The 72,089-nt window shown below is 47.9% G+C and overlaps 1 protein-coding gene across 1 annotated transcript; it reads right to left on the bottom strand.

The window, feature by feature from the left end:
- Window positions 1–53,533: 53,533 nt before the first annotated feature.
- Window positions 53,534–68,000, bottom strand: LOC132206826 (complement C3-like). Its single transcript, XM_059641905.1, has 4 exons — window positions 67,822–68,000; window positions 64,088–64,249; window positions 56,206–56,265; window positions 53,534–53,687 (listed from the first exon to the last, which is right to left on the bottom strand). The coding sequence occupies exons 1-4, from the start codon at window positions 67,948–67,950 to the stop codon at window positions 53,664–53,666; spliced, it is 375 nt and encodes a 124-aa protein (XP_059497888.1). The 5' UTR covers window positions 67,951–68,000; the 3' UTR covers window positions 53,534–53,663.
- Window positions 68,001–72,089: the final 4,089 nt, after the last annotated feature.

The following is a 72,089-nucleotide window of genomic DNA, read 5'->3' as shown; positions in this document are numbered from 1 at the left end:
TCCCATTTCACTAAGTCACTGCATCCCATTTCACTCAGTCACTGCATCCCATTTCACTCAGTCACTGCATCCCATTTCACTCAGTCACTGCATCACATTTCACTCACTGTCTGAATCACAGTTCACTCAGTGAGTGCATCACATTTCACTCAATGACGGAATCACATTTCACTCAGTGACTGAATCACATTTCACTCAGTGACTGCGTCCGATTTCATGCAGTCACTGCATCCCATTTCACGCAGTCACTGCATCGCATTTCACGCAGTCACTGCATCACATTTCACTCAGTCACTGCATCCTATTTCACTCAATCATGGCATCTCCTTCACCACAGTCACTGCATCCCATTTCCATCAGTCACTGGTGCCCGTATCTCACAGACGCTGCATTCAATTTCCCACACTCACTGCATCCCATTTCCCATAGACACAGCATCTCCTTTCCCTCAGTCTCTGCATCTCATTTCAATCACTGATTGCATCCTACTTCCCACAAATACTGCATCCCATTTCCCTCAGTCACTGCATCTCATTTCAATCGGTCACTGCAACCCATTTACAACAGTCACTGCATCTCATTTCACTCAGTCACTGCATCCCATTTCCCTCAGTCACTGCATGCCATTTCCCTCAGTCACTGCATGCCATTTCCCTCAGTCACTGCATCCCATTTCCCTCAGTCACTGCATCCCATTTCCCTCAGTCACTGCATCCCATTTCCCTCAGTCACTGCATCCCACTTCCCTCAGTCACTGCAACCCACTTCCCTCAGTCAGTGCATCCCATGTCCCTCATTCACTGCATCCCATGTCCCTCACTCACTGCATCCCATGTCCCTCACTCACTGCATCCCATTTCACTAAGACAGTGCGTCCCATTTCTCTCAGCCACTGTATCCCAATTCCCTCAGTCACTGTACCCCAAGCCCGCTCGGGCACTGAATCCCTATTAACTCAGTCACTCCTTCACAGGACCTCAGCCACTGCATCCCATGTCCCACAGAAACTGCATCGCATTTCCATCAGGCACTGCAGCTCATGTCACTCTGTCACTGCATTCAATTTATATCAGTCACTGCATCTCATTTCACTCATTAACTGCATCCCATTTCACTCAGACACTGCATCCCATCTCACTCAGACACTGCATCCCATCTCACTCAGACACTGCATCCCATCTCACTCAGTCACTGCATCCCATTTCCAACAGTCACTGCATCCCATTTCCAACAGTCACTGCATCCCATTTCACTCAGTCACTGCATCCCGTTTCCCTCAGTCAAAGAATCCCATTTCCCTCAGTCAAAGAATCCCATTTCCCTCAGTCAAAGCGTCCCATTTCCCTCTGTCAAAGCGTCCAATTTCCCTCAGTCAAAGCGTCCCATTTCCCTCAGTCACTGTGTCCCATTTCACTCATTCACTGCATCTCATGTCCCTCAGTCACTGCATCCCATTTCACTAAGTCACTGCATCCCATTTCACTCAGTCACTGCATCACATTTCACTCAGTCACTGCATCACATTTCACGCACTGTCTGAATCACAGTTCACTCAGTGAGTGCATCACATTTCACTCAATGACGGAATCACATTTCACTCAGTGACTGAATCACATTTCGCTCAGTCACTGCGTCCGATTTCATGCAGTCACTGCATCCCATTTCACTCAGTCACTGCATCCCATTTCACTCAGGCACTGCATCCCATTTCACTCAGGCACTGCATCCCATTTCCCTCAGTCAAAGCGTCCCATTTCCCTCAGTCAAAGCGTCCCATTTCACTCAGTCACTGCATCTCATGTCCCTCAGTCACTGCATCCCATTTCACTAAGTCACTGCATCCCATTTCACTAAGTCACTGCATCCCATTTCACTAAGTCACTGCATCCCATTTCACTCAGTCACTGCATCCCATTTCACTCAGTCACTGCATCACAGTTCACTCAGTCACTGCATCACAGTTCACTCAGTCACTGCATCACAGTTCACTCAGTCACTGCATCACAGTTCACTCACTGTCTGAATCACAGTTCACTCAGTGAGTGCATCACACTTCACTCAATGACGGAATCACATTTCACTCAGTGACTGAATCACATTTCACTCAGTCACTGCGTCCGATTTCACGCAGTCACTGCATCTCATTTCACGCAGTCACTGCATCGCATTTCACGCAGTCACTGCATCGCATTTCACGCAGTCACTGCATCCTATTTCACTCAATCATGGCATCTCCTTCACCACAGTCACTGCATCCCATTTCCATCAGTCACTGGTGCCCGTATCTCACAGACGCTGCATTCAATTTCCCACACTCACTGCATCCCAATTCCCATAGACACAGCATCTCCTTTCCCTCAGTCTCTGCATCTCATTTCAATCAGTGATTGCATCCTACTTCCCACAAATACTGCATCCCATTTCCCTCAGTCACTGCATCTCATTTCAATCGGTCACTGCAACCCATTTACAACAGTCACTGCATCTCATTTCACTCAGTCACTGCATCCCATTTCCCTCAGTCACTGCATCCCATTTCCCTCAGTCACTGCATCCCATTTCCCTCAGTCACTGCATCCCACTTCCCTCAGTCAGTGCATCCCATGTCCCTCACTCACTGCATCCCATGTCCCTCACTCACTGCATCCCATTTCACTAAGACAGTGCGTCCCATTTCTCTCAGCCACTGTATCCCATTTCCCTCAGTCACTGTACCCCAAGCCCGCTCGGGCACTGAATCCCTATTAACTCAGTCACTCCTTCCCAGGACCTCAGCCACTGCATCCCATGTCCCACAGTAACTGCATCGCATTTCCATCAGGCACTGCAGCTCATTTCACTCATTAACTGCATCCCATTTCACTCAGACACTGCATCTCATTTCCGTAAGTCACTGCATCCCATTTCACTCAGTCACTGCATCCTATTTCACTCAATCATGGCATCTCCTTCACCACAGTCACTGCATCCCATTTCCATCAGTCACTGGTGCCCGTATCTCACAGACGCTGCATTCAATTTCCCACACTCACTGCATCCCATTTCCCATAGACACAGCATCTCCTTTCCCTCAGTCTCTGCATCTCATTTCAATCACTGATTGCATCCTACTTCCCACAAATACTGCATCCCATTTCCCTCAGTCACTGCATCTCATTTCAATCGGTCACTGCAACCCATTTACAACAGTCACTGCATCTCATTTCCCTCAGTCACTGCATCCCATTTCCCTCAGTCACTGCATCCCATTTCCCTCAGTCACTGCATCCCACTTCCCTCAGTCACTGCATCCCACTTCCCTCAGTCAGTGCATCCCATGTCCCTCACTCACTGCATCCCATGTCCCTCACTCACTGCATCCCATGTCCCTCACTCACTGCATCCCATTTCACTAAGACAGTGCGTCCCATTTCTCTCAGCCACTGTATCCCATTTCCCTCAGTCACTGTACCCCAAGCCCGCTCGGGCACTGAATCCCTATTAACTCAGTCACTCCTTCCCAGGACCTCAGCCACTGCATCCCATGTCCCACAGAAACTGCATCGCATTTCCATCAGGCACTGCATCTCATTTCACTCAGACACTGCATCCCATTTCACTCAGACACTGCATCCCATCTCACTCAGACACTGCATCCCATCTCACTCAGACACTGCATCCCATCTCACTCAGACACTGCATCCCATTTCCATCAGTCACTTCATCCCATTTCCGTCAGTCACTGCATCCCATTTCACTCAGTCAAAGAATCCCATTTCCCTCAGTCAAAGAATCCCATATCCCTCAGTCAAAGCGTCCCATTTCCCTCTGTCAAAGCGTCCAATTTCCCTCTGTCAAAGCGTCCAATTTCCCTCTGTCAAAGCGTCCCATTTCCCTCAGTCACTGTGTCCCATTTCACTCATTCACTGCATCTCATGTCCCTCAGTCACTGCATCCCATTTCACTAAGTCACTGCATCCCATTTCACTCAGTCACTGCATCACATTTCACTCAGTCACTGCATCACATTTCACTCAGTCACTGCATCACATTTCACTCAGTCACAGCATCACATTTCACTCACTGTCTGAATCACAGTTCACTCTGTGAGTGCATCACATTTCACTCAATGACGGAATCACATTTCACTCAGTGACTGAATCACATTTCACTCAGTCACTGCGTCCGATTTCATGCAGTCACTGCATCCCATTTCACTCAGTCACTGCATCCCATTTCACTCAGGCACTGCATCCCATTTCACTCAGGCACTGCATCCCATTTCCCTCAGTCAAAGCGTCCCATTTCCCTCAGTCAAAGCGTCCCATTTCCCTCAGTCAAAGCGTCCCATTTCCCTCAGTCAAAGCGTCCCATTTCCCTCAGTCAAAGCGTCCCATTTCACTCAGTCACTGCATCTCATGTCCCTCAGTCACTGCATCCCATTTCACTAAGTCACTGCATCCCATTTCACTAAGTCACTGCATCCCATTTCACTCAGTCACTGCATCCCATTTCACTCAGTCACTGCATCCCATTTCACTCAGTCACTGCATCACAGTTCACTCACTGTCTGAATCACAGTTCACTCAGTGAGTGCATCACACTTCACTCAATGACGGAATCACATTTCACTCAGTGACTGAATCACATTTCACTCAGTCACTGCGTCCGATTTCACGCAGTCACTGCATCCCATTTCACGCAGTCACTGCATTGCATTTCACGCAGTCACTGCATCGCATTTCATGCAGTCACTGCATCGCATTTCACGCAGTCACTGCATCGCATTTCACGCAGTCACTGCATCCTATTTCACTCAATCATGGCATCTCCTTCACCACAGTCACTGCATCCCATTTCCATCAGTCACTGGTGCCCGTATCTCACAGACGCTGCATTCAATTTCCCACACTCACTGCATCCCAATTCCCATAGACACAGCATCTCCTTTCCCTCAGTCTCTGCATCTCATTTCAATCAGTGATTGCATCCTACTTCCCACAAATACTGCATCCCATTTCCCTCAGTCACTGCATCTCATTTCAATCGGTCACTGCAACCCATTTACAACTGTCACTGCATCTCATTTCACTCAGTCACTGCATCCCATTTCCCTCAGTCACTGCATCCCATTTCCCTCAGTCACTGCATCCCACTTCCCTCAGTCACTGCATCCCACTTCCCTCAGTCAGCGCATCCCATGTCCCTCACTCACTGCATCCCATGTCCCTCACTCACTGCATCCCATGTCCCTCACTCACTGCATCCCATTTCACTAAGACAGTGCGTCCCATTTCTCTCAGCCACTGTATCCCATTTCCCTCAGTCACTGTACCCCAAGCCCGCTCGGGCACTGAATCCCTATTAACTCAGTCACTCCTTCCCAGGACCTCAGCCACTGCATCCCATGTCCCACTGTAACTGCATCGCATTTCCATCAGGCACTGCAGCTCATTTCACTCATTAACTGCATCCCATTTCACTCAGACACTGCATCTCATTTCCGTAAGTCACTGCATCCCATTTCACTCAGACACTGCATCCCATCTCACTCAGTCACTGCATCCCATTTCCATCAGTCACTTCATCCCATTTCCGTCACTTACTGCATCCCATTTCCCTAAGTCACTGCATCCCATTTCCCTCAGTCACGGCATTCCATTTCCCTCAGTCGATGGATCCCATTTTTCTCAGTCACTGCATCCCGTTTCTCACTGATGCTGCATTCAATTTCCGTCAGACACTGCATCCCATTTCCATCAGTCACTGCATCCCATTTCCCTCAGTCACTGCATCCCATTTCACTCAGTGACGGCATCCCATTTCATGCAGTCACTGCATCCCATTTCCCTCAGTCACTGCATCCCATTTCCCTCAGTCACTGCATCTCCTTCACCATAGTCACTGCAATCCATTTCGATCAGTCACTGTTTCCCGTATCTCACAGACGCTGCATTCAATTTCCCACACGCACTGCATCCCATGTCCCATAGTCACAGCATCTCCTTTCCCTCATTCACTGCTTCGCATTTCACTCAGTCACTGCATCCCATTTTCATCAGTCACTGGTGCCCGTATCTCACAGACGCTGCATTCAATTTCCCACACTCACTGCATCCCAATTCCCATAGACACAGCATCTCCTTTCCCTCAGTCTCTGCATCTCATTTCAATCAGTGATTGCATCCTACTTCCCACAAATACTGCATCCCATTTCCCTCAGTCACTGCATCTCATTTCAATCGGTCACTGCAACCCATTTACAACTGTCTCTGCATCTCATTTCACTCAGTCACTGCATCCCATTTCCCTCAGTCACTGCATCCCATTTCCCTCAGTCACTGCATCCCACTTCCCTCAGTCAGTGCATCCCATGTCCCTCACTCACTGCATCCCATGTCCCTCACTCACTGCATCCCATGTCCCTCACTCACTGCATCCCATTTCACTAAGACAGTGCGTCCCATTTCTCTCAGCCACTGTATCCCATTTCCCTCAGTCACTGTACCCCAAGCCCGCTCGGGCACTGAATCCCTATTAACTCAGTCACTCCTTCCCAGGACCTCAGCCACTGCATCCCATGTCCCACAGTAACTGCATCGCATTTCCATCAGGCACTGCAGCTCATTTCACTCATTAACTGCATCCCATTTCACTCAGACACTGCATCTCATTTCCGTAAGTCACTGCATCCCATTTCACTCAGACACTGCATCCCATCTCACTCAGTCACTGCATCCCATTTCCATCAGTCACTTCATCCCATTTCCGTCAGTTACTGCATCCCATTTCCCTAAGTCACTGCATCCCATTTCCCTCAGTCACGGCATTCCATTTCCCTCAGTCGATGGATCCCATTTTTCTCAGTCACTGCATCCCGTTTCTCACTGATGCTGCATTCAATTTCCGTCAGACACTGCATCCCATTTCCATCAGTCACTGCATCCCATTTCCCTCAGTCACTGCATCCCATTTCACTCAGTGACGGCATCCCATTTCATGCAGTCACTGCATCCCATTTCCCTCAGTCACTGCATCCCATTTCCCTCAGTCACTGCATCCCATTTCCCTCAGTCACTGCATCTCCTTCACCATAGTCACTGCAATCCATTTCGATCAGTCACTGTTTCCCGTATCTCACAGACGCTGCATTCAGTTTCCCACACGCACTGCATCCCATGTCCCATAGTCACAGCATCTCCTTTCCCTCATTCACTGCTTCGCATTTCACTCAGTCACTGCATCACATTCCACTCAGTGACTTCATCCCTTTTCACTCAGACACTTGATCCCATTTCACTCAGTCACTGCATCCCATTTCCATCTGTCACTGCATCCCATTTCCGTCAGTCACTGCATCCCATTGCACTCAGTCACTGCATCCCATTTGAAGCAGTCACTGCATCCCATTTCACGCAGTCATTGCACCGCATTTCACACAGTCACTGCACCGCATTTCTCGCAGACACTGCATCCCATTTCACGCAGTCACTACAGCCCATTTCACTCAGTCACTCCATCTCATTTCACTCAGTCACTGCATCTCATTTCACTCAGTCACTGCATCTCATTTCACTCAGCCACTGCATCCCATTTCACTCAGCCACTGCATCCCATTTCACTCAGCCACTGCATCCCATTTCACTCAGCCACTGCATCCCATTTCACTCAGCCACTGCATCCCAAATCACTCCATCACTGCATCTCCTTCTCCACAGTCACAGCATCCCATTTCCATCAGTCACTGGTTCCCGTATCTCACAGACGCTGCATTCAATTTCCGACACTCAATGTATCCCAGTTCCCAAAGACACAGCATCTCCTTTCCCTCAGTCACTGCATCTCATTTCACTCGGTCACTGCATCCCATTTCCCTCAGTCACTGCATCTCATTTCCGTCAGTTACTGCATCATACTTCCATCAAACAATGCATCTCATTTCACTCAGTCACTGCAGCTCATGTCACTCTGTCACTGCATCCAATTTCCATCAGTCACTGCATCCAATTTCCAGTCAGTGCATCGCATTTCACTCAGTCAGTGCATCGCATTTCACTCAGTCAGTGCATCGCATTTCACTCAGTCACTGCATCGCATTTCACTCAGTCACTGCATCGCATTTCACTCAGTCACTGCATCCCATTTCACTCAGTCACTGCATCCCATTTCCGTCAGTCACTGCACCGCATTTCACGCAGTCACTGCACCGCATTTCACGCAGTCACTGCACCGCATTTCACGCAGTCACTCCATCCCATTTCACTCAATCACTGCATCTCCTTCACCATAGTCACTGCATCCCATTTTCATCACTCACTGTTCCCCGTATCTCACACACGCTGCATTCAATTTCCCACACTCACTGCATCCCATTTCCCATAGTCACAGCATCTCCTTTCCCTCAGTCTCTGCATCGCATTTCACTCAGTGATTGCATCCTACTTCCCAAAAATACTGAATCCCTTTTCCCTCAGTCACTGCATCTCATTTCACTCAGTCCCTGCATCTCATATCCCTCAGTCACTGCATCCCATTCAACTCAGTGATGCATCACATTTCACTCAGTGACTACAACAGATTTCACTCAGTGACTGCAGCCCATTGCTCTCAGTCACTGCAGCCCATTTCAAGCAGTCACTGCAGCCCATTTCACGCAGTCACTGCATCCCCTTCACCATAGTCATTGCAATCCATTTCGATCAGTCACTGTTTCCCGTATCTCACAGACGCTGCATTCAATTTCCCACACGCACTGCATCCCATGTCCCATAGTCACAGCATCTCCTTTCCCTCAGTCACTGCATCCCATTTCACTCAGTCACTGCATCGCATTTCACTCAGTCAATGCATCACATTCCACTCAGTGACTTCATCCCTTTTCACTCAGACACTTCATCCCATTTCACTCAGTCACTGCATCCCATTTCCATCTGTCACTGCATCCCATTTCCGTCAGTCACTGCATCCCATTTCACTCAGTGATGCATCCCATTTCACACAGTCACTGCATCCCATTGCACTCAGTCACTGCATCCCATTTGAAGCAGTCACTGCATCCCATTTCACGCAGTCATTGCACCGCATTTCACACAGTCACTGCACCGCATTTCTCGCAGACACTGCATTCCCATTTCACGCAGTCACTGCAGCCCATTTCACTCAGTCACTCCATCTCATTTCAATCAGTCACTGCATCTCATTTCACTCAGTCACTGCATCTCATTTCACTCAGCCACTGCATCCCATTTCACTCAGTAACTGCATCACAGTTCACTCAGTGACTGAATCACAGTACACTCAGTGAGTGCATCATATTTCACTCAGTGACGGAATCACATTTCACTCAGTGACTAAATCACATTACACTCAGTCACTGCGTCCCATTTCACGTAGTCACTGCATCCCATTTCACGCAGTCACTGCATCGCGTTTCACGCAGTCACTGCATCGCATTTCACGCAGTCACTGCATCGCATTTCACGCAGTCACTGCATCGCATTTCACGCAGTCACTGCATCCCATTTCACGCAGTCACTGCATCCCATTTCACGCAGTCACAGCATCCCATTTCACTCAGTGACTGCAACACATTTCACTCAGTCACTGCATCCCATTTCACTCAGTCACTGCATCACATTTCACTCAGTCACTGCATCACATTTCACTCAGTCACTGCATCTCCTTCTCCACAGTCACAGCATCCCATTTCCATCAGTCACTGGTTCCCGTATCTCACAGACGCTGCATTCAATTTCCGACACTCACTGTATCCCATTTCCCATAGACTCAGCGTCTCCTTTCCCACAGTCTCTGCATCTCATTTCAATCAGTGATTGCATCCTACTTCCCAAAAATACTGCAACCCATTTCGCTCAGTCACTGCATCTCATTTCATTCGGTCACTGCATCCCATTTCCCTCGGTCACTGCATCCCATTTCCCTCAGTCACTGCATCTCATTTCACTCAGTAACTGCATCATATTTCCATCAAACAATGCATCCCATTTCACACAGTCACTGCATCCCATTGCACTCAGTCACTGCATCCCATTGCACTCAGTCACTGCATCCCATTTGAAGCAGTCACTGCATCCCATTTCACGTAGTCATTGCACCGCATTTCACACAGTCACTGCACCGCATTTCTCGCAGACACTGCATCCCATTTCATGCAGTCATTGCACCGCATTTCACACAGTCACTGCACCGCATTTCTCGCAGACACTGCATCCCATTTCACGCAGTCACTACAGCCCATTTCACTCAGTCACTCCATCTCATTTCACTCATTCACTCCATCTCATTTCACTCATTCACTCCATCTCATTTCACTCCATCTCATTTCACTCATTCACTCCATCTCATTTCACTCATTCACTCCATCTCATTTCACTCATTCACTCCATCTCATTTCACTCATTCACTCCATCTCATTTCACTCAGTCACTGCATCTCATTTCACTCAGTCACTGCATCTCATTTCACTCAGTCACTGCATCCCATTTCCATCAGTTACTGCATCATATGTCCATCAAACAATGCATCTCATTTCACTCAGTCACTGCAGCTCATGTCACTCTGTCACTGCATCCAATTTCCATCAGTCAGTGCATCTCATTTCACTCATTCACTGCATCGCATTTCACTCAGTCACTGCATCCCATTTCACTCAGTGATGCATCCCATTTCACACAGTCACTGCATCCCATTGCACACAGTCACTGCATCCCATTGCACACAGTCACTGCATCCCATTGCACACAGTCACTGCATCCCATCTGAAGCAGTCACTGCATCCCATTTCACGCAGTCATTGCACCGCATTTCACACAGTCACTGCACCGCATTTCTCGCAGACACTGCATCCCATTTCACGCAGTCACTACAGCCCATTTCACTCAGTCACTCCATCTCATTTCACTCAGTCACTGCATCTCATTTCACTCAGTCACTGCATCTCATTTCACTCGGTCACTGCATCCCATTTCCCTCAGTCACTGCATCTCATTTCCGTCAGTTACTGCATCATACTTCCATCAAACAATGCATCTCATTTCACTCAGTCACTGCATCCAATTTCCATCAGTCAGTGCATCTCATTTCACTCATTCACTGCATCGCATTTCACTCAGTCACTGCATCGCATTTCACTCAGTCACTGCATCGCATTTCACTCAGTCACTGCATCACATTTCACTCAGTCACTGCATCACATTTCACTCAGACACTTCATCCCATTTCACTCAGACACTTCATCCCATTTCACTCAGACACTTCATCCCATTTCACTCAGTCACTGCATCCCATTTCACTCAGTGATGCATCCCATTTCCGTCAGTCACTGCATCCCAATTCACTCAGTGATGCATCCCATTTCACTCAGTGATGCATCCCATTTCACTCAGTGATGCATCCCATTTCACTCAGTCATTGCATCCCATTGCACTCAGTCACTGCATCCCATTTGAAGCAGTCACTGCACCGCATTTCACGCAGACACTGCACCGCATTTCACGCAGTCACTGCACCGCATTTCACGCAGTCACTGCACCGCATTTCACGCAGACACTGCACCGCATTTCACGCAGACACTGCACCGCATTTCACGCAGACACTGCATCGCATTTCACTCTGTCACTGCATCCCATTTCACTCAATCACTGCATCTCGTTCACCATAGTCACTGCATCCCATTTTCATCACTCACTGTTCCCCGTATCTCACACACGCTGCATTCGATTTCCCACACTCACTGCATCCCATTTCCCATAGTAACAGCATCTCCTTTCCCTCAGTCTCTGCATCACATTTCACTCAGTGATTGCATCCTACTTCCCAAAAATACTGAATCCCTTTTCCCTCAGTCACTGCATCCCATTCAACTCAGTGATGCATCACATTTCACTCAGTGACTACAACAGATTTCACTCAGTGACTGCAGCCCATTGCTCTCAGTCACTGCAGCCCATTTCACTCAGTCACTGCAGGCCATTTCAATCAGTAATGCATCCCATTTCACTCAGTCACTGCATCCCATTTCACTCAGTCACTGCATCCCATTTCCCTCAGTCAATGCGTCCCATTTCCCTCAGTCAAAGCGTCCCATTAACCTCAGTCAAAGCGTCCCATTTCCCTCAGTCACTGTGTCCCATTTCACTCAGTCACTGCATCTCATGTCCCTCAGTCACTGCATCCCATTTCACTAAGTCACTGCATCCCATTTCACTAAGTCACTGCATCCCATTTCACTCAGTCACTGCAACCCATTTCACTCAGTCACTGCAACCCATTTCACTCAGTCACTGCAACCCATTTCACTCAGTCACTGCATCACATTTCACTCAGTCACTGCATCACATTTCGCTCAGTCACTGCATCCCATTCAACTCAGTGATGCATCACATTTCACTCAGTGACTACAACAGATTTCACTCAGTGACTGCAGCCCATTGCTCTCAGTCACTGCAGCCCATTTCACTCAGTCACTGCAGGCCATTTCAATCAGTAATGCATCCCATTTCACTCAGTCACTGCATCCCATTTCACTCAGTCACTGCATCCCATTTCACTCAGTCACTGCATTCCATTTCCCTCACTCAAAGCGTCCCATTTCCCTCAGTCAAAGCGTCCCATTAACCTCAGTCAAAGCGTCCCATTTCCATCAGTCACTGCATCCCATTTCACTAAGTCACTGCATCCCATTTCACTCAGTCACTGCATCCCATTTCACTCAGTCACTGCATCACATTTCACTCAGTCACTGCATCACATTTCACTCACTGTCTGAATCACAGTTCACTCAGTGAGTGCATCACATTTCACTCAATGACGGAATCACATTTCACTCAGTGACTGAATCACATTTCACTCAGTGACTGCGTCCGATTTCATGCAGTCACTGCATCCCATTTCACGCAGTCACTGCATCGCATTTCACGCAGTCACTGCATCACATTTCACTCAGTCACTGCATCCTATTTCACTCAATCATGGCATCTCCTTCACCACAGTCACTGCATCCCATTTCCATCAGTCACTGGTGCCCGTATCTCACAGACGCTGCATTCAATTTCCCACACTCACTGCATCCCATTTCCCATAGACACAGCATCTCCTTTCCCTCAGTCTCTGCATCTCATTTCAATCACTGATTGCATCCTACTTCCCACAAATACTGCATCCCATTTCCCTCAGTCACTGCATCTCATTTCAATCGGTCACTGCAACCCATTTACAACAGTCACTGCATCTCATTTCACTCAGTCACTGCATCCCATTTCCCTCAGTCACTGCATGCCATTTCCCTCAGTCACTGCATGCCATTTCCCTCAGTCACTGCATCCCATTTCCCTCAGTCACTGCATCCCATTTCCCTCAGTCACTGCATCCCATTTCCCTCAGTCACTGCATCCCACTTCCCTCAGTCACTGCAACCCACTTCCCTCAGTCAGTGCATCCCATGTCCCTCATTCACTGCATCCCATGTCCCTCACTCACTGCATCCCATGTCCCTCACTCACTGCATCCCATTTCACTAAGACAGTGCGTCCCATTTCTCTCAGCCACTGTATCCCAATTCCCTCAGTCACTGTACCCCAAGCCCGCTCGGGCACTGAATCCCTATTAACTCAGTCACTCCTTCACAGGACCTCAGCCACTGCATCCCATGTCCCACAGAAACTGCATCGCATTTCCATCAGGCACTGCAGCTCATGTCACTCTGTCACTGCATTCAATTTATATCAGTCACTGCATCTCATTTCACTCATTAACTGCATCCCATTTCACTCAGACACTGCATCCCATCTCACTCAGACACTGCATCCCATCTCACTCAGACACTGCATCCCATCTCACTCAGTCACTGCATCCCATTTCCAACAGTCACTGCATCCCATTTCCAACAGTCACTGCATCCCATTTCACTCAGTCACTGCATCCCGTTTCCCTCAGTCAAAGAATCCCATTTCCCTCAGTCAAAGCGTCCCATTTTCCTCTGTCAAAGCGTCCAATTTCCCTCAGTCAAAGCGTCCCATTTCCCTCAGTCACTGTGTCCCATTTCACTCATTCACTGCATCTCATGTCCCTCAGTCACTGCATCCCATTTCACTAAGTCACTGCATCCCATTTCACTCAGTCACTGCATCCCATTTCACTCAGTCACTGCATCACATTTCACTCAGTCACTGCATCACATTTCACTCAGTCACTGCATCACATTTCACGCACTGTCTGAATCACAGTTCACTCAGTGAGTGCATCACATTTCACTCAATGACGGAATCACATTTCACTCAGTGACTGAATCACATTTCGCTCAGTCACTGCGTCCGATTTCATGCAGTCACTGCATCCCATTTCACTCAGTCACTGCATCCCATTTCACTCAGGCACTGCATCCCATTTCACTCAGGCACTGCATCCCATTTCACTCAGGCACTGCATCCCATTTCACTCAGGCACTGCATCCCATTTCCCTCAGTCAAAGCGTCCCATTTCCCTCAGTCATTGCGTCCCATTTCACTCAGTCACTGCATCTCATGTCCCTCAGTCACTGCATCCCATTTCACTAAGTCACTGCATCCCATTTCACTCAGTCACTGCATCCCATTTCACTCAGTCACTGCATCCCATTTCACTCAGTCACTGCATCCCATTTCACTCAGTCACTGCATCACAGTTCACTCAGTCACTGCATCACAGTTCACTCACTGTCTGAATCACAGTTCACTCAGTGAGTGCATCACACTTCACTCAATGACGGAATCACATTTCACTCAGTGACTGAATCACATTTCACTCAGTCACTGCGTCCGATTTCACGCAGTCACTGCATCTCATTTCACGCAGTCACTGCATCGCATTTCACGCAGTCACTGCATCGCATTTCACGCAGTCACTGCATCCTATTTCACTCAATCATGGCATCTCCTTCACCACAGTCACTGCATCCCATTTCCATCAGTCACTGGTGCCCGTATCTCACAGACGCTGCATTCAATTTCCCACACTCACTGCATCCCAATTCCCATAGACACAGCATCTCCTTTCCCTCAGTCTCTGCATCTCATTTCAATCAGTGATTGCATCCTACTTCCCACAAATACTGCATCCCATTTCCCTCAGTCACTGCATCTCATTTCAATCGGTCACTGCAACCCATTTACAACAGTCACTGCATCTCATTTCACTCAGTCACTGCATCCCATTTCCCTCAGTCACTGCATCCCATTTCCCTCAGTCACTGCATCCCATTTCCCTCAGTCACTGCATCCCATTTCCCTCAGTCACTGCATCCCACTTCCCTCAGTCAGTGCATCCCATGTCCCTCACTCACTGCATCCCATGTCCCTCACTCACTGCATCCCATTTCACTAAGACAGTGAGTCCCATTTCTCTCAGCCACTGTATCCCATTTCCCTCAGTCACTGTACCCCAAGCCCGCTCGGGCACTGAATCCCTATTAACTCAGTCACTCCTTCCCAGGACCTCAGCCACTGCATCCCATGTCCCACAGTAACTGCATCGCATTTCCATCAGGCACTGCAGCTCATTTCACTCATTAACTGCATCCCATTTCACTCAGACACTGCATCTCATTTCCGTAAGTCACTGCATCCCATTTCACTCAGTCACTGCATCCTATTTCACTCAATCATGGCATCTCCTTCACCACAGTCACTGCATCCCATTTCCATCAGTCACTGGTGCCCGTATCTCACAGACGCTGCATTCAATTTCCCACACTCACTGCATCCCATTTCCCATAGACACAGCATCTCCTTTCCCTCAGTCTCTGCATCTCATTTCAATCACTGATTGCATCCTACTTCCCACAAATACTGCATCCCATTTCCCTCAGTCACTGCATCTCATTTCAATCGGTCACTGCAACCCATTTACAACAGTCACTGCATCTCATTTCCCTCAGTCACTGCATCCCATTTCCCTCAGTCACTGCATCCCATTTCCCTCAGTCACTGCATCCCATTTCCCTCAGTCACTGCATCCCACTTCCCTCAGTCACTGCATCCCACTTCCCTCAGTCAGTGCATCCCATGTCCCTCACTCACTGCATCCCATGTCCCTCACTCACTGCATCCCATGTCCCTCACTCACTGCATCCCATGTCCCTCACTCACTGCATCCCATTTCACTAAGACAGTGCGTCCCATTTCTCTCAGCCACTGTATCCCATTTCCCTCAGTCACTGTACCCCAAGCCCGCTCGGGCACTGAATCCCTATTAACTCAGTCACTCCTTCCCAGGACCTCAGCCACTGCATCCCATGTCCCACAGAAACTGCATCGCATTTCCATCAGGCACTGCAGCTCATGTCACTCTGTCACTGCATTCAATTTCCATCAGTCACTGCATCTCATTTCACTCAGACACTGCATCCCATTTCACTCAGACACTGCATCCCATCTCACTCAGACACTGCATCCCATCTCACTCAGACACTGCATCCCATCTCACTCAGACACTGCATCCCATCTCACTCAGACACTGCATCCCATTTCCATCAGTCACTTCATCCCATTTCCGTCAGTCACTGCATCCCATTTCCGTAAGTCACTGCATCCCATTTCACTCAGTCACTGCATCCCATTTCACTCAGTCAAAGAATCCCATTTCCCTCAGTCAAAGAATCCCATTTCCCTCAGTCAAAGCGTCCCATTTCCCTCTGTCAAAGCGTCCAATTTCCCTCTGTCAAAGCGTCCAATTTCCCTCTGTCAAAGCGTCCCATTTCCCTCAGTCACTGTGTCCCATTTCACTCATTCACTGCATCTCATGTCCCTCAGTCACTGCATCCCATTTCACTAAGTCACTGCATCCCATTTCACTCAGTCACTGCATCACATTTCACTCAGTCACTGCATCACATTTCACTCAGTCACTGCATCACATTTCACTCAGTCACTGCATCACATTTCACTCAGTCACAGCATCACATTTCACTCACTGTCTGAATCACAGTTCACTCTGTGAGTGCATCACATTTCACTCAATGACGGAATCACATTTCACTCAGTGACTGAATCACATTTCACTCAGTCACTGCGTCCGATTTCATGCAGTCACTGCATCCCATTTCACTCAGTCACTGCATCCCATTTCACTCAGGCACTGCATCCCATTTCACTCAGGCACTGCATCCCATTTCCCTCAGTCAAAGCGTCCCATTTCCCTCAGTCAAAGCGTCCCATTTCCCTCAGTCAAAGCGTCCCATTTCCCTCAGTCAAAGCGTCCCATTTCACTCAGTCACTGCATCTCATGTCCCTCAGTCACTGCATCCCATTTCACTAAGTCACTGCATCCCATTTCACTAAGTCACTGCATCCCATTTCACTAAGTCACTGCATCCCATTTCACTCAGTCACTGCATCCCATTTCACTCAGTCACTGCATCACAGTTCACTCACTGTCTGAATCACAGTTCACTCAGTGAGTGCATCACACTTCACTCAATGACGGAATCACATTTCACTCAGTGACTGAATCACATTTCACTCAGTCACTGCGTCCGATTTCACGCAGTCACTGCATCCCATTTCACGCAGTCACTGCATTGCATTTCACGCAGTCACTGCATCGCATTTCATGCAGTCACTGCATCGCATTTCACGCAGTCACTGCATCGCATTTCACGCAGTCACTGCATCCTATTTCACTCAATCATGGCATCTCCTTCACCACAGTCACTGCATCCCATTTCCATCAGTCACTGGTGCCCGTATCTCACAGACGCTGCATTCAATTTCCCACACTCACTGCATCCCAATTCCCATAGACACAGCATCTCCTTTCCCTCAGTCTCTGCATCTCATTTCAATCAGTGATTGCATCCTACTTCCCACAAATACTGCATCCCATTTCCCTCAGTCACTGCATCTCATTTCAATCGGTCACTGCAACCCATTTACAACTGTCTCTGCATCTCATTTCACTCAGTCACTGCATCCCATTTCCCTCAGTCACTGCATCCCATTTCCCTCAGTCACTGCATCCCACTTCCCTCAGTCAGTGCATCCCATGTCCCTCACTCACTGCATCCCATGTCCCTCACTCACTGCATCCCATGTCCCTCACTCACTGCATCCCATTTCACTAAGACAGTGCGTCCCATTTCTCTCAGCCACTGTATCCCATTTCCCTCAGTCACTGTACCCCAAGCCCGCTCGGGCACTGAATCCCTATTAACTCAGTCACTCCTTCCCAGGACCTCAGCCACTGCATCCCATGTCCCACAGTAACTGCATCGCATTTCCATCAGGCACTGCAGCTCATTTCACTCATTAACTGCATCCCATTTCACTCAGACACTGCATCTCATTTCCGTAAGTCACTGCATCCCATTTCACTCAGACACTGCATCCCATCTCACTCAGTCACTGCATCCCATTTCCATCAGTCACTTCATCCCATTTCCGTCAGTTACTGCATCCCATTTCCCTAAGTCACTGCATCCCATTTCCCTCAGTCACGGCATTCCATTTCCCTCAGTCGATGGATCCCATTTTTCTCAGTCACTGCATCCCGTTTCTCACTGATGCTGCATTCAATTTCCGTCAGACACTGCATCCCATTTCCATCAGTCACTGCATCCCATTTCCCTCAGTCACTGCATCCCATTTCACTCAGTGACGGCATCCCATTTCATGCAGTCACTGCATCCCATTTCCCTCAGTCACTGCATCCCATTTCCCTCAGTCACTGCATCCCATTTCCCTCAGTCACTGCATCTCCTTCACCATAGTCACTGCAATCCATTTCGATCAGTCACTGTTTCCCGTATCTCACAGACGCTGCATTCAGTTTCCCACACGCACTGCATCCCATGTCCCATAGTCACAGCATCTCCTTTCCCTCATTCACTGCTTCGCATTTCACTCAGTCACTGCATCACATTCCACTCAGTGACTTCATCCCTTTTCACTCAGACACTTGATCCCATTTCACTCAGTCACTGCATCCCATTTCCATCTGTCACTGCATCCCATTTCCGTCAGTCACTGCATCCCATTGCACTCAGTCACTGCATCCCATTTGAAGCAGTCACTGCATCCCATTTCACGCAGTCATTGCACCGCATTTCACACAGTCACTGCACCGCATTTCTCGCAGACACTGCATCCCATTTCACGCAGTCACTACAGCCCATTTCACTCAGTCACTCCATCTCATTTCACTCAGTCACTGCATCTCATTTCACTCAGTCACTGCATCTCATTTCACTCAGCCACTGCATCCCATTTCACTCAGCCACTGCATCCCATTTCACTCAGCCACTGCATCCCATTTCACTCAGCCACTGCATCCCATTTCACTCAGCCACTGCATCCCAAATCACTCCATCACTGCATCTCCTTCTCCACAGTCACAGCATCCCATTTCCATCAGTCACTGGTTCCCGTATCTCACAGACGCTGCATTCAATTTCCGACACTCACTGTATCCCAGTTCCCAAAGACACAGCATCTCCTTTCCCTCAGTCACTGCATCTCATTTCACTCGGTCACTGCATCCCATTTCCCTCAGTCACTGCATCTCATTTCCGTCAGTTACTGCATCATACTTCCATCAAACAATGCATCTCATTTCACTCAGTCACTGCAGCTCATGTCACTCTGTCACTGCATCCAATTTCCATCAGTCACTGCATCCAATTTCCAGTCAGTGCATCGCATTTCACTCAGTCAGTGCATCGCATTTCACTCAGTCAGTGCATCGCATTTCACTCAGTCAGTGCATCGCATTTCACTCAGTCAGTGCATCGCATTTCACTCAGTCAGTGCATCGCATTTCACTCAGTCACTGCATCGCATTTCACTCAGTCACTGCATCGCATTTCACTCAGTCACTGCATCCCATTTCCGTCAGTCACTGCATCCCATTTCTGTCAGTCACTGCACCGCATTTCACGCAGTCACTGCACCGCATTTCACGCAGTCACTGCACCGCATTTCACGCAGTCACTCCATCCCATTTCACTCAATCACTGCATCTCCTTCACCATAGTCACTGCATCCCATTTTCATCACTCACTGTTCCCCGTATCTCACACACGCTGCATTCAATTTCCCACACTCACTGCATCCCATTTCCCATAGTCACAGCATCTCCTTTCCCTCAGTCTCTGCATCGCATTTCACTCAGTGATTGCATCCTACTTCCCAAAAATACTGAATCCCTTTTCCCTCAGTCACTGCATCTCATTTCACTCAGTCCCTGCATCTCATATCCCTCAGTCACTGCATCCCATTCAACTCAGTGATGCATCACATTTCACTCAGTGACTACAACAGATTTCACTCAGTGACTGCAGCCCATTGCTCTCAGTCACTGCAGCCCATTTCAAGCAGTCACTGCAGCCCATTTCACTCAGTCACTGCATCCCCTTCACCATAGTCATTGCAATCCATTTCGATCAGTCACTGTTTCCCGTATCTCACAGACGCTGCATTCAATTTCCCACACGCACTGCATCCCATGTCCCATAGTCACAGCATCTCCTTTCCCTCAGTCACTGCATCCCATTTCACTCAGTCACTGCATCGCATTTCACTCAGTCAATGCATCACATTCCACTCAGTGACTTCATCCCTTTTCACTCAGACACTTCATCCCATTTCACTCAGTCACTGCATCCCATTTCCATCTGTCACTGCATCCCATTTCCGTCAGTCACTGCATCCCATTTCACTCAGTGATGCATCCCATTTCACACAGTCACTGCATCCCATTGCACTCAGTCACTGCATCCCATTTGAAGCAGTCACTGCATCCCATTTCACGCAGTCATTGCACCGCATTTCACACAGTCACTGCACCGCATTTCTCGCAGACACTGCATTCCCATTTCACGCAGTCACTGCAGCCCATTTCAATCAGTCACTCCATCTCATTTCAATCAGTCACTGCATCTCATTTCACTCAGTCACTGCATCTCATTTCACTCAGCCACTGCATCCCATTTCACTCAGTCACTGCATCACAGTTCACTCAGTCACTGCATCACAGTACACTCAGTGAGTGCATCATATTTCACTCAGTGACGGAATCACATTTCACTCAGTGACTAAATCACATTTCACTCAGTGACTAAATCACATTACACTCAGTCACTGCGTCCCATTTCACGTAGTCACTGCATCCCATTTCACGCAGTCACTGCATCGCGTTTCACGCAGTCACTGCATCGCATTTCACGCAGTCACTGCATCGCATTTCACGCAGTCACTGCATCGCATTTCAGGCAGTCACTGCAACACATTTCACTCAGTCACTGCATCCCATTTCACTCAGTCACTGCATCACATTTCACTCAGTCACTGCATCCCAATTCACTCCATCACTGCATCTCCTCCTCCACAGTCACAGCATCCCATTTCCATCAGTCACTGGTTCCCGTATCTCACAGACGCTGCATTCAATTTCCGACACTCACTGTATCCCATTTCCCATAGACTCAGCGTCTCCTTTCCCACAGTCTCTGCATCTCATTTCAATCAGTGATTGCATCCTACTTCCCAAAAATACTGCATCCCATTTCGCTCAGTCACTGCATCTCATTTCATTCGGTCACTGCATCCCATTTCCCTAAGTCACTGCATCCCATTTCCCTCAGTCACTGCATCTCATTTCACTCAGTTACTGCATCATATTTCCATCAAACAATGCATCTCATTTCACTCAGTCACTGCAGCTCATGTCACTCTGTCACTGCATCCAATTTCCATCAGTCAGTGCATCTCATTTCACTCATTCACTGCATCCCATTTCACTCAGTGATGCATCCCATTTCACACAGTCACTGCATCCCATTGCACTCAGTCACTGCATCCCATTTGAAGCAGTCACTGCATCCCATTTCACGCAGTCATTGCACCGCATTTCACACAGTCACTGCACCGCATTTCTCGCAGACACTGCATCCCATTTCACGCAGTCACTGCAGCCCATTTCACTCAGTCACTCCATCTCATTTCACTCAGTCACTCCATCTCATTTCACTCAGTCACTCCATCTCATTTCACTCAGTCACTGCATCTCATTTCACTCAGTCACTGCATCTCATTTCACTCAGTCACTGCATCTCATTTCACTCAGTCACTGCATCTCATTTCACTCAGCCACTGCATCCCATTTCACTCAGCCACTGCATCCCATTTCACTCAGTAACTGCATCACAGTTCACTCAGTGACTGAATCACAGGACACTCAGTGAGTGCATCATATTTCACTCAGTGACGGAAACACATTTCACTCAGTGACTAAATCACATTACACTCAGTCACTGCGTCCCGTTTCACGCAGTCACTGCATCGCGTTTCACGCAGTCACTGCATCGCGTTTCACGCAGTCACTGCATCGCATTTCACGCAGTCACTGCATCGCATTTCACGCAGTCACTGCATCGCATTTCACTCAGTCACTGCATCCCATTTGAAGCAGTCACTGCATCCCATTTCACGCAGTCACTGCACCGCATTTCACGCAGTCACTGCACCGCATTTCACGCAGACACTGCATCCCATTTCACTGTCACTGCATCCCATTTCACTCAATCACTGCATCTCCTTCACCATAGTCACTGCATCCCATTTTCATCACTCACTGTTCCCCGTATCTCACACACGCTGCATTCAATTTCCCACACTCACTGCATCCCATTTGCCATAGTCACAGCATCTCCTTTCCCTCAGTCTCTGCATCGCATTTCACTCAGTCCCTGCATCTCATATCCCTCAGTCACTGCATCCCATTCAACTCAGTGATGCATCACATTTCACTCAGTGACTACAACAGATTTCACTCAGTGACTTCAGCCCATTTCACTCAGTCACTGCAGCCCATTTCACTCAGTGACTGCATCCCATTTCACTCAGTGACTGCATCCCATTTCACTCAGTGACTGCATCCCATTTCACTCAGTGACTGCATCCCATTTCACTCAGTCACTGCATCCCATTTCACTCAGTCACTGCATCCCATTTCCCTCAGTCACTGCATCCCATTTCCCTCAGTCACTGCATCCCACTTCCCTCAGTCACTGCATCCCATGTTCCTCACTCACTGCATCCCATGTCCCTCACTCACTGCATCCCATGTCCCTCACTCACTGCATCCCATGTCCCTCACTCACTGCATCCCATTTCACTAAGACAGTGCGTCCCATTTCTCTCAGCCACTGTATCCCATTTCCCTCAGTCACTGTACCCCAAGCCCGCTCGGGCACTGAATCCCTATTAACACAATCACTCCTTCCCAGGACCTCAGCCACTGCATCCCATGTCCCACAGTAACTGCATCGCATTTCCATCAGGCACTGCAGCTCATTTCACTCATTAACTGCATCCCATTTCACTCAGACACTGCATCACATTTCCATAAGTCACTGCATCCCATTTCACTCAGACACTGCATCCCATCTCACTCAGACACTGCATCCCATCTCACTCAGTCACTGCATCCCATTTCCATCAGTCACTGCATCCCATTTCCGTCAGTTACTGCATCCCATTTCCGTAAGTCACTGCATCCCATTTCCCTCAGTCACGGCATTCCATTTCCCTCAGTCGCTGGATCCCATTTTTCTCAGTCACTGCATCCCGTTTCTCACTGATGCTGCATTCAATTTCCGTCAGACACTGCATCCCATTTCCATCAGTCACTGCATCCCATTTCCCTCAGTCACTGCAGCCCATTTCCCTCAGTCACTGCAGCCCATTTCCCTCAGTCACTGCATCTCCTTCACCATAGTCACTGCAATCCATTTCGATCAGTCACTGTTTCCCGTATCTCACAGACGCTGCATTCAATTTCCCACACGCACTGCATCCCATGTCCCATAGTCACAGCATCTCCTTTCCCCCAGTCACTGCATTCCATTTCACTCAGTCACTGCATCGCATTTCACTCAGTCAATGCATCACATTCCACTCAGTCAATGCATCACATTCCACTCAGTCACTTGATCCCTTTTCACTCAGACACTTCATCCCATTTCACTCAGACACTTCATCCCATTTCACTCAGACACTTCATCCCATTTCACTCAGACACTTCATCCCATTTCACTCAGACACTGCATCGCATTTCCATGTGTCACTGCATCCCATTTCCGTCAGTCACTTCATCCCTTTTCACTCAGACACTTCATCCCATTTCACACAGTCACTGCATCCCATTGCACTCAGTCACTGCATCCCATTTGAAGCAGTCACTGCATCCCATTTCACGCAGTCATTGCACCGCATTTCACACAGTCACTGCACCGCATTTCTCGCAGACACTGCATCCCATTTCACGCAGTCACTACAGCCCATTTCACTCAGTCACTCCATCTCATTTCACTCAGTCACTGCATCCCATTTCACTCAGCCACTGCATCCCATTTCACTCAGCCACTGCATCCCATTTCACTCAGCCACTGCATCCCATTTCACACAGTGACTGAATCATATTTCACTCAGTGACGGAATCACATTTCACTCAGTGACTAAATCACATTACACTCAGTCACTGCGTCCCATTTCACCCAGTCACTGCATCGCATTTCACGCAGTCACTGCATCCCATTTCACTCCATCACTGCATCCCATTTCACGCAGTGACTGCAACACATTTCACTCAGTCACTGCATCCCATTTCACTCAGTCACTGCATCACATTTCACTCAGTCACTGCATCCCAATTCACTCCATCACTGCATCTCCTTCTCCACAGTCACAGCATCCCATTTCCATCAGTCACTGGTTCCCGTATCTCACAGACGCTACATTCAATTTCCGACACTCACTGTATCCCATTTCCCAAAGACACAGCATCTCCTTTCCCTCAGTCACTGCATCTCATTTCACTCGGTCACTGCATCCCATTTCCCTCAGTCACTGCATCTCATTTCCGTCAGTTACTGCATCATACTTCCATCAAACAATGCATCTCATTTCACTCAGTCACTGCAGCTCATGTCACTCTGTCACTGCATCCAATTTCCATCAGTCAGTGCATCTTATTTCACTCATTCACTGCATCGCATTTCACTCAGTCACTGCATCGCATTTCACTCAGTCACTGCATCGCATTTCACTCAGTCACTGCATCGCATTTCACTCAGTCACTACAGCCCATTTCTCTCAGTCACTGCAGCCCATTTCCCTCAGTCAATGCATCCCATTTCACTCAGTCACTGCATCCCATTTCACTCAGTCACTGCATCCCATTTCACTCAGTCACTGCATCCCATTTCCCTCAGTCAAAGCGTCCCATTTCCCTCTGTCAAAGCGTCCCATTTCCCTCAGTCAAAGCGTCCCATTTCCCTCAGTCAAAGCGTCCCATTTCCCTCAGTCAAAGCGTCCCATTTCCCTCAGTCACTGTGTCCCATTTCACTCAGTCACTGCATCTCATGTCCCTCAGTCACTGCATCCCATTTCACTAAGTCATTGCATCCCATTTCACTAAGTCATTGCATCCCATTTCACTCAGTCACTGCATCACATTTCACTCAGTCACTGCATCACATTTCACTCAGTCACTGCATCACATTTCACTCGGTCACTGCATCCCATTTCCCTCAGTCACTGCATCTCATTTCCGTCAGTTACTGCATCATACTTCCATCAAACAATGCATCTCATTTCACTCAGTCACTGCAGCTCATGTCACTCTGTCACTGCATCCAATTTCCATCAGTCAGTGCATCTCATTTCACTCATTCACTGCATCGCATTTCACTCAGTCACTGCATCGCATTTCACTCAGTCACTGCATCGCATTTCACTCAGTCACTGCATCGCATTTCACTCAGTCACTACAGCCCATTTCTCTCAGTCACTGCAGGCCATTTCCCTCAGTCAATGCATCCCATTTCACTCAGTCACTGCATCCCATTTCACTCAGTCACTGCGTCCCATTTCCCTCTGTCAAAGCGTCCCATTTCCCTCTGTCAAAGCGTCCCATTTCCCTCTGTCAAAGCGTCCCATTTCCCTCTGTCAAAGCGTCCCATTTCCCTCAGTCAAAGCGTCCCATTTCCCTCAGTCAAAGCGTCCCATTTCCCTCAGTCACTGTGTCCCATTTCACTCAGTCACTGCATCTCATGTCCCTCAGTCACTGCATCCCATTTCACTCAGTCATTGCATCCCATTTCACTCAGTCACTGCATCCCATTTCACTCAGTCACTGCATCACATTTCACGCAGTCACTGCATCGCATTTCACGCAGTCACTGCATCGCATTTCACGCAGTCACTGCATCGCATTTCACGCAGTCACTGCATCGCATTTCACTCACTGTCTGAATCACAGTTCACTCAGTGAGTGCATCACATTTCACTCAATGATGGAATCACATTTCACTCAGTCACTGCGTCCGATTTCATGCAGTCACTGCATCCCATTTCACGCAGTCACTGCATCGCATTTCACGCAGTCACTGCATCGCATTTCACGCAGTCACTGCATCCCATTTCACGCAGTCACTGCATCGCATTTCACGCAGTCACTGCATCGCATTTCACGCAGTCACTGCATCGCATTTCACGCAGTCACTGCATCGCATTTCACTCAATCATGGCATCTCCTTCACCACAGTCACTGCATCCCATTTCCATCAGTCACTGGTGCCCGTATCTCACAGACGCTGCATTCAATTTCCCACACTCACTGCATCCCATTTCCCATAGACACAGCATCTCCTTTCACTCAGTCTCTGCATCTCATTTCAATCACTGATTGCATCCTACTTCCCACAAATACTGCATCCCATTTCCCTCAGTCACTGCATCTCATTTCACTCAGTCACTGCATCCCATTTCCCTCAGTCACTGCATCCCATTTCCCTCAGTCCCTGCATCCCATTTCCCTCAGTCCCTGCATCCCATTTCCCTCAGTCCCTGCATCCCATTTCCCTCAGTCACTGCATCCCATTTCCCTCAGTCACTGCATCCCACTTCCCTCAGTCACTGCATCCCACTTCCCTCAGTCACTGCATCCCATGTCCCTCACTCACTGCATCCCATGTCCCACACTCACTGCATCCCATGTCCCACACTCACTGCATCCCATTTCACGAAGACAGTGCGTCCCATTTCTCTCAGCCACTGTATCCCATTTCCCTCAGTCACTGTACCCCAAGCCCGCTCGGGCACTGAATCCCTATTAACTCAGTCACTCCTTCCCAGGACCTCAGCCACTGCATCCCATGTCCCACAGTAACTGCATCGCATTTCCATCAGGCACTGCAGCTCATGTCACTCTGTCACTGCATTCAATTTCCATCAGTCACTGCATCTCATTTCACTCATTAACTGCATCCCATCTCACTCAGGCACTGCATCCCATCTCACTCAGTCACTGCATCCCATTTCCATCAGTCACTGCATCCCATTTCCGTCAGTTACTGCATCCCATTTCCGTAAGTCACTGCATCCCATTTCCGTAAGTCACTGCATCCCATTTCCCTCAGTCAAAGCGTCCCATTTCCCTCAGCAAAGCGTCCCATTTCCCTCAGTCAAAGCGTCCCATTTCCCTCAGTCAAAGCGTCCCATTTCCCTCAGTCAAAGCGTCCCATTTCCCTCAGTCACTGTGTCCTATTTCACTCATTCACTGCATCTCATGTCCCTCAGTCACTGCATCCCATTTCACTAAGTCACTGCATCCCATTTCACTCAGTCACTGCATCCCATTTCACTCAGTCACTGCATCCCATTTCACTCAGTCACTGCATCCCATTTCACTCAGTCACTGCATCCCATTTCACTCAGTCACTGCATCACATTTCACTCACTGTCTGAATCACAGTTCACTCAGTGAGTGCATCACATTTCACTCAATGACGGAATCACATTTCACTCAGTGACTGAATCACATTTCACTCAGTGACTGCGTCCGATTTCATGCAGTCACTGCATCCCATTTCACGCAGTCACTGCATCGCATTTCACGCAGTCACTGCATCGCATTTCACGCAGTCACTGCATCGCATTTCACGCAGTCACTGCATCGCATTTCACGCAGTCACTGCATCACATTTCACTCAGTCACTGCATCCTATTTCACTCAATCATGGCATCTCCTTCACCACAGTCACTGCATCCCATTTCCATCAGTCACTGGTGCCCGTATCTCACAGACGCTGCATTCAATTTCCCACACTCACTGCATCCCATTTCCCATAGACACAGCACCTCCTTTCCCTCAGTCTCTGCATCTCATTTCAATCAGTGATTGCATCCTACTTCCCACAAATACTGCATCCCATTTCCCTCAGTCACTGCATCTCATTTCAATCGGTCACTGCAACCCATTTACAACAGTCACTGCATCTCATTTCACTCAGTCACTGCATCCCATTTCCCTCAGTCACTGCATCCCATGTCCCTCAGTCACTGCATCCCATGTCCCTCAGTCACTGCATCCCATGTCCCTCAGTCACTGCATCCCATGTCCCTCACTCACTGCATCCCATGTCCCTCACTCACTGCATCCCATGTCCCTCACTCACTGCATCCCATGTCCCTCACTCACTGCATCCCATGTCCCTCACTCACTGCATCCCATTTCACTAAGACAGTGCGTCCCATTTCTCTCAGCCACTGTATCCCATTTCCCTCAGTCACTGTACCCCAAGCCCGCTCGGGCACTGAATCCCTATTAACTCAGTCACTCCTTCCCAGGACCTCAGCCACTGCATCCCATGTCCCACAGAAACTGCATCGCATTTCCATCAGGCACTGCAGCTCATGTCACTCTGTCACTGCATTCAATTTCCATCAGTCACTGCATCCCATTTCACTCAGACACTGCATCCCATTTCACTCAGACACTGCATCCCATCTCACTCAGACACTGCATCCCATCTCACTCAGACACTGCATCCCATCTCACTCAGACACTGCATCCCATTTCCATCAGTCACTTCATCCCATTTCCGTCAGTTACTGCATCCCATTTCCGTAAGTCACTGCATCCCATTTCCCTCAGTCACAGCATTCCATTTCCCTCAGTCGCTGGATCCCATTTTTCTCAGTCACTGCATCCCGTTTCTCACTGATGCTGCATTCAATTTCCGTCAGACACTGCATCCCATTTCCATCAGTCACTGCATCCCATTTCCCTCAGTCACTGCATCCCATTTCACTCAGTGACTGCAACACTTTACACTCAGTGACTGAAACACATTTCATTCAGTGACGGCATCCCATTTCATGCAGTCACTGCATCCCATTTCCCTCAGTCACTGCATCCCATTTCCCTCAGTCACTGCATCCCATTTCCCTCAGTCACTGCATTTCCTTCACCATAGTCACTGCAATCCATTTCGATCAGTCACTGTTTCCCGTATCTCACAGACGCTGCATTCAATTTCCCACACGCACTGCATCCCATTTCCCATAGTCACAGCATCTCCTTACCCTCAGTCTCTGCATCGCATTTCACTCAGTGATTGCATCCTACTACCTACCAATACTGCATCTCATTTCCCTCACTCACTGCATCCTATTTCCTTCAGTTACTGCATCACCTTTCCATCAGTCACTGCATCCCATTTCACGCAGTCACTGAATCACATTTCCATCAGTCACTGCATCCCAGTTCACTCAGTCTCGGCATCTCATTTCCCTCAGTCACTGCATCCCATTTCCCTCAGTCACTGCATCCCATGTCCCTCAGTCACTGCATCCCACGTCCCTCAGTCACTGCATCCCACGTCCCTCATTCACTGCATCCCACGTCCCTCATTCACTGCATCCCACGTCCCTCATTCACTGCATCCCACATCCCTCAGTCACTGCATCCCATTTCCCTCAGTCACTGTATCCCATTTCCCTCAGTCACTGCATCCCATTTCCTCAGTCACTGCATCTCCTTTCCACAGTCATGGCAATCCCATTTCACGCAGTCACTGCATCCCATTTCACTCAGTCACTGCATCCCATTTCACTCAATCACTGCATCTCCTTCACCACAGTCACTGCATCCCATTTCACGCAGTCACTGCACCTCATTTCACTCAGTCACTGCATCCCATTTCACACAATCACTGCATCTCCTTCACCACAGTCACTGTATCCCATTTCCAACAGTCACTGCATCGCATTTCACTCAGTCACTGCAACGCATTTCACTCAGTCACTGCAACGCATTTCACTCAGTCACTGCAACGCATTTCACTCAGTCACTGCAACGCATTTCACTCAGTCACTGCAACGCTTTTCACTCAGTCACTGCATCACATTTCACTCAATCACTGCATCCCATGTCCCACAGTCACTGCGTCCCATTTCCATCAGTCACTGTTTCCCCTATCTCTCAGACGCTGTATTCAATTTCCCACACTCACTGCATCCCATTACCCTGAGTCACAGTATGCCATTTCCCACAGTCACTGCATCTTCTTTCCCTCAGTCACTGCATCCCATCTCCCTCAGTCACTGCACCCCATGTCCCTCAGTCACTGCACCCCATGTCCCTCAGTCACTGCACCCCATGTCCCTCAGTCACTGCATCCCATGTCCCTCAGTCACTGCATCCCATGACCCTCAGTCGCTGCATCCCATTGCCCTCAGTCGCTGCATCCCATTGTCCTCAGTCACTGCATCGCACTTCACTCAGTCACTGCATCGCACTTCACTCAGTCACTGCATCGCACTTCACTCAGTCACCGCATCCCATTTCACTCAGTCACTGCATCCCATTAACTTCAGTCGCAGGATCCCATTTCAAACAGACACTGCATCCCATTTCCGTCAGTCACTGCATCCCATTTCCCTCAGTCGATGCATACCATTTCCCTCAGTCGATGCATCGCATTTCACTCAGTCACTTCATCCCATTTCACTCAGTGACTGCAACACATTTCACTCACTGACTGCATCCCATTTCCCTCAGTCACTGTATCCCATTTCCCTCAGTCACTGCAACCCATGTCCCTCAGTCACTGCATCCCATTTCACTCAGACATGTGTCCCATTTCACTCAGTGACTGCAACACATTTCACTCAGTGACTGCCACACATTTCACTCTGAGACTGCATCCCATTTCACTCAGTCACTGCATCACATTTCACTCAGTCACTGCATCCCATTTCACTCAGTCACTGCATCCCATTTCACTCAGTCACTGCATCTCCTTCACCATAGTCACTGCAATCCATTTCGATCAGTCACTGTTTCCCGTATCTCACAGACGCTGCATTCAATTTCCCACACGCACTGCATCCCATTTCCCATAGTCACAGCATCTCCTTACCCTCAGTCTCTGCATCGCATTTCACTCAGTGATTGCATCCTACTACCTACCAATACTGCATCTCATTTCCCTCACTCACTGCATCCTATTTCCTTCAGTTACTGCATCACCTTTCCATCAGTCACTGCATCCCATTTCACGCAGTCACTGAATCACATTTCCATCAGTCACTGCATCCCAGTTCACTCAGTCTCGGCATCTCATTTCCCTCAGTCACTGCAACCCTTTTCCCTCAGTCACTGCATCCCACGTCCCTCAGTCACTGCATCCCACGTCCCTCAGTCACTGCATCCCACGTCCCTCATTCACTGCATCCCACATCCCTCAGTCACTGCATCCCATTTCACTCAGTCACTGCATCTCCTTTCCATCAGTCACTGCGTCCCATTTCACTCAGTCACTACGTCCCATTTCCCATAGTCACTGCATCCCAATTCCCAATCACTGCATCCCATTTCCCTCAGTCACTGCATCACATTTCCCTCAGTCACTGCATCACATTCCCCTCAGTCACTGCATCACATTCCCCTCAGTCACTGCATCCCATTGTCCTAAGTCACTGCATCCCATTGCCCTCATTCACTGCATCCCATTTCACTCAGTCACTGCATCCCATTTCACTCAGTCACTGCATCCCATTACCCTCAGTCACTGCATCCCATTTCACTCAGTCACTGCATCCCATTACCCTCAGTCACTGCATCCCATTATCCTCAGTCACTGCATCCCATTACCTTCAGTCGCAGGATCCCATTTCCAACAGACACTGCATCCCATTTCCCTCAGTCACTGCATACCACTTCCATCAGTCACTGCATCCCAGTTCACTCAGTCTCGGCATCTCATTTCCCTCAGTCACTGCATCCCATTTCCCTCAGTCACTGCATCACATTTCCCTCAGTCACTGCATCACATTTCCCTCAGTCACTGCATCACATTTCCCTCAGTCACTGCATCCCACGTCCCTCAGTCACTGCATCCCACGTCCCTCAGTCACTGCATCCCACGTCCCTCAGTCACTGCATCCCACGTCCCTCAGTCACTGCATCCCACGTCCCTCATTCACTGCATCCCACATCCCTCAGTCACTGCATCCCATTTCACTCAGTCACTGCATCTCCTTTCCATCAGTCACTGCGTCCCATTTCACTCAGTCACTGCGTCCCATTTCCCATAGTCACTGCATCCCAATTCCCAATCACTGCATCCCATTTCCCTTAGTCACTGCATCACATTTCCCTCAGTCACTGCATCACATTCCCCTCAGTCACTGCATCACATTCCCCTCAGTCACTGCATCCCATTGTCCTAAGTCACTGCATCCCATTGCCCTCATTCACTGCATCCCATTTCACTCAGTCACTGCATCCCATTTCACTCAGTCACTGCATCCCATTACCCTCAGTCACTGCATCCCATTTCACTCAGTCACTGCATCCCATTACCCTCAGTCACTGCATCCCATTATCCTCAGTCACTGCATCCCATTACCTTCAGTCGCAGGATCCCATTTCCAACAGACACTGCATCCCATTTCCCTCAGTCACTGCATACCACTTCCATCAGTCACTGCATCCCAGTTCACTCAGTCTCGGCATCTCATTTCCCTCAGTCACTGCATCCCATTTCCCTCAGTCACTGCATCACATTTCCCTCAGTCACTGCATCACATTTCCCTCAGTCACTGCATCACATTTCCCTCAGTCACTGCATCCCATTTCCTCAGTCACTGCATCTCCTTTCCACAGTCATGGCAATCCCATTTCACGCAGTCACTGCATCCCATTTCACTCAGTCACTGCATCCCATTTCACTCAGTCACTGCATCACATTTCACTCAGTCACTGCATCCCATTTCACTCAGTCACTGGATCTCCTTCACCATAGTCACTGCAATCCATTTCGATCAGTCACTGTTTCCCGTATCTCACAGACGCTGCATTCAATTTCCCACACGCACTGCATCCCATTTCCCATAGTCACAGCATCTCCTTACCCTCAGTCTCTGCATCGCATTTCACTCAGTGATTGCATCCTACTACCTACCAATACTGCATCTCATTTCCCTCACTCACTGCATCCTATTTCCTTCAGTTACTGCATCACCTTTCCATCAGTCACTGCATCCCATTTCACGCAGTCACTGAATCACATTTCCATCAGTCACTGCATCCCAGTTCACTCAGTCTCGGCATCTCATTTCCCTCAGTCACTGCAACCCATTTCCCTCAGTCACTGCATCCCACGTCCCTCAGTCACTGCATCCCACGTCCCTCAGTCACTGCATCCCACGTCCCTCAGTCACTGCATCCCACATCCCTCAGTCACTGCATCCCATTTCACTCAGTCACTGCATCTCCTTTCCATCAGTCACTGCGTCCCATTTCACTCAGTCACTGCGTCCCATTTCCCATAGTCACTGCATCCCAATTCCCAATCACTGCATCCCATTTCCCTCAGTCACTGCATCACATTTCCCTCAGTCACTGCATCACATTCCCCTCAGTCACTGCATCACATTCCCCTCAGTCACTGCATCACATTCCCCTCAGTCACTGCATCACATTCCCCTCAGTCACTGCATCCCATTGTCCTAAGTCACTGCATCCCATTGCCCTCATTCACTGCATCCCATTTCACTCAGTCACTGCATCCCATTTCACTCAGTCACTGCATCCCATTACCCTCAGTCACTGCATCCCATTTCACTCAGTCACTGCATCCCATTACCCTCAGTCACTGCATCCCATTATCCTCAGTCACTGCATCCCATTACCTTCAGTCGCAGGATCCCATTTCCAACAGACACTGCATCCCATTTCCCTCAGTCACTGCATACCACTTCCATCAGTCACTGCATCCCAGTTCACTCAGTCTCGGCATCTCATTTCCCTCAGTCACTGCATCCCATTTCCCTCAGTCACTGCATCACATTTCCCTCAGTCACTGCATCACATTTTCCTCAGTCACTGCATCACATTTCCCTCAGTCACTGCATCCCATTTCCTCAGTCACTGCATCTCCTTTCCACAGTCATGGCAATCCCATTTCACGCAGTCACTGCATCCCATTTCACTCAGTCACTGCATCCCATTTCACTCAATCACTGCATCTCCTTCACCACAGTCACTGCATCCCATTTCACGCAGTCACTGCACCTCATTTCACTCAGTCACTGCATCCCATTTCACACAATCACTGCATCTCCTTCACCACAAATACTGTATCCCATTTCCAACAGTCACTGCATCCCATTTCACTCAGTCACTGCATCCCAATTCACTCCATCACTGCATCTCCTTCACCACAGTCACAGCATCCCATTTCCATCAGTCACTGATTCCCGTATCTCACAGACACTGCATTCAATTTCCGACACTCACTGCATCCCATTTCCCTCAGTCACTGAATCTCATTTCAATCGGTCACTGCAACCCATTTACAACAGTCACTGCATCTCATTTCACTCAGTCACTGCATCCCATTTCCCTCAGTCACTGCATCCGATTTCCCTCAGTCACTGCATCCGATTTCCCTCAGTCACTGCATCCGATTTCCCTCAGTCACTGCATCCGATTTCCCTCAGTCACAGCATCCCACTTCCCTCAGTCACAGCATCCCACTTCCCTCAGTCAGTGCATCCCATGTCCCTCACTCACTGCATCCCATTTCACTAAGACAGTGCGTCCCATTTCTCTCAGCCACTGTATCCCATTTCCCTCAGTCACTGTACCCCAAGCCCGCTCGGGCACTGAATCCCTATTAACTCAGTCACTCCTTCCCAGGACCTCAGCCACTGCATCCCATGTCCCACAGTAACTGCATCGCATTTCCATCAGGCACTGCAGCTCATGTCACTCTGTCACTGCATTCAATTTCCATCAGTCACTGCATCTCATTTCACTCATTAACTGCATCCCATTTCACTCAGACACTGCATCCCATCTCACTCAGACACTGCATCCCATCTCACTTAGACACTGCATCCCATCTCACTCAGACACTGCATCCCATCTCACTCAGACACTGCATCCCATCTCACTCAGACACTGCATCCCATCTCACTCAGTCACTGCATCCCATTTCCATCAGTCACTGCATCCCATTTCATGCAGTCACTGCATCCCATGTCCCTGAGTCACTGCATCACATTTCCCTCAGTCACTGCATCCCATTTCCCTCAGTCACTGCACCCCATGTCCCTCAGTCACTGCACCCCATTGCCCTCAGTCGCTGCATCCCATTGCCCTCAGTCGCTGCATCCCATTGCCCTCAGTTGCTGCATCCCATTGTCCTCAGTCACTGCATCCCACTTCACTCAGTCACTGCATCCCATTTCACTCAGTCACTGCATCCCATTAACTTCAGTCGCAGGATCCCATTTCAAACAGACACTGCATCCCATTTCCGTCAGTCACTGCATCCCATTTCCCTCAGTCACTGCATACCATTTCCATCAGTCACTGTATCCCAGCTCACTCAGTCTTGGCATCTCATTTCCCTCAGTCACTGCATCCCATTTCGCTCAGTCACTGCATCCCATTTCCCTCAGCCACTGCATCCCATTTCCCTCAGCCACTGCATCCCATTTCCCTCAGCCACTGCATCCCATTTCCCTCAGCCACTGCATCCCATTTCCCTCAGCCACTGCATCCCATTTCCCTCAGCCACTGCATCCCATTTCCCTCAGCCACTGCATCCCATTTCCCTCAGCCACTGCATCCCATTTCCCTCAGTCACTGCATCCCATTTCACTCAGTCACTAAATCCCATTTCACTCAGTGACTGCAACACATTTCACTCACTGACTGCATCCCATTTCACTCAGTGATTGAATCACATTTCACTCAGTCACTGCATCCCATTTCAAACAGTCACTGCATCCCATTTCATTCAGTGACTGCAACACATTTCACTCAGGCACTGCATCCCATCTCACTCAGACACTGCATCCCATCTCACTCAGTCACTGCATCCCATTTCCATCAGTTACTTCATCCCATTTCCATCAGTCACTTCATCCCATTTCCGTCAGTTACTGCGTCCCCTTTCCCTAAGTCACTGCATCCCATTTCCCTAAGTCACTGCATCCCATTTCCCTCAGTCACGGCATTCCATTTCCCTCAGTCGCTGGATCCCATTTTTCTCAGTCACTACATCCCGTTTCTCACTGATGCTGCATTCAATTTCCGTCAGACACTGCATCCCATTAACTTCAGTCGCAGGATCCCATTTCAAACAGACACTGCATCCCATTTCCCTCAGTCACTGCATCCCATTTCCCTCAGTCACTGCATCCCATTTCCCTCAGTCACTGCATCCCATTTCCCTCAGTCACTGCATCTCCTTTCCACAATCATGGCAATCCCATTTGACTCAGTCACTGCATCCCATTTCACTCAGTCACTGCATCCCATTTCACTCAGTGACTGCAATACATTTCACTCAGGCACTGCATCCCATTTCACTCAGGCACTGCATCCCATTTCCCTCAGTCAAAGCGTCCCATTTCCCTCAGTCAAAGCGTCCCATTTCCCTCAGTCAAAGCGTCCCATTTCCCTCAGTCAAAGCGTCCCATTTCCCTCAGTCAAAGCATCCCATTTTCCTCAGTCAAAGAGTCCCATTTCCCTCAGTCAAAGCGTCCCATTTCCCTCAGTCAAAGCGTCCCATTTCCCTCAGTCACATCGTCCCATTTCACTCAGTCACTGCATCTCATGTCCCTCAGTCACTGCATCCCATTTCACTCAGTCACTGCATCCCATTTCACTCAGTCACTGCATCCCATTTCACTCAGCCACTGCATCCCATTTCCCTCAGCCACTGCATCCCATTTCCCTCAGTCACTGCAACACATTTCACTCAGTGACTGCATCCCATTTCACTCAGTGACTGCAACACATTTCACTCAGGCACTGCACCCCATTTCACTCAGGCACTGCATCCCATTTCCCTCAGGCACTGCGTCCCATTTCCCTCAGGCACTGCGTCCCATTTCCCTCAGTCAAAGCGTCCCATTTCCCTCAGTCAAAGAGTCCCATTTCCCTCAGTCACTGCGTCCCATTTCGCTCAGTCTAAGCGTCCCATTTCCCTCAGTCACTGCGTCCCATTTCCCTCAGTCACTGCGTCCCATTTCACTCAGTCACTGCATCTCATGTCCCTCAGTCACTGCATCCCATTTCACTAAGTCACTGCATCCCATTTCACTCAGTCACTGCATCCCATTTCACTCAGTCACTGCATCCCATTTCACTCAGTCACTGCATCCCATTTCACTCAGTCACTGCATCCCATGTCCCTCAGTCACTGCATCCCATGTCCCTCAGTCACTGCATCCCATGTCCCTCAGTCACTGCATCCCATGTCCCTCAGTCACTGCATCCCATGTCCCTCAGTCACTGCATGCCATTTCACTCAGTCACTGCATCACATTTCACTCAGTCACTGCGTCCCATTTCACGCAGTCACTGCGTCCCATTTCACGCAGTCACTGCGTCCCATTTCACGCAGTCACTGCGTCCCATTTCACGCAGTCACTGCGTCCCATTTCACGCAGTCACTGCGTCCCATTTCACGCAGTCACTGCATCCCAATTCACTCAGTCACTGCATCCTATTTCACTCAGTCACTGCACCACTTTTCACTCTGTCACTGCATCTCATTTCCGTCAGTTACTGCATCATATTTCCATCAAACAAGGCATCTCATTTCACTCAGTCACTGCATCCCATTTCCCTCAGTCACTGCGTCCCATTTCACTCAGTGATGCGTCCAATTTCACTCAGTGACTGCAACACATTTCGCTCAGAGACTGCATCCCATTTCACTCAGAGACTGCATCACATTTCACACAGTCACTGCATCCCATTTCACACAGTCACTGCATCCCATTTCACACAGTCACTGCATCCCATTTCACTCAGTCACTGCATCTCCTTCACCATAGTCACTGCATTCCATTTCCATCAGTCACTGTTTCCCGGATCTCACAGGCGCTGCATTCAATTTCCCACACTCACTGCATCCCATTTCCCATAGTCAGAGCATCTCCTTTCCCTCAGTCTCTGCATCGCATTTCACTCAGTCAGTGCTTCCCATGTCCCTCAGTCACTGCATCCCATGTCACTCAGTCACTGCATCCCATTTCCCTTAGTCACTGCATCACATTTCACTCAGTCACTGCATCCCATTTCCCTCAGTCACTGCATCTCATTTCACTAAGGCACTGTATCCCATCTCCCTCACTCACTGCACCCGAAGTCCGCTCGGGCACTGCATCCCCATGAACTCAGTCACTCATTCCCACTACCTCAGTCACTGCATCCCATTTCCCTCAGGTACTGCATCACATTTCCATCAGACACTGCAGCTCATGTCACTCTGTCACTGCATCCCATTTCCCTCAGTCACTGCATCCCATTTCCCTCAGCCACTGCATCCCATTTCTCTCAGCCACTGCATCCCATTTCCCTCAGTCACTGCATCACAGTTCACTCAGTGACTGCATCACAGTTCACTCAGTGACTGCATCACAGTTCAATCAGTGACTGAATCACAGTACACTCACTGAGTGCATCCTATTTCACTCAGTGACGGAATCACATTTCACTGAGTCACTGCATCCCATTTCACACAGTCACTGCATCCCATTTCCCATCGTCACAGCATCTCCTTTCCCACAGTCTCTGCATCTCATTTCAATAAGTGATTGCATCCTACTTCCCAAAAACAGTGCATCCCATTTCGCTCAGTCACTGCATCTCATGTCCCTCGGTCACTGCATCCCATTTCCCTTAGTCACTGCATCCCATTTCCCTCAGTCACTGCATCTCATTTCCGTCAGTCACTGCATCATATTTCCATCAAACAGTGCATCCCATTTCGCTCAGTCACTGCATCCCATTTCCCTCAGTCACGGCATCCCATGTCCCTCAGTCACGGCATCCCATGTCCCTCAGTCACGGCATCCCATGTCCCTCAGTCATGGCATCCCATGTCCCTCAGTCACGGCATCCCATGTCCCTCAGTCACTGCATCCCATGTCCCTCAGTCACTGCATCCCATGTCCCCCAGTCACTGCATCCCATGTCCCCCAGTCACTGCATCCGATGTCCCTCAGTCACTGCATCCCATGTCCCTCAGTCACTGCATCTCATTTCACTCAGTCACGGCATCCCACGTCCCACAGTCACTGCATCCCATTTCACTCATTCACTGCATCCCATTTCACGCAGTCACTGCATCCCATTTCACTCAGTCACTGCGTCCCATTTCACGCAGTCACTGCATCCCATTTAACGCCGTCACTGCATCCCATTTAACGCCGTCACTGCTTCGCATTTCACTCAGTCACTGCATCCCATTTCACTCAATCACTGCATCTCCTTCACCACAGTCACTGCATCACATTTCACTCAATCACTGCATCACATGTCCCACAGTGACTGCATCCCATTTCCATCAGTCACTGTTTCCCCTATCTCTCAGACACTGCATTCAATTTCCCACACTCACTGCATCCCATTCCCCTCAGTCACTGCATCCCATTACCCTGAGTCACAGTATGCCATTTCCCACAGTCACTGCCTCTTCTTTCCCTCAGTCACTGCATCCCATTTCCATCAGTCACTGCATCCCATCTCCCTCAGTCACTGCACCCCATGTCCCTCAGTCACTGCACCCCATGTCCCTCAGTCACTGCACCCCATGTCCCGCAGTCACTGCATCCCATGTCCCTCAGTCACTGCATCCCATGTCCCTCAGTCACTGCATCCCATTGCCCTCAGTCGCTGCATCCCATTGCCCTCAGTCGCTGCATCCCATTGCCCTCAGTCGCTGCATCCCATTGCCCTCAGTCGCTGCATCCCATTGTCCTCAGTCGCAGCATCCCATTGTCCTCAGTCACTGCATCCCACTTCACTCAGTCACTGCATCCCCTTTCACTGAGTCACTGCATCCCATTAACTTCAGTCGCAGGATCCCATTTCAAACAGACACTGCATCCCATTTCCGTCAGTCACTGTATCCCATTTTCCTCAGTCACTGCATACCATTTCCATCAGTCACTGTATCCCAGCTCACTCAGTCTTGGCATCTCATTTCCCTCAGTCACTGCATCTCCTTCACCACAGTCACTGCATCCCATTTCACTCAATCACTGCATCTTCTTCACCACAGTCACTGCATCCCATTTCCAACAGTCACTGCATCGCATTTCACTCAGTCACTGCATCGCATTTCACTCAGTCACTGCATCGCATTTCACTCAGTCACTGCATCGCATTTCACTCAGTCACTGCATCGCATTTCACTCAGTCACTGCATCACATTTCACTCAATCATTGCATCCCATGTCCCACAGTCACTGCATCCCATTTCCATCAGTCACTGTTTCCCCTATCTCTCAGACGCTGTATTGAATTTCCCACACTCACTGCATCCCATTCCCCTCAGTCACAGTATGCCATTTCCCACAGTCACTGCATCTTCTTTCCCTCAGTCACTGCATCCCATTTCCGTCAGTCACTGCATCCCATTTTCCTCAGTCACTGCATACCATTTCCATCAGTCACTGTATCCCAGCTCACTCAGTCTTGGCATCTCATTTCCCTCAGTCACTGCATCCCATTTCCGTCAGTCACTGCATCCCATTTTCCTCAGTCACTGCATACCATTTCCATCAGTCACTGCATCCCATTACACTCAGTCACTGTATCCCATTTCACTCAGTCACTGCATCCCATTTCCCTCAGCCACTGCATCCCATTTCCCTCAGCCACTGCATCCCATTTCCCTCAGCCACTGCATCCCATTTCACTCAGTCACTCCATCCCATTTCACTCAGTGACTGCATCCCATTTCACTCAGTGACTGAATCACATTTCACTCAGTGACTGAATCACATTTCACTCAGTCACTGCATCCCATTTCAAACAGTCACTGCATCCCATTTCAAACAGTCACTGCATCCCATTTCATTCAGCCTCTGCATCACATTTAACTCAGTCAGTGCATCCCATTTCACAAAGTCAGTGCTTCCCATTTCACTCAATCACTGCATCCCATTTCACTCAATCATTGCATCTCCTTCACCACAGTCACTGCATCCCATTTCCAACAGTCACTGTTTCCCGTATCTCACAGACGCTGCATTCAATTTCCCACACTCACTGCATCCCATGTCCCACAGTCAAAGCATCTCCTTTCCCTCAGTCTCTGCATCACAGTTCACTCAGTCGATGCATCCCATGTCCCTCAGTCACTGCATCCCACGTCCCTCAGTCACTGCATCCCATTTCCCTCAGTCACTGCATCCCATTTCACTCAGTCACTGCATCCCATTTCACACAGTCACTGCATCCCATGTTCCTCAGTCACTGCATCCCACGTCCATCATTCACTGCATCCCACGTCCCTCAGTCACTGCATCCCATTTCACTCAGTCACTGCATCCCATTTCACTCAGTCACTGCATCCCATTTCCCTCAGTCACTGCATCCCATTTCCCTCAGTCACTGCATCCCACGGCCCACAGTCACTGCATCCCATTTCACTCATTCACTTCATCCCATTTCAGTCAGTCACTGCATCCCATTTCACTCAGTCACTGCGTCCCATTTCACTCAGTCACTGCGTCCCATTTCATGCAGTCACTGCGTCCCATTTAACGCCGTCACTGCTTCGCATTTCACTCAGTCACTGCATCCCATTTCACTCAATCACTGCATCTCCTTCACCACAGTCACTGCATCGCATTTCACTCAGTCACTGCATCGCATTTCACTCAGTCACTGCATCGCATTTCACTCAGTCACTGCATCGCATTTCACTCAGTCACTGCATCACATTTCACTCAATCATTGCATCCCATGTCCCACAGTCACTGCATCCCATTTCCATCAGTCACTGTTTCCCCTATCTCTCAGACGCTGTATTGAATTTCCCACACTCACTGCATCCCATTCCCCTCAGTCACTGCATCCAATTACCCTGAGTCACAGTATGCCATTTCCCACAGTCACTGCATCTTCTTTCCCTCAGTCACTGCATTCCATTTCCGTCAGTCACTGCATCCCATTTTCCTCAGTCACTGCATACCATTTCCATCAGTCACTGTATCCCAGCTCACTCAGTCTTGGCATCTCATTTCCCTCAGTCACTGCATCCCATTTCCGTCAGTCACTGCATCCCATTTTCCTCAGTCACTGCATACCATTTCCATCAGTCACTGCATACCATTTCCATCAGTCACTGCATCCGATGTCCCTCAGTCACTGCATCCCATGTCCCTCAGTCACTGCATCCCATTTCACTCAGTCACGGCATCCCACGTCCCACAGTCACTGCATCCCATTTCACTCATTCACTGCATCCCATTTCACGCAGTCACTGCATCCCATTTCACTCAGTCACTGCGTCCCATTTCACGCAGTCACTGCATCCCATTTAACGCCGTCACTGCATCCCATTTAACGCCGTCACTGCTTCGCATTTCACTCAGTCACTGCATCCCATTTCACTCAATCACTGCATCTCCTTCACCACAGTCACTGCATCACATTTCACTCAATCACTGCATCACATGTCCCACAGTCACTGCATCCCATTTCCATCAGTCACTGTTTCACCTATCTCTCAGACACTGCATTCAATTTCCCACACTCACTGCATCCCATTCCCCTCAGTCACTGCATCCCATTACCCTCAGTCACTGTATCCCATTTCACTCAGTCACTGCATCCCATTTCCCTCAGCCATTGCATCCCATTTCCCTCAGCCACTGCATCCCATTTCCCTCAGCCATTGCATCCCATTTCCCTCAGCCACTGCATCCCATTTCCCTCAGCCACTGCATCCCATTTCACTCACTGACTGCATCCCATTTCACTCAGTGACTGAATCACATTTCACTCAGTCACTGCATCCCATTTCAAACAGTCACTGCATCCCATTTCATTCAGCCTCTGCATCACATTTAACTCAGTCAGTGCATCCCATTTCACAAAGTCAGTGCTTCCCATTTCACTCAATCACTGCATCCCATTTCACTCAATCATTGCATCTCCTTCACCACAGTCACTGCATCCCATTTCCAACAGTCACTGTTTCCCGTATCTCACAGACGCTGCATTCAATTTCCCACACTCACTGCATCCCATTTCCCACAGTCAAAGCATCTCCTTTCCCTCAGTCTCTGCATCGCAGTTCACTCAGTCGATGCATCCCATGTCCCTCAGTCACTGCATCCCACGTCCCTCAGTCACTGCATCCCATTTCCCTCAGTCACTGCATCCCATTTCACTCAGTCACTGCATCCCATTTCACGCAGTCACTGCATGCCATTTCACGCAGTCACTGCATCCCATGTTCCTCAGTCACTGCATCCCACGTCCATCATTCACTGCATCCCATTTCACTCAGTCACTGCATCCCATTTCACGCAGTCACTGCATCCCATTTAACGCCGTCACTGCATCCCATTTAACGCCGTCACTGCATCCCATTTAACGCCGTCACTGCATCCCATTTAACGCCGTCACTGCTTCGCATTTCACTCAGTCACTGCATCCCATTTCACTCAATCACTGCATCCCATTTCCAACAGTCACTGCATCGCATTTCACTCAGTCACTGCATCGCATTTCACTCAGCCACTGCATCACAGTTCACTCAGTGACTGAATCATAGTTCACTCAGTGACTGAATCATAGTTCACTCAGTGACTGAATCATAGTTCACTCAGTGACTGAATCACAGTTCACTCAGTCACTGCATCCCATTGTCCTCAGTCACTGCATCCCATTTCCATCAGTCAGTGCATCCCATTACCCTCAGTCACTGCATCCCATTCCCCTCAGTCACTGCATCCCACTACGCTCAGTCACTGCATCCCACTACGCTCAGTGACAGCATCCCATTTTCCTCAGTCACTGCATCCCATTTCCATCAGTCAGTGCATCCCATTACCCTCAGTCACTGCATCCCACTACGCTCAGTGACAGCATCCCATTTCCCTCAGACACTGTATCCCATTTGCCTCAGACACTGCATCTGATTTCCATCTGTCACTGCATCCCATTTCCCTCAGTCATTGCATCCCATTTCCCACAGTCAGTGCATCTCCTATCCCTCATTCACTGCATCCCATTAACCACAGTCACTGCATCGCGTTACCCTCAGTCGCTGCATCAAATTACCCTCAGCCAGAGCATCCCATTTCCCACATTCACTCCATCTCCTTTCCCTCAGTCAATGCTTCACATTCCACTGAGTCACTGCATCCCATTCCACAGTGTCACAGCATCCCATTTCACTGTGACTGCAACCCATTACCCTCCGTCACTGCATCCCATTTCCATCAGTCACTGCGTCCCATTCATCTCAGTCACTGAATCCCATTTCCCTCATTCACTGCATCCCATTTCCATCAGTCACCGCATCCCATTTATCTCAGTCACTGAATTCCATTTCCCTCAGTCACTGCATCCCATTCCCTACAGTCACTGAATCCCATTTCCCACATTCACTGCATGCCATTTCCATCAGTCACTGCATCCCATTTATCTCAGTCACTGCATCCCATTCCCCACAGTCACTGCATCCCATTCCCCACAGACACGGCATCCCATTCACTTGAGTCGCAGCATCCCATTTCAAACAGACATTGCATCTCCTTTCCCTCAGTCACTGCATCCCTATTCACACAGTCACTGCATCCCAGTTCACACAGCCACTGCATCCCATTTCACACAGCCACTGCATCCCATTTCACACAGCAACTGCATCCCATTTCACTCAATGCTTCACTTTCCACTCAGTCAGGGTACCCATTTCCATCCGTCACTGCGTCCCATTTCCTCAGTCACTGCATCTCCTTTCCACAGTCACGGCAATCCCATTTCACTCAGTCACTGCATCCCATTGCCCTCAGTCACTGCAGCCCATTGCCCTCAGTCACTGCAGCCCATTGTCCTCAGTCACTGCAGCCCATTGTCCTCAGTCACTGCAGCCCATTGTCCTCAGTCACTGCAGCCCATTGTCCTCAGTCACTGCATCCCATTGTCCTCAGTCACTGCATCCCATTACCCTCAGTCACTGCATCCCATTTCCCTCAGTCACTGCATCCCATTTCCCTCAGTCACTGGGTCCCATTTCCCTCAGTCACTGCATCCCATTTTCCTCAGTCACTGCATCCCATTTCATTCAGTCACTGCATCACATTACCCTCAGTCACTGCATCCCATTGTCCTCAGTCACTGCATCCCATTTCACTCAGTCACTGCATCCCATTACCCTCAGTCACTGCATCCCACTTCACTCAGTCACTGCATCCCATTTCACTCAGTCACTGCATCCCATTAACTTCAGTCGCAGGATCCCATTTCAAACAGACACTGCATCTCATTTCCCTCAGTCACTGCATCCCATTTCCCTCAGTCACTGCATTCCATTTCCCTCAGTCACTGCATCCCATTTCCCTCAGTCACTGCATCCCATTTCAAGCAGTCACTGTATCCCATTTCATTCAGCCTCTGCATCACATTTAACTCAGTCACTGCATCCCATTTCCCTCAGTCACTGCATCCCACTTCACTCAATCACTGCAGGCCATTTCACTCATTGACTGCATCCTATTTCACTCTGACGCTGCGTCCCGTTTCCATCAGTCACTGCATCCCATTACCGTCCGTCACTCCATCCAATTACTGTCAGTCACTGCATCCCATTTTGATCAGTCACTGCATCCCATTTCCCTCAGTCACTGCATCCCATTTCCCTCAGTCACTGCATCCCATTTCCACCAATTACTGCATCCCATTTCACTCAGCCACTGCATCACATTTCACTCAGCCACTGCATCCCATTTCACTCGGCCACCGCATCCTAGATCACACAGTCACTGCATTACAGTTCACACAGACACTGCAGCCCATTTCACACAGTCACTGCATCCCATTTCACCGAGTCACTGCATCCCATTTCCCACAGACACTGCATCTCCTTTCCCTCAGTCACTGCGTCTGCTTTCCCTCAGTCACGGCATCTCCTTTCCCTCAGTCACGGCATCCCATTTCACTCAGTCACGGCATCCCATTTCACTCAGTCACGGCATCCCATTAAACGGAGACAGTAAATCCCATTCAATTGAGACAGTGCATCCATTTCCACAGTCACTGCATCTCCGTTCCCTCAGTCACAGCATCCCATTTCCATGAGTCACTGTATCGCATTCCCCTCAGTCACTGCATCGCATTCCCCTCAGTCACTGCATCGCATTCCCCTCAGTCACTGCATCGCATTCCCCTCAGTCACTGCATCGCATTCCCCTCAGTCACTGCATCGCATTCCCCTCAGTCAGTGCGTCCCATTCCCCTCAGTCCGTGCGTCCCATTTCCATCAGTCATGCATCCCATTTAGCTCAGTCACTGCATCCCATTTCACTCAGTCACTGCATCCAATGTCACTCAGTCACTGCATCCCAGGTCACTCAGTCACTGCATCCCAGGTCACTCAGTCACTGCATCCCAGGTCACTCAGTCACTGCGTCCCATTTCAGACAGTCACTACATCTCCTTTCCTCAGTCACTGCATCCCAATTCGCGAAGTCACTGCGGCCCATTTAACAGTCACTGCATCCCATTTCCACAGTCACTGCATCCCATTCCCCTCAGACACAGCATGCTATTTCCCACAGTCTCCGCATCTCCTTTCCTCCGTGCCTGCATCCCATTTCACTCAGTAAGGGCAGCGCATTTCACTCATTCACTGCATCCCATTGCACTCAGTCACTGGATCCCATTTCCATCAGACACTGCATCCCATTTCCCTCAGTCACAGCACCCCTTTTTCCACAGTCAGTTCATCTCCTTTCCTCAGTCACTGCATCCCATTTCACTCAGACACTGCATCCCATTTCCCTGAGTCACTGCATCCCATTACCGTCAGTCACTGCATCCCATTACCGTCAGTCACTGCATCCCATTTGCATAAGTCACTGCATCCCATTTGCATAAATCACTGCATCCCATTTGCATAAGTCACTGCATCCCATTTGCATAAGTCACTGCATCCCAGTTCACACAGTCACTGCATCCCGTTTCACTGAGTCACTGAATCACATTTGTTGTTCTCACTTGAATGCAATGGTCATGAATCTCCTCCAATGGCTGGTCATGTATTTCCAATGCAAAATTTTACCAAGTTTTGATTTTCAATTTTGATTACATGTGTCTCCTCTATTCTATAAGATGCTGCAATAAACTCAAATTTGACAAATCATAATTCAACCACCATTCCCTACAGAGTTAATTTCATCAAACAGATCCAATTAGAATTGTCACATTCCCAAATCCTGATTCAAGTTTTTCTAACTATGGGCCACGTGGTTAAGAAAAAAAGACACATAGGATCAGAGAGATGTACAGTCGGGAAACAGATCCTTTGGCCCAATTTGTCCATGTTGACCAGATATCCTAAATTAATTTAGTCCCATTTGCCAGCATTTGGCCCATATTCCTCTCAACCCATCCTATTCATATACCCATCCACATGCCTTTTAAACGTACAAGCCTCCACCACTTCCTCTGGCAGCTCACTCCATACATGCACCACTATGAAAAAAATCCGGTCCATTTTAAATCTTCCCTCTCTCATTTTTAACCTATTCCCTCCAGTTTTGGCTTCCAGCAATCCGGGGAAAAGATCTTGGCTGTTCGCTCTATCCACGTCCCTCGTAATTGTATAAACTTCTATATGGTCAGCCCTGAACTCCAAAGTTCAAAGAAATAGCTGCCTGTTCAATCCCACGGTATACCTCCAACCTCCGATGCTGGTAACATCCTTGTAGAGCTTCTCTGAACCCTTTCAAGTTTACAACATACAACAATACAGCGCAGAACAGGCCCTTCGGCCCTCAATGTTGCGCCGACATCCTTCCTCTCGCAAGGAGACCAAAATCGATTGCAGTATTCCAAACGCAGCCGAACCAAATTCCTACATGGCTGCTAAGTGATCTCCCAACTCCTATACTCAATGCACTGACCGATAAAGGCGAGCACACCAAATGTCTCCTTCATATCCTTTCTACCGGTGGCTGTACTTTGATGGAACTACGAAACTGCATTCCAGCGTCTCTTTATTAAGCAACACTCCCCACAACCTTCAGTGTATACGTGCTGCCCTGATTTGCCTTTCCAAAATGTAGCACCTCACATTTAGCTAACCTCAACACCATCTGCCATTCCTCAGTTTATTGGCCCTTGTCAATGTCCCATTGTATTCTGAGGTGACCTTCTTGGCTGGCTCCTACACCTTCAATCATTGGGAAACTTACTAACCACGCCTTCTATTTTCATATCCAAATCATTGCATCACTTCAACTCCCCCTCCCACTCCCTGAATGACATGTCCATCCTGGGCCTCTTCCAGTGTCACAACCAAACCACCCAGAAACTGGAGGAGCAGCACCTCATATTCCGCCTCGGGAGCTTCCAACTCAATAGCCTCAATGTGGACTTGGCCACCCTCAAAATCTCCCCACCCGCCAGCCTCATCCCAAGACTAGTTCCTCCCCTCATCCCCGCCTCCATGACCTGTCCGCCTTCTCTCCCACCTATCCACTCCTCCCACCTCACTGACCAAAACCCACCACTGCTTGGAATTATTCTTCTTTTCACACTTCATCAGCTCGATGTTATTTCTAAAATCTATTTTCCAATTTTGGAAAAAGTGAGATAAAGAGAAGTAAAAGAAGTTACATTCTTACCACTCGGGAAATCTCTGAATATTCTTCTGTTGAAAGGCCGCCAAGGAACGATGCAATTCTTGTGTCACAAACGCTGTGAGGGAGACATCTTTTTCGGTTCCACTAACTCCAGCCTAAGGAAGACAAACCCACGTAACATATCTAGTGACTTAAAGCATACTCTATTGTTGCCCAAGGTGGAGAGCTGGATGAACACAGCAGGTCAAGGAGCATCAGAGAAGCAAGAAAGCTGATGTTTCGGAACGAGACCCTACTTCAGAAAATTGGCGCTGGAGAATCTGAGACAACAAGGTGTAGAGCCGGATGATACTGCTTGGCCTGCTGTGTTCATCCAGCTTTACACCTTCTTATCTCAGATTCTCCAGCATCTGCAGTTCCTACTGCCTCTATTGTTGCCCTTTCACTTTACTGAACTAATATGAGCCAGTAGTTTTGTTTAGGCCCGTGTAATCTTACAGTTATTGGCCTGTCCAAAATCCTGAATTAATTTTGATCGACTGACGGGAGGAGAGATGAATTTTATAGAAATTTTTGTTTTCTACCAATTTGCAGAGGGCATCGTGGGCGATTGAAGGACAGTGTTATTATCCTCCAGGTCTGTGGACTGCATCATTACCAACTTGCCCATTTGCATATACATACAGTATTCATGATGTACCAATGAAACATAATAAACCAATATTGCGTACTAAAAACAACGCTCACATATCAACAGAAATTTAAATATTTATCATAGAGTTTGAAGAATTGAATTCAATGATACAAAGCAAAAGCCAGTGAAGATGAGTGCAGTTGGTCAGCACTTTTGCCACTAAGTGGAGGTTGGCAATTTGAGGCCACCCAGGAACAAGCAAGCTCTGTCTAACTCCAAGGGCAGCACGGTGGCTCAGTGGTTAGCACTGCTGACTCACAGCGCCAGGGACCCAGGTTCGATCCCACCGTTGGACGATCTTCTGTGCGGAGTTTGTACATTCTGCCCATGCCTGCATGGGTTCCTGCTGGGTGCTCTGGTTTCCTCCCACAGTCCAAAGATGTGCAGGCTCGGTGTATGGGCCATGCCAAACTTGCCCATTGTGTTTAGGGATGTGTAGATTAGGTGTGTTAGTCATGGGAAATGTAGGGTTACTGAGGAAAGGGTCGGGGGATGAGTCAGGGTGAGATGTTCTTTGGAGCGTGGCCGTGGACTTCTTGGGTCAAAAGGGGCTTGCTTCCACACCGTAGGGATTCTATGATATGGAAGTATCTTTTGAAGTGGACATTCATGGGTATGCTGTAACAGAGACCTTGAAATACTGCACAACAAATATTTGGAACTAGACTGTCAATTCAGACATAGCATCAAAAAAGGTCATGGAAGTTGTCACTGATATAAAGCAGGATTGATGAAAATCCAGCAGGAAATGGTGTCAAAAGGCACAGTATCTTTTATTCATCTCCAGTTATTTTGTCCAAGGCACTGGATGCTGGCAGGATTGAAACATTTAAGAAATGCTTCACAAATCACATATAAGGACCTGCACATCTTTGAACAATGGGAGGAAACTGCAGCACCTGGCAGAAGCCCCTCGCAGACGCGGGGAGGACGTGTCAATTCCACACAGATAGTTACCCAAGACTGGAATCTCAATTGGCTCCCCAGTGCATGAGCAGCTCTGACCACTGAGCAACTACCTTGCCCAGAAGGGGTTTTATAAGCGCATACATTATTTCCATTAAGACAGATCCAATCCTCTATGTCCAATCAAAATAACATATTGTAGATATCATGACAACAATCATAAATGATTTTGAACAAGTAAATCAAAAAACTTGAAATAGTTTCCAAGCCTAAATACTAGATATGGTGCAGTTAAGATGAATAGTGCAACAACAAAAAGGCCATATTTTATGTGACGATCGGTAACACTTGAAAACTTGCAACAATTCGTCGCCAGTAGTGCTCTGAAGTGGCTTGATGGTGCACTCCTTCAGACACTGGAATGAAACTCCAAAGATCACAAATTCTCCTTCAATACCGTGTTGTAACAGTGACTGCATAAACCTGTGTTTATGGGCCTGACTGGAAACCCACACAACATGCATAAACAAAAAAATAATCTCAGGTGATAGGAGAAAAAAATGTATGTATGCAACGTCTTTGAAAAGCAATTATTTGTAGCGGCTGCAAACCCATAAGAAATCTCGTTTCGCAGATTATATTCATTTGCACTGCGGGTCATGCCAGTCAGAATCAGTTTTCGTTTCATGACAGATAACTAAAATGTCCATTACAATGAACTTTGGTTGATCAGAAGATTTTAAGTAAGGACTATGTCTTGTGTGAGCTGACGGCTTTAGGGGATGGAGAAGGTACATGCACTGCTGGCATCTTGACACCATTGAATGAGCAAGCGTGGACGCAAAGGTTGTAACAGGTAACAATTGGACAGGCAATATCTTTTGAGCTCCTTCCCAGCAGGCCTGTAATACTCTAAAGCTGTGCTCGACCCTCACTTCCTCCACCTTACGTACGCTGCCTTTTCTTTTTGACAAGAAGCACCTCTGTACCCGTCATCCAAGGCTCCTTAATCTTACCCCTTCTTACCTGTCTCAGAGGAACAAATTTATACATCACTCGCAAAAACTGCTCCTTGAACAGCCTCCACATGTCTGCTACGCCCTTTCTGTGGAACAATTGCTCCCAATCTGTACTTCCCAACTCCTGTCTGATAGCAGCATAGTTTCCTTGACCCCAGTGAAATATCTTCCCCTGGTAACTGCTCCTTTCCCTTTCCATGGCTATGGTAAACGGGAGGCTCTTGCGGTCACTGTCGCCAAAGTGTTCTCCCACCACGAGATCTGACACCTGTCCTGGCTCATCGCCGAGCACCAAATCCAAAATGGCCTCCCCCCCTCGTCGGCCTGTCCACATACTGAGTCAGGAAACCCTCCTGAACACACCTGACAAAAACGGCTCCATCCAAACCATCTGCACTCAGGAGGTTTCGATCTATATTGGAAAAGTTGAAGTCACCCATAACAACAACCCTGATACGTTTGCACTTTTCAACAATCTGCCGGCCAATGAGTTCTTCGATCTCCCAACTGCTATTTGGGGTCTGTAGAAAACCCCCAGTGAGGTGACTGCTGCCTTGCTGTTCCGAACTTCCACCCACACTGACTCAGTCGACAAACCTTCCTTGGCAACCTCAGCCCATACCACCGCAGTAGACGAGTCCTCAAAGGTTCTTTCAGCCGCCATTATACTGTCCTTGACCAACAAAGCCACACCTCCCCCTCTTTTGCCACCTTCCCAGACCTTAATGAAAGATCTAAACCCGAGAACCTGCGACATCCATTCCTGACCCTGCTCTATCCATGCCTCCGAAATGGCCACAACATCGAAGTCCCAGGTACCTATCCAAGCTGCAAGCTCACCTACATTATTCCGGATACTCCCGGCATTAAAGTCGTCACACTTCAATCCAGCTTGCTGTCTGCCAGCACACTTCTGTGACAGTGAGGTCCTGACCATGTCCTCCCTACGCTCATCCTCCTGTGTACTAGGACTACACCTCAGTTTCCCATCCCCCTTCCGAGCTCGTTTAAATCCAACCGAATGGCACTAGCCAATTTCCCACCCAGGATATTCGTGCCCCTCTCATTCAAGTGGAGACCGTCCTGTTTGTACAGGTACCACCTTCCCCAGAATGAGCCCCAATTGTCCATGTACCTGAAGCCCTCCCACCTGCACCATCCCTGCAGCCACGTCTTCAGCTGAAATCTCTCCCTGTTCTTTGCCTCGCTATCACGTGGTACGGGTGACAAACCAGAGATGACCACTCTGTTTGTTCTAGCTCTCGGCTTCCACCCGAGCTCCCTCAAATCCTGCCTGACATCCCTATCCCTCTTTCTACATATGTCGTTGGTGCCTATGTGGATCACGACTTGGGGCTGGTCACCCTCTCCCTTCAGGACCCGAAAGAGACGATCCGAGACATCACAGACCCTGGCACCTGGTAGGCAACACACCAATCGTGAGTCTCTTTCATTCCCGGCAAATCTTCTATCATTCCCTCTTACTACTGAGTCCCCAATGACTATCACTCTCTTCCTATCCCCGCTTCCCTTCTGTGCAAGAGGGACAGACTCTGTGCCAGAGACCTGCACCCTACTGCATACCCCTGCTAACTCGTCCCCCGGAACAGTATCCAAAATGGTATAGTTGTTTTTCAGTGGAGCGACCGCAGGGGATTTCAGGGGAACGACCACAGGGGAAGGTTAGTCAAGCTACACCGGGTAAACGTGGATTTTTGGCTGAAGAAACATGTGTTTCAATGTGAGCTAATGGAAGAAGCCATGGAGTCAAAGCTAAACATTTCGACAATAAGACAACCATTCTTAAAAGCAGCATACAGCGTGAAAAAGAAATGAGCTGCTTTGATATCCACTTAAAATTTATGTGGAATATCAGATGGAATTTTCTTATTGACTCCATTGTGCAATCATGTCGAGCTAAAAATGTTAACTGCATTAATTAATACTAACCAGAAACGGACTTTGTAGTAAATGGTTTGACGGTTTTCTGTCTCTGGAACATCCCTTTTCTTTCTCGAACGAAGATCGTACCAACCTATGGTACCAAACGGTGAGTCAAACGGATGGGACACATAATCTTTAAATTCCTCATCAAAACAGTCTAATCGTACGGTTCTGTGCAATAAAAGAGAAAGAATAAACATGTTTCCCACAATTTTGCTGATGTTTACGAACAGAATGCTCAAATTCAAAAAGTTTGGGCTCGCATGTCTGCTTCCTCCAGCCTGTTTAAACTGTTCCATTCAATGTGAAATTTGTGATAAGTTTTAGCACACAGGTCTATGTGATCTGCGCCACCACCTTCTATTACTCATACATGCTTTCCCCCTCTTCCTATAATACATTCCTTGAAGTGTTCAATGAGATTTTGATTTTAAATCTTATCGTCATATTCTTTTTATTCTCAAGCATCAATGAATCTGATGTTGCCGCCATTCCATGCAGTGCACAGGAGTCTTACTCTTGCCATGAGCACTGAGGGAGTATGGGGTCACAACTGTCTCATAGTTCAGAATGAAATTCTACATATAGGGCTATGAAGAGTCATGCAGTTAATTTTATTTGACATGCTATTTCTTTTCTTCACAAATATGCTGGATTTAAAGTGATCTTCACCCTCATTTAAAATGAATTCAATATCCAACCATCTGTAAAACTAGCATATCCAAATTTTAATTTGAGTTCAGTGTTACACAAAGATATTACTTTGTTAAAAATTATATTCGAGTCAACATTAACATTTCATTCCCTGACAGCGGGTGAACTTACTTTTAAACTCCAATTTTCCTTCGGTATTAATGGAGAGGTGAGCCTTTTTGCAAGCACCGAAAGGCTGCACCAGTTTATGCTAAAACTTACGGAACTGTAAGTTTCACAAATATGTTCCTATTAAACACTAATTCCTATTGAAGCAGTATGAAGCTAAATTCATTCAACTGGACAGCAAAAACGGTCAAAATTTTAAAAGCAAGCAACTATTTTGAAGTCACTCTTCGAACTAAATTCCATCTTGGTGTGTGAGAGTCCATAGGTTCCTCACTCTCAACGAACCATTCAACTGTCATGCAATTACTGAAACACACAGACAAAAAACATCAATGTTAACAGTCACTAAGATTTTGAGAGTGATTTGGAATTCGTACTCAATACCCCCTGGGGAAAATCTGTTCCAATCTGGATAGTACTCACTTATCACCATCCCACCTACCTTCCCCAGCACCTCCTCCCCCTCCACGCGATTTGTTTCTGAGCTCCCTTCCACCCTCCATTTCTCAGGAAGGGTCCTGACCCAAAACCTCAACTTTCTTGAGCCTCTGATGCTGCCTGCCCTGCTGTGTAACTCCAGCTCCACAATGTGTTATCTCAGACACCAACATTGGCAGGTCTTACTATCTGGATAACTCATTCTCACCTTGTCACAAGTGATTTATAGAACATAGAACATAGAACATAGAACAGTACAGCACAGAACAGGCCCTTCAGCCCACAATGTTGTGCCGACCATTGATCCTCATGTATGCACCCTCAAATTTCTGTGACCATATACATGTCCAGCAGTCTCTTAAATGACCCCAATGACCTTGCTTCCACAACTGCTGCTGGCAACGCATTCCATGCTCCCACAACTCTCTGCGTAAAGAACCTGCCTCTGACATCCCCTCTATACTTTCCTCCAAACAGCTTAAAACTATGACCCCTCGTGCTAGCCATTTCTGCCCTGGGAAATAGTCTCTGGCTCTCAACTCTATCTATGCCTCTCATTATCTTGTATACCTCAATTAGGTCCCCTCTCCTCCTCCTTTTCTCCAATGAAAAGAGACCGAGCTCAGTCAACCTCTCTTCATAAGATAAGCCCTCCAGTCCAGGCAGCATCCTGGTAAACCTCCTCTGAACCCTCTCCAAAGCATCCACATCTTTCCTATAATAGGGCGCCCAGAACTGGATGCAGTATTCCAAGTGCGGTCTAACCAAAGTTTTATAGAGCTGCAACAAGATGTCACGACTCTTAAACTCAATCCCCCTGTTAATGAAAGCCAAAACACCATATGCTTTCTTAACAACCCTGTCCACTTGGGTGGCCATTTTAAGGGATCTATGTATCTGCACACCAAGATCCCTCTGTTCCTCCACGCTGCCAAGAATCCTATCCTTAATCCTGTACTCAGCTTTCAAATTCGACCTTCCAAAATGCATCACCTCGCATTTATCCAGGTTGAACTCCATCTGCCACCTCTCAGCCCATCTCTGCATCCTGTCAATGTCCCGCTGCAGCCTACAACAGCCCTCTACACTGTCAACGACACCTCCGACCTTTGTGTCGTCTGCAAACTTGCTGACCCATCCTTCAATCCCCTCGTCCAAGTCATTAATAAAAATTACAAACAGTAGAGGCCCAAGGACAGAGCCCTGTGGAACTCCACTCACCACTGACTTCCAGGCAGAATATTTTCCTTATTATCTTTTCAGATGACGCATATACATGTATATACATAAATATACATATTGCACTTTTATGCCTGAACCACTAACCTAGAGGATATTTTGAAAGAGTCTCTTCATATCTGCATGAAAGAGAAATCATCAAGGTCATAACTTTCATTTTAGGAATAACTCGAACATTCAAAGTACTCACAGTCAGTGTCCCATTTCCTTGACCAGTCAATTTGATGTGAATCTTTCTTCCAAGTGGAAACTATAACAGCAATTATATTTGAGAGTCAAACACTTCATTGCATCACCAATATTTCCTTGTCTGTTTGAAGCATAACATAATGAAATAATCATGGACAGATTGGCCAACAGTGTAATTTAATGTGTGTTATGGCAACTCAAAATCACAACCATTGAAGTGATCTTTCAAAAGCTGTTGTCATACAACAGAGCACTTTTTGAGGTGCAGTGATGAACATACTTCCTGAGATGCAAATAATATATGCCAAATTAATTCCAAAGAATACCTTTACAATTAAAAAGAAGCTAAAAATCTCTTTACATTGCGAAGCTTGTCAGATTGCTATTAGTCAATGGAAATCGTTCAGAACAATTATTTATTCCCAGATGAAAAGGAAGTGTATACATTTCATGACAACAAAATGTGAGGCTGGATGAACACAGCAGGCCAAGCAGCATCTCAGGAGCACTTTTGTCCTCCTGAGATGCTGCTTGGCCTGCTGTGTTCATCCAGCCTCACATTTTGTTGTCTGGGATTCTTCAGCATCTGCAGTTCCCATTATCTCGTATACATTTCATTTTCACATCTTATCCAAGAGTGAAAAAAAAACACCTTCATGAATGCATTGTCAAACAAGAAGGCTCACAAAAAAAGCCATTTGGCCCATTGAATATTCCTCCATCATTCGGTGAGATCATGGTTGATCTCATTACATTTATCATGACACAGCATTTCCACCAAACCCTCCTTATAGCTAATACATTCCGATCCAAGTAACATCCTGGTAAATCTCTGTTTCTGTGCCATGCCTTGTCTTTCTAAATATTTTTTCAGTCATCCACAAATTTAGCCACAGCACATGCACCTCTTTCCTCCAAGTCATTAATAAACAAGCACAAGAGCTGTGGTTCCTTCAGTGCGACCTCATTTCTGACTGACAAGCCAACCCTGGCATCTCTGTCCATTTGTATCGGAGATAATGGGAACTGCAGATGCTTCAGAATCCAAGATAACAAAGTGTGGATCTGGATGAACACAGCAGGATGAACACACAGAAGTAGAAGGGTCTCGGCACAAAACGTCAGCTTTTACGCTCCTGAGATGCTGCTTGGCCTGCTGTGCTCATCCAGCTCCACACTTTGTTATCTCTGTTCATTTGCCTGTTCTTTCTATCGGACATGAATCATTGGCTATTTCGTTCCCAACACTTATCCCCTAACAACCACCTCTCTGTGATACCCAGAGTGATGTATCTGTCAATTTCAATCTGCACCACAAACTCATTCACTTTGTTTCATATACTCCCTGCAATTCAATACAAGATCTTCAGTCTGGCATTTGCAGCCACCCTTCTTATCTGCTGCAGCTGAAGTGAGACTCCTGACCATTTCCATACTTTTTGTCCTATTACTTGCTCTGGAAACTTTGCTGAGCACTTACCAACTTCTAACTTTTTCCACAATTTTCCATGCAACTGAGCTCACCCACTCCACACTTTTTATTTTTACGCCCTAGCCCCAGACCTAGCTCTGTATTTTGCGAGGATACTTGTCCCAATATGATTCTCGTCGAGCCTATAACACCAGAACGACTCCCTCCTTCCCCATACCGATGCCAATGTCCCATGAATTCAAACACATTTCTGCCATGCCACCATTTGAACAATGTACATCTATAATTATGTTCACACCGTGCCAAAGTGCTCAGATAATAATCCAGAGATTATTACCATTCTGGTTCTGCTTTCTCACCTCAGCACCTCGGTGCTCATAATCCCTCAGCAGAACCTCTTTCCTCTTTCTTCCATATCAATGGTACCTGTGTGGACCACGATAGCTGGATTTCTACTCCTCCCACTTCAAGTTCCTTTGCAGCCGAGATGGAATATCCTGAACCTGGGCACCAGGCAGGCAACACTACTTTCGAGACTCTCGATCCTGGTCACAACGAACAGTGTTCATTCCCCAAACTATACTACCTCTGATTATAACCACATTTCACTTTTTATCCCCTCCTGAATGTCCCCCCTGTCCCACAGTGCTACAGTCAGTTTACTCATCTTCCCTATACCCTGCACTCTCATCCACACAGGAAGAAAGAATCTCAAACCTGTTAGATAAGATCAAAGACCAAGGTTCCTTCTGCACGACATCCTGGATCCTTCCACCTGCCCTGTTCTTTGTCATTGGCCACTGACCGAGTTTCAGCTAGTTAATCTAAGGTGTGTGACTGCCTCCTGAAACACAGCATTCCCTGGTAACTCTGCCCCACATGATTTGTTGATTGGTCAAAACTGAGATTCCAGTTCATCAACCGTGAGCTGGAGTCTGGGGCCTGACCACTCCCCCGTCATGTAGGTACAAATCATCATCTGGCCTGGCATCTCCATTTCAATTACTTCGATCTTAATTTGATTTGAAAACATTCTGGTCTTTTAGTTTGTAGCCTGTAAATATTTCTCCGATTTACTTTCAATCTGAAAGCTACCGATAATAGATTCTTAAACCAGTAGCGATCACCAACCAATGAACCTGGTTCACCCTCTCGGTCCCTGATTCTGGCTTCAATTCACCCTGTCTCAAAAAAAAAATGCTTACGAACTATCAGGCAAAAAAAGCAAGCAAATGGCACCTCTTACCCTCTGCACTGACTTACCGCGTTGCCACCAAGTTCCCCAAAATATATATTCACTTGGTGCATTTCACTCGAGATGTCATCTCTTCTTCCAGAACGTGCAAAGCATACTGATCCATAGCAATATACTACCTTCAAAACCTCAGCTCTTAGCTTATTACTTTTGAATACATTCTCAATGCTTTCTCCAAGTCCAAACACAACACATTTACTGGTTTTCCTCTATTAATTCTCCTCCCAAAACTTCCTCCAAAAACCCAAACAAATTAGCCAGACATAATTTCTCTTTCATCAGGCTATGGTGATTCTGTTTGATTAGATTATGATTTTCCAAATGTCCTGCTATTATTTTCTTCATAGTTGATTGCCACATATTTCCAACAATAGATGTTCGGTTGGTTCGGTTGTAGTTATCTTCTTGTTGCCTCTCTCCTTTTTGAATAGGGACGTCACATCAGAATTTTTCCAGCCCTCAGATGCTTCGAGAATCTGAACCTTTTTGGGAAATTACAGTCAATGCATACACCGACTCTGAAGTTCATTGTTTAGAATCTTAGAAAGTAAACCATCACGGCAAAGAGTCTAATCTGCTTTCACTCCATTAGATTGTCGACTGCTACTTCTCTCATGGTAGTGATGGTGTGGTAGTGATGTGTTTAATTCCTCCCTGTATTCTTTAGTAATAAGGGGATCCTTGAAGTATCTTCCACTGTAAAGGCTACCCTTTTCTCATTGTCATTGTTCCTTGATTTAAAAATTAACCTGGCCATCTCAGACGAGCATATAATTCATGGCATTACCTCTAAAACCTTCTCTGCTAAAGTGTTCAACAGATTGCTACAACCTGAAAGAAGTAATTCTTCCCCTAAATTAATAGGCAACCGATTTGAAAATGTGGCCTCTGGTCGTAAAATCTTTCACAATATTAAGGGAGTGCTGCACTGTCACTGGAGGCCCCAAACCCCACCTCTTCCTCCGGTACATTGATGACTGTATCGGCACCGCCTCTTGCTCCCCAGAGGAGCTCAAACAGTTCATCCACTTCACCAACACCTTCCACCCCAACCTTCAGTTCACCTGGGCCATCTCCAGCACATCCCTCACCTTCCTGGACCTCTCAGTCTCCATCTCAGGCAACCAGCTTGTAACTGATGTCCATTTCAAGCCCACCGACTCCCACAGCTACCTAGAATACACCTCCTCCCACCCACCATCCTGCAAAAATTCCATCCCCTATTCTCAATTCCTCCGCCTCCGCCGCTTCTGCTCCCACGATAAGACATTCCACTCCCGCACATCCCAGATGTCCAAGTTCTTCAAGGACCGCAACTTCCCCCCGACAGTGATCGAGAACACCCTTGACCGCATCTCCCATATTTCCCGCAACACATCCCTCACACCCCGTCACACCAAAGAGGATCCCCCTCGTTCTCACACACCACCCCACCAGCATCCGGATACAACGCATCATCCTCTGACACTTCCGCCATCTACAATCCGACCCCACCACCCAACACATTTTTCCATCCCCACCCCTGTCTGCTTTCCGGAGAGACCACTCTCTCCATGACTCCCTTGTTCGCTCCACACTGCCCTCCAACCCCACCACCCTCCCCTGCAACCGCAGGAAATGCTACACTTGCCCCCACACCACCTCCCTCACCCCTATCCCAGGCCCCAAGATGACATTCCACATTAAGCAGAGGTTCACCTGCACATCTGCCAATGTGGTATACTGCATCCACTGTACCCGGTGTGGCTTCCTTCACAGTGGGGAAACCAAGCGGAGGCTTGGGGACCGCTTTGCAGAACACCTCCGCTTAGTTCGCAACAAACAACTGCACCTCCCAGTCGCAAACCATTTCCACTCCCCCTCCCATTCTTTAGATGACATGTCCATCATGGGCCTCCTGCACTGCCACAATGATGCCACCCAAAGGTTGCAGGAACAGCAACTCATATTCCGCCTGGGAACCCTGCAGCATAATGGTATCAACGTGGACTTCACCAGTTTCAAAATCTCTCCCACCGCATCCCTCAACCAGTCCAATTCTTCCCCTCCCCCCACTGCACCACACAACCAGCCCAGCTCTTCCCCTCCACCCACTGCATCCCAAAACCAGTCCAACCTGTCTCTGCCTCCCTAACCTGTTCTTCCTCTCACCCATCCCTTCCTCCCACCCCCATCTACCTACTAACCTCATCCCACCTCCTTGACCTGTCCGTCTTCCCTGGACTGACCTATCCCCTCCCTACCTCCCCACCTATACTCTCTCCACCTATCTTCTTTTCTCTCCATCTTCGGTCCGCCTCCCCTTCTCTCCCTATTTATTTCAGAACCCTCTCCCCATCCCCCTCTCTGATGAAGGGTCTAGGCCCGAAACGTCAGCTTTTGTGCTCCTGAGATGCTGCTTGGCCTGTTATGTTCATCCAGCCTCACATTTTATGATCTTGGATTCTCCAGCATCTGCAGTTCCCATTATGTATGGTGATTCTGTCTGATTAGATTCTGATTTTCCAAATGTCCTGCTATTATTTTCTTCATAGTTGATTGCCACATATTTCCAACAAGAGATGTTAGGCTGTTTCGATTGTAGTTATCTTCTTTTTGCCTCTCTCCTTTTTAAATAGGGATGTCACATCAGCATTTTTCCAGCCCTCGGATGCTTCTCTAGAATCTAAACCTGTTTGGGAAATTACAATCAATGCATACACCGACTCTGAAGCTCATTGTTGAGAATCTTAGAAAGTAAACCATCATGGCAAAGAGTCGAATCTGCTTTTACTCCATCGGATTGTCTACTGCTACTTCTCTCATGGTACTGATGGTGTGGTAGTGACGGGCTTAATTCCTCCCTGTATTCTGTAGTAATAAGGGGATCCTTGAAGTATCTTCCACTGTAAAGAGTACCCTTTTCTCATTATCACTGATAATGGGAACTGCAGATGCTGGAGAATCCAAGATAACAAAATGTGAGGCTGGATGAACACAGCAGGCCCAGCAGCATCTCAGGAGCACAAAAGCTGACGTTTCAGGCCTAGACCCTTTTCTCATTATCATTGTTTCTTGATTTAAAAATTAACCTGGCCGTTACAGCCTAGCATATAATTAATGGCATTACCTCTAAAATCTTCTTGGCTAAAGTGTTCAATAAATTGCTACAACCTGAAAGAAGTCATTCTTCCCTGAAATAATGGGCAACCAATTTGAAAATGTGGCCTCTGGTCGTAAAATCTTTCACAAATGGGAGTAATCTCTATGGATATACACCATCAAGCCTCTTAAGAATCTTAAATGTCGAAAAAATAAGATTTTTTTCAATCTTATAAACACCAATGAACGTAGTCCCAGCCTGCCCAACATTCATAAGCATAGCAATCCCCTGTGCCATTTCTGAAATCAACCCAGTCAACATGAGGCGTACGGCCTCCGCAGCATTCGCTCTGTGGCCGTACATGACTTCTAAGTTACCATCCTGCTGCTGCGACTCTACTTCCATTTACGATGCAGTCCTCTGTCCATCCTAACATACTACCCTTGAACACATGGGCTCTTTTCTTTTGAGACACCTTATGAGCTGTACCTTATCAAATGCTTTTTTGAAATCTCAATGTACGACATCAACTGGTGGTCCTTCATCAGTAATGTTTGTTTCCTTCTCAAAGCACTGTAGCAAGTTTGTCAAGTATTATTTCCCCTTTCTGAAAGGATGTTAACTCTGTAGGATGTTATAGCACACTCAGTACCCTGTTATTTCATCTTTCATTGCCGGCATGAACATCTACCCAGGTTGACCTAAATTGGCAATACTGGCTTACTATTTTGTCCAAGTATCTTTGGAATAATGGTGTTATGTTCACAATCTTTCAATCCTCTGAGAATTTTCCACAATCTAAGGATTCTTGGAACATTATCATCAGTGCCTCCATTGTATCTGTAGCTGCGCTGTTCAACATGAGAGGATACAACTCATCATACCCCTTGGATATTTTCTCTACTGATTGGAGTCATGTTTGGAATTCTGTGCAGTGACATTCACTTTTAACAGTTTGCTAAATACTACCAGGAACAGAAATTGTGATCCAGGTGCAACTAAACTAAAGCTTTCAGCACGGAAGAAAGTCTTTCAATTCATTATGAACCTAATAACTCCTGAAAAGGGCAATACAATTTGCCTCAGTCCATAATGTTCTTTCTCGAACATCCTGAGATGTATTATCTGTATTTCTTCAAATTTACCACAGAATCTGTTTCAATCACCCTTTCAGCAATACGCATGACAACAATTCGGCATTCTTAGTCCCCCTGTAGCCTCCGATGCACATGTGCATTGTTAGCTGATTATTTGTTTGTGTGCCTGCTTTTTTGCTCAAATGGATCAAGTTAAGTTCGTGTTCTTTTGTCATCAAAACTATTGCCTCCTCACTCTCATCTTCCTTGTTTTATCCCTCTGCTGGAATATTTAATTTGTCGACATATCTGAAATATGTTGTTGAATGGTGATAATAAACTCATATTCCACTTGGGAACCCTGCAGCCCAATGGCATCAATGTGGACTTCACCAGCTTCAAAATCTCCCCTTCCCCCACCGCATCCCTAAACCAGCCCAGCTCGTCCCCTCCCCCCACTGCACCACACAACCAGCCCAGCTCTTCCCCACCACCCACTGCATCCTAAAATCAGTCCAACCTGTCTCTGCCTCCCTAACCTGTTCATCCTCTCACCCATCCCTTCCTCCCACCCCAAGCCGCACCTCCATCTCCTACCTACTAACCTCATCCCACCTCCTTGATCTGTCCGTCTTCCCTGGACTGACCTATCCCCTCCCTACCTCCCCAGCTATACTCTCCTCTCCACCTATCTTCTTTTCTCTCCATCTTCGGTCCGCCTCCCCCTCTCTCCCTGTTTATTCCAGAACCCTCACCCCATCCCCCTCTCTGATGAAGGGTCTAGGCCCGAAACGTCAGCTTTTGTGCTCCTGAGATGCTGCTGGGCCTGCTGTGTTCATCCAGCCTCACATTTCACTATGTTGTTGAATGGATTGGGTTTTGTAACATTGCATTCCCCATAGGCCATCTACCAATACTCTTGCTTGTTCTAACAGTTATTACCTTGCAGAGTGGAAAATGCAGTTTGAAAGCAAAGGAACATTATTGATGAAGACGTTAATGCATAAATTGCTGTGATCTTCTAAACAACAAACTCACCTTCAATTCTTTCTCAGTCAGAGCATTATGCTGGCGCAAATGAATCGTTTTCTCAATGGGACTTCCAAAAACATGGAATTGAATTTGCATATTGATTTCTTCTTCCCTCTTCAGAAATGCAATGTCGCATCGTGATGAAGCTTCCAAGGCAATGATTGTGTCCTTCAATGAAGGGAAATGTGACTTTTAGATTCATGGAAATATTTCAGTACTTCCATATACATGAAAGGCAAACATTCCCTCTGCATGCTGACCCAAGTCCGCAAGACGAGGGCATGACCCAGTCTCATTTTATCGTATCTTTCTGATTTTACATGCCACGGGATCATCATTGCAGTGTAACAGAAATGTTGATCATGGACATTTATCACCGTTTTCATAAATCATGGCAAATTTTCAACACCATGCAAGTCTATGAAGGCTCAATCTCATGACACCTTGCCTGCTGCACAAAGACATTCTTACACTGCTTTCAATGTTAGGGATCAAACAAAACACAATCATTACACAAATGCATCAACACGCTACTTTCAATAGGATCTGGCGCAGGCTTGGAGGGCCGAAGGGCCTGTTCCTGTGCTGTAATTTTCTTTGTTCTTTGACCAGATAAAAAGGAAAAGGGAGGTGTATAACAGTCATCAAGGGAACAAGAGCCCCTGTAGACGCACTAACGTCAACCAGGCCAACATCCCCAGCACTGAGGCACTGACCATCCTCGATCAGCTACAATGGGCTGGACACTTCATCTGTATGACTGACACAAGACTCTCCCCACGTTCTCATCCGAGCTTCAAAACAGCAGGCGAGACCCAGATGTGCAGAGGAAGCACTCGCCGATAAACTCAAGGCCTCAATGGTGAAGTGCAACATTCCTGCAGACACCTGGGAATCGCCAGCCTAAGACGGTCCAAAGCCTGAAGAGCACCTGGGAAGGCATCAAACACCTCGAGGCTTGCCTTTGGAAGCAGTGGAAGCCATGCAGCCATACCAAACCTCCCTCACCCCTTCCCACGACTGCCTTCTGCCCCGAGTGCAACAGAGCCTACGGTAGCTGCATCGGTCTGTACAGCCGCCGATCAATTCAGCCTGAGAGTGGGAGAGTGTCAGAGTGTCATCCATATCTGCGAGAAACCACCATGATCATGATGTATAGTGTGCAGGGGCATCTCGTCATAGCAATTCAGAGAACAAATACAGGGCAACAGAACGCTGGTGACCAAGATTAGGATTAGGGAGAATCTCAAAATCTTCTACAAGTGTCTTAGAGGGAAAGAGAAAACCCAGGGAAAACCAAGTCTCATTAGGGATGAAGAGGCAAATCAATGGTTTGAACTGGAGAGCAATTGTCCGGTGTTAAACGAGAACTTCACATCAGCTTTTACATGTGAGAAGGAGCACACAATTCCCGAGCAGAATTAACAGAGACTGGGGAGATGTTAGGTGTTTTGGTGAATTTAAAATTGGACAAATCCCAGGTTTGGATGAAGTGTATGCCAAGATGCCCAGGGAGATGAGAGAAAAAATTCCACTCGCCCTCATACAGAGCTTTCACAAGTACCAAGGGACTGGAGAACAGGTAACACAGTTCCACTTATCAAAATGCGTGACAAACATAAAGCAGAGTATTACAGACCGGTGAGTATCACATCAGTAGATAGGAAAATATTGGAGAAAATTCTGAACGGCAGGCTTAATTTCCTTTGAAAGAAGCAGGGTTTGATCAGCGACGGTCAGCATAGCTTTGTCAGACGGAGGTCATGCCTCACAAACCGAGATGATCCTTTCAAAGAGGTGACGGAGTGTGCAGATGGGAGTTGATGTGGTGAAAATAGATTTCAGCAAAGACTTGGACAGGGTCCCAAATGGGAGCGTGGCAAAGAAGGTAAAGCTCATGGGGTCCAGGAAAATACAGCAAGTTGAATCCAAAGTTACAGATTGGTCAAATGGGCAGGTCAGTGGTAGATGGAATGTTAACCCTGATCAGTCAGGTAATGCAATTTGGACAAACGAACAAGGCAAGGAATCATTCAAAGAAATGCCAGGACACTAGGAAGGTCAGAGGAATGGTGTGATCTTGGGGTACTCGGCCACAGATTCCTGAACGTGGAATGGCAGCTTAAAAGGACAGTTCAGAAAGCATATGGCTCAAGAGCTGTACAGGACTTTGGTTAGGCCCCAGCTGAACTGCTCAGTGCAGTTCTGGTCTCTCCATTATAGGAAGGAGGTGTTTGCATTTGAGCATGTGTGGAGGACATTCATCAAGATGTTCTGAGGGGGTGAAGCATTTTAACTCTTGGGAGAGTCTGGATAAGTTTGTGTTAGTAAGAACTGCCAATGCTGGAGTCTGAGATCACACAGTGTGGAGCTGGAGGAACACTGCAGGCCAGGCAGCATCACTGTTGCTGATCTCTGGTTAAGGGTTTAGGCCTGAAACATCAGCTTTTGCGCTCCTGAGATGCTGCTTGGCCTGTTGTGTTCAGCCAGCTCCACACTATGTTTTCTTTTGTATTCTCCAGCATCTGCAGTTTCCCTTGTCTCGAGCATCACTGTTTTATCTGGATAAGGTTGGATTGTTTTCTTTCGAGCAGAGAGGGTTGAAGGAGGTCCTGAAAAAATTGTTTGGATTAATATGGGTATAGGCGAGGTAAAAAGAAGGTTCATAATGGGGTCGGTGGCGGGGGGGCGGTGGTGGTAGAGGAAGAGATACGTACATTTAAGTTAAAAGCTCAGAAGGAATTTCAGGAAAGAAAAGACACCCAGAAGGTGCTGGGTGTTTGGAATTCATTGTCTGGGACTTTAGTTGAGGTGGTGGATAATCTTTTCACATTAAAGAAAAAGGGTTGGTACAGCACTTAAAATGAAATAACATTCAAGGCAATTGGCCTATTGCTGGAACATGAGCCGAATGTCAACTTAGTGTGGCTTCAGTGGTTACAGACACAATGGAATGAAGTGCCTGTTCAATTCTGTAGAATTCTCTGATTCTGGAGCAGGGGACAGCACGGGACAGTTCACCTATCTTCTCCTTTATCCATCTTCTGTCTGCCTCCCCACTTCTCCCTATGTTTTACAGAATCCCCTTCTCCTCCCCCGGTTTTCAAGAAGGGTCTCAATCTGAAACGTCAGCTTTCTTCCTTCTCTGATGCTGCTCGGCCCGCTGTGTTCATCCAGTTCTGCACCTTGTTCTCTCAGATTCTCCTACTACCTCTGAGGAAACTTCCTTGTTTTTGCACCGAAACTGTGGTCAGAATGTGGAACGCACTGACTGTGTGGGTGGTAGAGGCAGAAACCATGATAACATTTAACAAGTCTTTGATTGGGCATTTGCGATGCCAAGGCATACAAGGCTCTGGGTCAAGTGCTGGGAAATGTGATTCCAATAGTTAGGGACTTGCATCTTGTGAGGGCACATACAATTTTCTGAAGGGTCTGTTCCATTGCCATAGCACTCGATTATGCTGTCCCTCAATGATCCTGTGACAAGTAAGTGAAGGTTTACAGAAACAGGTAGTTTTCAAGGACAAGGCCAAAAGGAAAACTGATGCACAGACAAAGTGCATGTAAGAATTTAACCAAGGATTAACACCATTCAAGAACTGGAATTTGTGCCAATGCACCAAACCTGCAGATGAAAATGCAGTGTCCAGTTTGATTGCAAACAGCATCAACCACCAGTTAGTAACATGATCAATGGAAATATCTGAATGCCTGTTGTTGTGATCTCAAGCATTTACCTGCGTCGAGTGAAATCCACCACCATAGTTCTGTTGCATCGTTAGCCACCTCGCAATCGGTGTTGCATAGTCAATATCATTCCTTGACAATGCTTGAAGCAAGGCATAAGCAGTGGTTTCCACAGTCATCGCAGAAGCCTTTGCTGCTTCAATTGGATACGGCTTCTCGTCCTCCAACAATGGAGGCTTTCCAGTTACCAACATCAAAATCTGTCATTTGACAAAGGGATTAGCTGAGAATAAAGTTTACATCATATAGATTTTTGTTTGCATTTCACCAACACAACAATGGTTTTGCTGGTCAAGATCCACCATTATCTCACCACTGATGTCTATAACATTCTCCATACTTCCCGCTCAGTGATGGGTCCTTTTGTTTGGGAAAAATAGGCACCTTCGAATGCAAATGAATCAAGATGAGCTTTAGTTTCTCATCAGGCTACATGGCAGTTATTACAAGATGTTATGAACAAAAGGTGTAGGAGCAGATGAAACCATTCATAGCATCAGTCTGGATGATCTTCTTGCCCTCAACCTGAGGAGGCATCACAGATCTTAACTAACACGCAATTCAAATTATTTCACGCAATGACAAGACTGGATGCTCTGGATACTGCAAATGCCATGGCACCTGGCAGCATCCCACAAACTGTATTGGAACAATGACCCCCAAGGTCACCACACCAACAGTAAATGTTTTCCAGTACATTTTTAAACACTCGCGATACTCATATTTCAGAGAAAGATGACCTATCACGCAATCGGCAGACAAATTGTCCTGACCAATTATGACCTCAATGTATTCTCAATCATCAGCAAAGTGATGCAACATCTGGATGACAGTGCTGTCAAACAGCTGCACACTGAGGCTCAGTTTACTTTTTGTCATGCCACACTTCTCGTAACCTCATTCAGGATTTACCACAAATATGATCAGAGATCCTGAGCTTGAAAAGGAAGGAAAGTGCAATCTGTCATTTCCACCAAGGCAACTTCTGATTGAATGTGGTGTGAAGCAGAGGAATAGGAAGTTGAGTCAGTGGCATTCACTGGATACCTGCACTGGTTGAAGTCATGTCTTCATTTGAACCAAAGTGGAGACATGAACGTTCATTGAATATTGTCCAGGTGTCCAGCAGAATTCATGACTTTTCCAACAGTGAAGTCAACGATGAGAAAATACAGTGAGACTTGGACAACGATCAGGCTTGGCCTGATAAAGGATAAGTTACATTTGCACCATACAAGTGCTCAGCAGCAATCAGCTCCAACAAGAGCGAATATGACCATGTCAAAAAAATTCCATGTCCTTACCCTAACTGGGTCAGTTATATAATCAGCAGCAGCCAGGTCCGTGGTACAAACCGCCCTGCTGTGGAAGAGGGTGAGGCAAATCCAAGTGAGTGATTGTGGTTGGAGACTCATTCGTTGGGACATAGTTTCTGTAGCCACATTTGAGACACCAGGGCTGTGTGTTGCTTCCCTGGTACCAAGGTCAAGGACATCTCCGAGTGGCTGCAACAAATGAATGCGTGGTTAAGGAGCTGGTACTGGGGGCAGGCTTTCAGGTTCATGGATAATTGCGACCTTCTTCGGCAAGGGGTGACCTGTGTGAGAGGGATGGCTTGCACCTAAACTGAACGGGAACAAATACCCTCACAGGGAGGTTTGCTAGTGCTACTTGGGAGGATTTAAAGACTGGCAGGCAGCTGGGAACCAGAGCAGCAGGTCAGCAAGTAGATGAATTGATGGCAGGTACATGTTAGGGCCAATAAATCAGAAAAGCATGGCAGTCAGAGACAGGTACATGAACATGATGGCACAAACAAGCTGAAATATGTTTATTTCACTGCAAAGAGTATTATAGGTAAGGCAGATGAGCTTAGAGCCTGGATCAGTATATGGGACTCTGACGTTGAGGCTATTACAGGGGCTTGGTTGAGACAGAGACAGGACTGGCTGCTCAATGTTCCAGGGTTTCATTGCTTTAGACAAGATCGAGGGGAAGATAAAAGAAGGAGGTGCACTCCTAACCTGTGGGAAATGTTACATCTGCACCTCGAAAGGACATTCTGGAGGGCTTGCCCACTGAGGCAACAGAGGTAGCGTTCAAAAATAAGATAGACACAATCACTCTGATCAGATTAAACTAATAGCCTGCTCCCCTGTTGCCACTGACACACTGAGGAACAAATATGTAGGCAGCTTTTGAAACGATGTAATAAGTCAGAGTTGTCACAGTCAGTGAATTTAACCTCCACGGTATTGACTGGGACTCCCTTACAACAAGAGTTTAAATGAGGCTGAATGAACACAGCAGGCCAAGCAGCATCTCAGGAGCACAAAAGCTGACGTTTCGGGCCGAGACCCTTCATCAGAGACGGGGATGGGGTGAGGGTTCTGGAATAAATAGGGAGAGAGGGGGAGGCGGACCGAAGATGGAGAGAAAAGAAGATAGGTGGAGAGAGTATAGGTGGGGAGGTCGGGAGGGGATAGGTCAGTCCAGGGATGATGGACAGGTCAAGGAGGTGGGATGAGGTTAGTAGGTAGATGGGGGTGCGGCTTGGGGTGGGAGGAAGGGATGGGTGAGAGGAAGAACCGGTTAGGGAGGCAGAGACAGGTTGGACTGGTTTTGGGATGCAGTGGGTGGGGGGGAAGAGCTGGGCTGGTTGTGTGGTGCAGTGGGGGGAGGGGATGAACTGGGCTGGTTTAGGGATGCAGTAGGGGAAGGGGAGATTTTGAAACTGGTGAAGTCCACATTGATACCATTAGGCTGCAGGGTTCCCAGGCGGAATATGAGTTGCTGTTCCTGCAACCTTCGCGTGGCATCATTGTGGCAGTGCAGGAGGCCCATGATGGACATGTCATCTAAAGAATGGGAGGGGGAGTGGAAATGGTTTGCGACTGGGAGGTGCAGTTGTTTGTTGCGAACTGAGCGGAGGTGTTCTGCAAAGCGGTCTCCAAGCCTCCGCTTGGTTTCCCCAACGTAGAGGAAACCACACCGGGTACAGTGGATGCAGTATACCACATTGGCAGATGTGCAGGTGAACCTCTGCTTAATGTGGAATGTCTTCTTGGGGCCTGGGATAGGGGTGAGGGAGGAGGTGTGGGGGCAAGTGTAGCATTTCCTGCGGTTGCAGGGGAAGGTGCCGGGTGTGGTGGGGTTGGAGGGCAGTGTGGAGCGAACAAGGGAGTCACGGAGAGAGTGGTCTCTCCAGAAAGCAGACAGTGGTGGGGATGGAAAAATGTCTTGGGTGGTGGGGTCGGATTGTGGATGGCGAAAGTGTCGGAGGATGATGCGTTGTATCCGGAGGTTGGTAGGGTGGTGTGTGAGAACGAGGGGGATCCTCTTGGGGCGGTTGTGGCGGGGGTGAGGTGTGAGGGATGTGTTGCGGGAAATACGGGAGACGCGGTCAAGGGCGTTCTCGATCACTGTGGGGGGAAAGTTGCGGTCCTTGAAGAACTTGGACATCTGGGATGTGCGGGAGTGGAATGTCTTATCGTGGGAGCAGATGCGGCGGAGGCGGAGGAATTGAGAATAGAGAATGGAATTTTTGCAGAAGGGTGGGTGGGAGGAGGTGTATTCTAGGTAGCTGTGGGAGTCGGTGGGCTTGAAATGGACATCAGTTACAAGCTGGTTGCCTGAGATGGAGACTGAGAGGTCCAGGAAGGTGAGGGATGTGCTGGAGATGGCCCAGGTGAACTGAAGGTTGGGGTGGAAGGTGTTGGTGAAGTGGATGAACTGTTCGAGCTCCTCTGGGGAGCAAGAGGCGGCGCCGATACAGTCATCAATGTACCGGAGGAAGAGGTGGGTTTTGGGGCCTGTGTAGGTACTTTCACCATTTACAATCCGACCCCACCACCCAAGACATTTTTCCATCCCCACCCCTGTCTGCCTTCCGGAGAGACCACTCTCTCCGTGACTCCCTTGTTCGCTCCACACTGCCCTCCAACCCCACCACACCCGGCACCTTCCCCTGCAACCGCAGGAAATGCTACACTTGTCCCCACACCTCCTCCCTCACCCCTATCCCAGGCCCCAAGAAGACATTCCACATTAAGCAGAGGTTCACCTGCACATCTGCCAATGTGGTATACTGCATCCACTGTACCCGGTGTGGCTTCCTCTACATTGGGGTAACCAAGCGGAGGCTTGGAGACCGCTTTGCAGAACACCTCCGCTCAGTTCGCAACAAACAACTGCACCTCCCAGTCGCAAACCATTTCCACTCCCCCTCCCCTTCTCTAGATGACATGTCCATCATGGG

Source organism: Stegostoma tigrinum, chromosome 44 (genome assembly GCF_030684315.1).
Source record: "Stegostoma tigrinum isolate sSteTig4 chromosome 44, sSteTig4.hap1, whole genome shotgun sequence".
Taxonomy (NCBI): Eukaryota; Metazoa; Chordata; class Chondrichthyes; order Orectolobiformes; family Stegostomatidae; genus Stegostoma; species Stegostoma tigrinum.
The sequence above is the reverse complement of the archived record's forward strand: the minus strand, read 5'-3'. Positions and strand labels throughout refer to the sequence as shown.

What these genes read in the sequence shown, in the direction of transcription:
- LOC132206826 (XM_059641905.1), bottom strand. Translation starts at nt 67,950, where the DNA reads ATGACTGTGGAAACCACTGCTTATGCCTTGCTTCAAGCATTGTCAAGG. An exon ending in TGACTGAGAAAGAATTGAAG is followed by an intron (nt 56,266 to 64,087) that starts GTGAGTTTGTTG and finishes TTGCTGTTATAG; the next exon opens with TTTCCACTTGGAAGAAAGAT. An exon ending in AAGGAAATGGGACACTGACT is followed by an intron (nt 53,688 to 56,205) that starts GTGAGTACTTTG and finishes TTTATTGCACAG; the next exon opens with AACCGTACGATTAGACTGTT.